This window comes from Peromyscus leucopus, chromosome 3, assembly GCF_004664715.2.
Source record: "Peromyscus leucopus breed LL Stock chromosome 3, UCI_PerLeu_2.1, whole genome shotgun sequence".
Classification (NCBI taxonomy): Eukaryota; Metazoa; Chordata; class Mammalia; order Rodentia; family Cricetidae; genus Peromyscus; species Peromyscus leucopus.
The window spans coordinates 69,773,899-69,844,127 of record NC_051065.1 but is presented as its reverse complement, the minus strand read 5'-3'; the positions used below and the strand labels follow the sequence as shown (position 1 = coordinate 69,844,127).

At 44.2% G+C, this 70,229-nt stretch overlaps 3 protein-coding genes across 11 annotated transcripts; 1 reads left to right on the top strand and 2 right to left on the bottom strand.

Moving 5' to 3' along the window:
- Window positions 1-16,042: 16,042 nt before the first annotated feature.
- Cbx3 (chromobox 3) lies at window positions 16,043-29,514 on the bottom strand. 4 transcript variants are annotated; one of them, XM_028864152.2, is made up of 6 exons: window positions 29,214-29,514; window positions 27,815-27,868; window positions 24,501-24,643; window positions 21,948-22,110; window positions 18,164-18,258; window positions 16,043-17,322 (listed from the first exon to the last, which is right to left on the bottom strand). In XM_028864152.2, the coding sequence occupies exons 2-6, from the start codon at window positions 27,836-27,838 to the stop codon at window positions 17,196-17,198; spliced, it is 552 nt and encodes a 183-aa protein (XP_028719985.1). In that variant the 5' UTR covers window positions 27,839-27,868; window positions 29,214-29,514; the 3' UTR covers window positions 16,043-17,195. The 4 variants fall into 4 exon arrangements, with proteins under 4 accessions (XP_028719985.1, XP_028719984.1, XP_028719987.1 ...); XM_028864151.2 differs by lacking the exon at window positions 29,214-29,514 and adding an exon at window positions 29,007-29,132; XM_028864154.2 differs by lacking the exon at window positions 27,815-27,868 and having other exon boundaries at window positions 29,214-29,513.
- A 395-nt stretch (window positions 29,515-29,909) lies between these two features.
- Hnrnpa2b1 (heterogeneous nuclear ribonucleoprotein A2/B1) lies at window positions 29,910-39,303 on the top strand. 6 transcript variants are annotated; one of them, XR_003733961.2, is made up of 13 exons: window positions 29,910-30,125; window positions 32,743-32,778; window positions 32,876-32,986; window positions 33,311-33,457; window positions 33,645-33,855; window positions 33,981-34,082; window positions 34,166-34,246; window positions 34,860-34,922; window positions 35,673-35,792; window positions 36,011-36,133; window positions 36,902-36,984; window positions 38,341-38,476; window positions 38,978-39,303. XR_003733961.2 is itself a non-coding variant. In XM_028864157.2 (12 exons), the coding sequence occupies exons 1-11, from the start codon at window positions 30,120-30,122 to the stop codon at window positions 36,961-36,963; spliced, it is 1,062 nt and encodes a 353-aa protein (XP_028719990.1). In that variant the 5' UTR covers window positions 29,910-30,119; the 3' UTR covers window positions 36,964-36,984; window positions 38,978-39,303. The 6 variants fall into 6 exon arrangements, 5 of the variants coding, with proteins under 5 accessions (XP_028719990.1, XP_028719989.1, XP_037059647.1 ...); XM_028864157.2 differs by lacking the exon at window positions 38,341-38,476; XM_028864156.2 differs by lacking the exon at window positions 38,978-39,303 and having other exon boundaries at window positions 38,341-38,524.
- Window positions 39,304-39,881: 578 nt separating this feature from the next.
- Nfe2l3 (nuclear factor, erythroid 2 like 3) lies at window positions 39,882-63,835 on the bottom strand. Its single transcript, XM_028864155.2, has 4 exons — window positions 63,152-63,835; window positions 46,747-46,923; window positions 43,811-43,891; window positions 39,882-43,167 (listed from the first exon to the last, which is right to left on the bottom strand). The coding sequence occupies exons 1-4, from the start codon at window positions 63,650-63,652 to the stop codon at window positions 41,956-41,958; spliced, it is 1,971 nt and encodes a 656-aa protein (XP_028719988.1). The 5' UTR covers window positions 63,653-63,835; the 3' UTR covers window positions 39,882-41,955.
- Between the last annotated feature and the right edge of the window lie 6,394 nt (window positions 63,836-70,229).

The window sequence follows — 70,229 nt, the reverse complement described above, 5'->3', positions numbered from 1 at the left end:
TGGCCCTGGACACAGTCCCCGGTAGAAGCTTCCCCTGCTGCCCATGTGGTAATTAGATCTTGTGCTAGGACCATTTCAATAGGACCGAGCTTCCACAGATGCTCAGACTTGTCCTAGGAGCTTCAGGATAGGAGCGTGCTGTTTAATGCAAATTAGGTGATTCCCCAGCTACCGGTCCCAATCTTATACATACTTTGGAATAAAGCTGAGCAGATTCACTGAGCACCCAGAGAGCTGTCTCCACTGTACTCACAGCCATACAAAGCTCTCTGTCGTCACTTCTTCATCCTTGCGGACAAGGAAAAAAGGGGACCCCCACATGAAATGGCCATTGTTGGACTATTCCTCAACAATATTGATCATATTTCATTGGAGGAAGAAATAAAGTAAAAATAAAATGAAGGGGAAAAAAAAAGAACTTCGGAGACCACCTAGAGGAAATGGCTACTTATAGCTGCCTGTAATTAGCATGTTTTACAAAAAGGAAAAATTCCCTATGCCCAGCATTCTGTCTGCTTCTGTAAATATGCCTGACCACAAGAAAGAGATTTCTCATTTTGGTCTTAATCATGTGGACCCCTACTACTGATAGAAAGTTAAGCTTTCCAATGATGAAGTAATTAAAAATAATCCTGAAAGGGCTATAAGTACTGTAAAAACCTCTGTGAAGTTGCTCATAGTTTTGTTAATGTGTTTGTTAAACTTTTCCTGATCCACTCCATTTCTGGTGCCTGTTTCAATGAGGAAGCTTTCTCCCAAACAGTGTAAGGCAGTCTCCAAGATGCCCCTTTAATATGCATTCATGTTGTTAGTTCTGTTTCTCTAGAGAACCCCAACCAATACAGTGATGTCCTCTGAGCCGTGTGTGTGTGTGTGTGTGTGTGTGTGTGTGTGTGTGTGTGTGTGTGTGATATAGATGTCTCAATTAGGACCCAACATTCATTAAATAGTCACTTATTTTCAGAACTTGGACTAGTTATGAGTCTGCAAAAATCCCTGCCACTGCCAAACCAGGTTTTCCTGACCAAAACTAATGTCAGCACTGAGAGGACCAAGCAGACGCCATAACAGGCTGTCAGTCTTCTCTCAGAGATCAGGCCTCAATTTCAGTTTCCTGAGACTTAAGCAAGCAGTTTCTGGGAGGGCCATGAACAAAAGACATAGTCCTTGCAGTAGCTCCCTTTCTGCACGTACTCTGACTGCTCAAGGTTCAGTCAGTTGTTTACTGTCTGGGACCCCTCACCAACTTAGAGCTACGTGCATAGGTCAATGTGAACTGTGAGGCCAGCCAGCCTCCATGGCAGCTCAAGGACAGAGCCTGGGACTTGTCAGGCCTACCCAAAAATGATAACTGTAACCCTCAACCACTAAATCCAAAGGTTACATACCTTTACCCAATCATGTGATGCAAAGGCTTGTACCACCCTGATCGTGGTTTTTCCCTTTAAAAAACCCTCTCACCCTGAGAGCTCAGGGCTGTCCTCCTCCACCCACTTTGTCAGAGTGTTGGATATGTATAGCTGGAGTTTTTCTGGTCCTGCCTGGCCCACAGTCAGGACAAATCTCTCTTACCCACCAGTCCCACAGCTGCTCAGACTCAACCAAGTAAACACATACAGACTTATATTGCTTACAAACTGTATGGCCATGGCAGGCTTCTTGTTATCTAGTTCTTATATCTTAAATCAACCCATTTCTATTAATCTATACTTTGCCGTGTGGCTCGTGGCTTACCGGTATCTTACATCTCCCTTGTCATGGCGGCAGCTGGCAGTGTCTCTCTGCCTCAGGCTTCCACTTCCCAGAATTCTCCTCTCTCCTTGTCCCGCCTATACTTCCTGCCTGGCATTTTATTTATTAACCAATCAGAGCAACACATTTAACATACAGAACATCCCACAGCAGCACACAGACCAAGCCCGGGCTTGCTTGTTATCAATAAACCTGTGTCTTTTGCATCTGATATCGGCTCTTTGGTGGTCTTGCTGGTGGTGGTGGGGGTGTGACTTGCTACTTGGGCACAACAGCACTAATCTGTGGGCAGGAACACAAATATTTAGAAGGAAATTTGATGGGCACAACATATGCACTTAGCAAAACAACAGCAGTACCTTCCCCTCTAGGGTCTATGACCTCCCCAACCATGGTGTCTGGCACTATCTTTTCACTCTTAATTTTTTTTTAATTTTTTTATTTTTTGGCCTGGTGGTGGTAGTGCCCGCCTTAATCCCAGCACTTAGGAAGTAGAGGCAGGCAGATCTCTGTGAGTTCAAGGCCAGCCTGGTCTACAGAATGAGTTCCAGGACAGCCAGAGCTGCTAGACAGAGAAACCTTGTCTCATAAAAACAAAAACTGTAGTCTGGAATCATCCATTGATGTTATGGTCATTGCCAATGGCCGATCTGATTTCACATGTATTTTCCAGCGTACTACTAAAAGATGGCATTTCATCTTCCCTCTTCCATTTATTTTCATTGCTCATGCTCTACTCCTGTATTTTCTTTTTGAGACTGGGTGTGGTGGTTTGAATAAGAATAGCCCCCATAGCCAGGCAGTGGTGGTGCACGCCTTTAATCCCAGCACTTGGAAGGCAGAGGCAGGTGGATCTCTGTGAGTTCGAGGCCAGCCTGGTCTACAGACTTGAGTTCCAGGACAGCCAGGGCTACAGAGAGAACCTTGTCTTGAAAAAACAAAATGAAAAAGAATAGGCACCATAGGCTTATAGATTTGAATGCTTGGTCATCAGGGAGTGGCACTACTTGACAAGGATTTGGAGGCGTGGCCTTGTTGGGGGAAATGTGTCACTGGGGGTGGGCTTTAGGGTTTCAAAGGCTCAAGCCAGGCCTTCCATCTTCTTGCTGCCTGTCAATCTTGATGTAGAACTCTCAGCTCCTTCTCCAGCACCATGTCTGCCTGTGTGCTGCCATGTTTCCTGCCATGACAGTAATAGGCTAAATCTCTGACCCTGTAAGCCAGTGCCAGTTAAATGCTTTCCTCTGTAAGAGTTGCTATGGCCATGGTGTCTCTTCTCTCTTCACAGTAAGAGAACACTGACACAGGGTTTTTGTTTTGTTTTGTTTTTCAAGACAGAGTTTCTCTGTGTAGCTTTGAAGCCTGTCCTGGAACTCACAGAGATCTGCCTGGAATCAGTGCTGGAATTAAAGATGTGTGCCGCCACCACCACCTGGCGACACAGGGTTTCATGGTGTCACCCTGGCTAGCCTGGAACTTGCTTTGTAGACTAGGATGTCCTTAAACTCACAGAGATTTACCTGCCTCTTTCCTGAGGACTGAGATTACAGGTGTGAGACCTTGGTGGGTTTTTTGTTTGTTTTTTCTTTTTTTTTTTTCTTTTTTTTGGTTTTTCAAGACAGGGTTTCTCTGTGTAGCTTTGTGCCTTTTCCTGGAACTCACTTGGTAGCCCAGGCTGGCCTCGAACTCACAGATCCGCCTGGCTCTGCCTCCCGAGTGTTGGGATTAAAGGTGTGCGCCACCACCGCCCGGCTGTTTTTTGTTTTTTAATTTTTTTTTTGAGAAACAGGGTTTCTCTGTGTAGCCCTGGCTGTACTGGAACTCTGTCTGTAGACCAGGCTGGCCTCAAGTTCAGAGATCCACCTGCCTCTGGGATTAAAGGCATGTGCTACCATTACTCTGCTATTTTTTTTTGGGGGGGGGGTTGAGATAGGGTTTCTCTGTGTCGTTTTGGTACCTATCCTGGATCTCGCTCTGTAGACCAGGCTTGCCTTGAACTCACAGAAATCCGCCTTGGTTCTGCCTCCCAAGTGCTGGGATCAAAGGTGTGTGCCACCACTGCCCGGCCAGCTATTTTTTTTTTTTTAAGTATATTATAATCTGAAAGCAGCCAACAGGTTGAAAGTAAAGTTAAGATAAATATCCACCATGCATATAGGGAGAAACCTGTGTATATAGTTTGAGGACATCTGTTTGCAGTTCTGAGTGCTGTTCTGAGTTAGTTAGATTCTGTAAGGCAACTTCTTCCCTCAAAACTTGTTAAAGATTTTTGTAGAAAGTATTCCTAATTCCTTTCCCACCTCTTGTTTTCTGTGATATTCAATAAATAGATAGCAAAAAAAAAAAAAAAAAACCAAAAAAAAAAAAAACCCCAAAAAACAAAAACAAAAAACCAAAACCCTTTGTTAGTGATAGCCACACACGAGACACACATTGACCATAAACCACAGACAGAAGACACGGGAGCAACGTGAAGAACTCAGATTTGGGCTCACTCTTGGTCTAAGGTACTCCAAGAGGAAGACTCTTTTCTTTCTTCCTTTTTTTCTTCCCTTCCTTCTTTCCTTCCTTCCTTCCTTCCTTCCTTCCTTCCTTCCTTCCTTCCTTCCTTCCTTCCTTCCTTCCTTCCTTCCTTCCTTCCTTTCTTTCTTTCAAGACAGGGTTTCTCTGTGTAGCCCTGGCTGCTGTAGACCAGGCTGGCCTTGAACTCAGAACTCCCCCTGCCTCTGCCTCCCTAGCATTGGGATTAAAGATGTGCACCACCACTGCCCAGTTTATCTTTCTTCATTTCTTAATGCAATCAATACACATGATTCTCTTTCTAGTCTGTGGATTGAAGAGAATAGAAAGCTCTTTCCTTTCTCCTGATGCTCTCTATGATGCTATCTATGATGGCTGTCTCTTCTAATGAATCTGCTCTTCCGAACCAAAGGATTTATCTGATCATGGCTGCAAATGGGCATGGTGCTATAACTCTCCTTATAAAGTTCCTATTTGAAGGAGAGTTCCTCTCCACTTCCTGTCTCCTGAATTACCTGTAACATCTTTTTTTTTTTTTTTTTTTTTTTTTGAGCTGAGGATCGAACCCAGGGCCTTGTGCTTGCTAGGCAAGCGCTCTACCATTGAGCTAAATCCCCAACCCAACATCTTTTATTTTTAACAAGAACCTGGAACACCAGCTTCTCTGTGTCCTCTTTGCCTTCACTGAGTTCTGTTTGATCGGGTCTCTTCCATGTGTGGTTGTATACCCCTGTAATCTCAGCATTTGGAAGGCAGGACCAGAAGGATCCAGAGTTGAAAGTCATTCTTGGCTACAGAGGGAGTTAAGGCCAGCCTGGGACATATATAAGACAAAACAAAACAGAAAACAAAACAAAACAAAAAAATGAAACAATTCTTTTTTTTTTTTTTTGAGACAAGGTCTCACTACATAGCCCTGGCTGACCTAGAACTCCTTAAGCAGACCAGAAATCTAAAGGCCTCTGCCTTCCATGTGTTGGGACTAAAGGCAAGTGCTACCATGTTCAGCTCCTATTTTTAGGAGCAAGGTGTTGTACAGCCCAAGATGGCTTCAAACTTATACAAATATTGGCCTGCATGGTTCACACCTGTAAGCACAGTATTTGGGAACCTGAGATGATTTTGAGACTAGCCTGATATACGTGATGAGTTTCAGGCCAACCTAGACTAGAGTGTGAGACCTTGCCTCAGAATAAACAAACCACCACCAACAACAACCGAACAGTAATAAAAAATTCTATATGGTAGCTGATGCCTGTAATCCCAATACTCAGATATTCAGGAGACTGAGGCAGGAGGATTGTTGTAAGTTCTGGGTCAGTGCCAGATAGTATGTAATTTTATCTTTAAAAAAAATGAGGGGGGCTGGGCAGTGGTGGCGGGGTATGCCTTTGATTCTAGCACTTGGGGGACAGAGGCAGGTGGATCTCTGTGAGTTGAAGGCCAGTCTGGTCTACAAAGTGAGTTCTAGGCTAGCTAGGACACTGTTACACAGTGAAACTTTGTCTTGAAAAAAAAAATGTGGGCAACAACTCTCTATGTTGACAAGACTGGCTTTGAAGTCACAAAGATCTACCTGCTTCTGCTTCCTGAGTGATGTGATTAAAGGCATGCATCACCACACCCTGCTAAATGAATAAATCTTAACAACAAACAAACAGAAGGCCAGGGAGAGATTTCACCAGGTAAAGGCCCTTATCATCAACCTTTGTCAAACGCCTGGAACCAACATGGTGGATGGAAAGCATGACTCTTTGACTTCTCCATTCATGCTGCGGCCCACGTGTCTCCCCCAACTCAATAAACAGACAAATAATAAATAAATGTAACAAAAAGGTAAAAATGTTTTAAAAATTGTTTTAGAAATTTTGTACATGCACACTCAAGTGTGTGTGTGTGTGTGTGTGTGTGTGTGTGTGTGTATGTATGTGTATGTAAGTTCAGGTGGCCGCAGAGTTCTCTAGAGGGTATCCAATCCTCTGGAGATGGAGTTAGAGGCAGTTGTGAGCTGCTGGAATATAACTCAGGTCCTCTATAAGATCAGTATGTGCTCCTAACCACTGGGCCATCTCTGCAGTGATAGAGAGCCTTGGTCGTAAGTCAGGATTCCCGTGAGGTTGCAGATGACCATGCTCAGTTCCTCAGTCATCCCAGAGGGGAATGTCTGATAGCCTGGCTCACCATGGAAAAATACTTTCAGGAAGAAGAGACCATAATCACAGTCCCCTGAAGCTGCAACAATTTCCACTCCCAAGCCCCTCACCCTCACTCTACAGAGGGTCCCCGCCAGCTTTCCTCACCCTCTCCTGGCTGACCCCGCCAATTTCCTGTGGGAGAGAGGCTGCCCTTTACTGTGTGCACTAATAAACACAGATCTGTTGAGGTCATACTCTGGCTTTTTTTCTGCCTTCTGTCTCTTTCTGCTGCTTCAGAAATCCAACAACTAGCTCTTAATTAAAAGAACAAGACAAGACAAAAACATATATTATAATTTTATGTGCACGAGTGTTTCACCTGCGTGTATGTATATATGCACTATGTATGTGCCTGGTGTCCCAAGAGGCCAGAAGAGCTTTCAGATCCTCTGGAACTGGAGCTTTGGACAGTTGTGAGGTGCTGATTGGGTGCTGGAAGCAAATCTGGATCCTCTGTAAGCACAGCAAGTTCTCTTAACCACTGAGCCATCTCTCCAGCTCCCTCTAAAAACAGAAGGTTTTATATTGTGACCGAAACCTCCTGGGAAGAAGCTGTGTCTGCAGAGACCGGTTAGAACTTCAGTGCTGTGGACAGACTGGAACGGTGCAGGTCCAGGGGCTAATAATGACCTTGTCCTGGGCTAAGTTCTGGCTCTCTGAAACAGCCATAACTTGCCCTCTTTTGTGTCGGAACTGACATCTTGTGACAAAAGATAAAGCCTTTTCGGGATCTGGTAATTTAGCAGACCACTAACCTCTGCCAAACCCCAAACTAAGAATGTCACCAGATAGCATCTTAGGCCTGTAGGAAAGTTTACCTCATGCCCCTGTACCCATCTCTCTGCTGTCCCCATCAATGTATTTTAAACTTGCTTTGATTTATTACTTTCTTTAAACTATAACAACTTCATGAAACTGCTTACACATTGTAACATGGAATTTGGGGTAACCTAAATCTGTATTCCTGGGCCATGATCACTGAATGTGACTCTAGAATAAACTATCTCTTATTCCTTTTAAGATGATAGCCGTGGTTTTTGTGTTGACAATATTCAAGATTACTTTTCAATTTGATGCTTGTGCTATATGGTTGTAGCTGTGATTGGGTATCTATCTGCTCCACATAGGAGACAGAGATAATACATGATCTAATAGGTAATAATTCCATCCATGGTCTGATAGGATTGGCAAGGAGCTAGGCTTGTAACAGTCAGATCACTTGGCTTTGGGGTCAATTTTTAGGTGTTATTAAATTGACTTTTTCTTTGATGATCCTTCTCCTGCATGCAAAACAGCTGAACATGAACATGATATTACCATCAATACTTCCAGTAGAAATCTGAGGACTGCAAGTATTACATGATTACCATCCGTGTGCAAAGGACACAGGCTCAATCGGTCTGAAGAAGGGCAAGCACCTCCCAGGCTCACATGCTGTCCTGATTCTTGCTGCTGCTGCTGCTGCTGCTGCTGTTGCTGGTGAATGTGAAGTTGGTATTTCCAACTATGGGCAGACCCCTGAATAAGCGTTCTGGTTTACACACCGGGTGTGAAAAAACTACCCATGGTCCTCACAGAGTGATTCTCCTCACTGGCACTACAGTTGAAAAAGAGGAAATTGTTAAGGAAGTCAACATCTACAGTAAGAAATGTGGCCACTGTTCCAACCCAGCAGTATTTGTGCCAGTTTCCAGTTGGATCAGTGATAACCGGTTGGAGCCAAGTGCTTTGCTTCAAGGGATGAAAAACTGCGTGGAGAGATTGCGTACTTGTGCATCCTAGGGCACCACCATGCCAACTGCATTGCATTGATTTGTTTTTTGATAAAGGGTATCACTATGTAGCCAAGCTGGCCTCCAACTTCACAGTAATCCTCTGGTTGTAGCTACCCAAATACTAGGATTGCAGGAATGCATCCACTGTGACCACGTAATTAGCAAAACTCCCAAAGGGTTCCCCTTTAGGAAGAGATGTTGGGAAACAAGAACTCTTGCTGGGCGGTGGTGGTGCACGCCTTTAATCCCAGCACTGGGAGGCAGAGGCAGGCGGATATCTGTGAGTTCGAGGCCAGCCTGGGCTACAGAGCAAGATCCAGGAAAAGGCGCAAAGCTACGAAGAGAAACCCTGTCTCGAAAAACAAACAAACAAACAAACAAAGAACCCTTTATACCCTGTAGGAGCTATACACCATCACTTCTGTGGATCATCTAGGCACATGCAACCAACTTTTATTGGGCTTGTCCTTAGTCCCAATATTTTCATTTCTGGGAATTGAAGAAAAATAATTCTGTATGCATATGGGTGCACAAATATTAAACACAGCTTCAAATGATAACAGATGATTGATTACTTATGTTAACTTATGCCATATATACTGTCTTAGGGTTTCTACGGCTGTGATAAAACACCATGACCAAAAAGCAAGTTGGGGAGGAAAGGGTTTATTGAATTTACACTCCCATATCACTGTTCATCACTGAAGGAAACCAGGACAGAAATTCAAACAGGGCAGGATTTGGAGGCAGGAGCTGATGCAGAGAACATGAAGGGGTGCTGCTTGCTGGCTTGCTCCCCATGGCTTGCTCAGTCTGTTTTCTTATAGAATCCAGGACCACCAGCCCAGGGATGGCACCACCCACATGGACTGACCCTCCCTCATCAATCACTAATTAAGAAAATGCCTTGGGGTTGGGGATTTAGCTCAGTGGTAGAGTTCTTAAGGCCCTGGGTTCAGTCCTCAGCTCTGGAAAAAAAAAAAAGAAGAGAAAAAGAAAAAAGAAAAAGAAAAAGAAAATGCCTTACAGCCCTGCCTACAACCTGATTTTATGGAGACATTTTAATTGAGGTTCCCTCCTCTCAGATGACTTTAGATTATGTCAAGTTGGCATAAAATTATCCAGCATATATAGCCACTGAAAATAATTTGAGCCTGCCCGTGGCAGCACATGCCTTTAATCCTAGTACTCAGGAGGCAGAGGCAGGCAGATCTCTGAGTTTGAGGCCAGCCTGGTCTACAGAGTGAGTACCAGGACAGCCAGGGTTGTTACACAGAGAATCCCTGTTTTGAAAAAACAAACAAACAAAAAATTGATTCACTTTTCTCCAAAGAGGGTTTCCATGTATAGCCCCTGCTGGCCTGGAACTCACCATGTAGACCAGGCTAGTCTCAAACTGTGGTGATCCTCCCACCCCTGCCTTTTGACTGGTAAGATCACAGGGCATGAGCCACTACACCCAGATGTCTGTTGCTTAGAGACTGGATTTTGCTATGGATGCCAAGGTGGCCTCAAACTCAAAATCCTCCTGCCTCGCCCTCCTGATTGCTGGGATTACAGCCATATACCAACATACCTGGTTTCGAAATTATATTTCTTACTGTATAAAGATAAATGTGTAGCAAATATGACAATTAGATGATAGAAACTTAGCAAGTATTTGTTAAATAAATCACTGAGGCAAGCAAATACAGGTCAGTTGAGCCTGGGAACCATTTTGTGTGGTTACGCACACCCTCTCTCCTGTAATAATAGACTTCTCTGCCTAGTTCCTTCATTTACTGATGCTATGCACAAACATCTCTTTCCAAACAATATGCCTCACAGCCTCAGAACCTTGCCCATCTTCCGCCTGGGCTCCAGGTACTCCCATATCTGAACAATCAAATACCTTATGGAAGAAGGAGTTGATTTTGGCTTATGATTTCAGTGGGAGAGTTCATTATGCCAGGAGAGACATGGCAGCAGACCACTGGAGCAGGAAGCTGACAGATCACATCTCCATACACAGGAAGCAGAGATCATTGACAGGAAATGGGGTAAAGCTATACACACTCAAAGCCCATCCACAGTGATGTGCTTATTTCTTCCATAGCCTTCCCAAACAATGCCACCAACTGTGGACCGAGTGTCCAAATATGTGAGCCTATAGGGGACATCTTCCATTTGAACCGCCATGCATGTGAGGTAAAACTGTGTCCTCAAATAAACTTTTAGGGAGAATCCCCTATTTGCCATCTTATGCCTGCACATAACTTGACATGTCTCTAATATGATTAAAATCGAATGCGTTACACAGTAGGAAAAACTAATATAAAGCCAGGCAGTGGTGGTGCACGCCTTTAATTCCAGCACTCAGGAGGCAGAGGCAGGCGGATCTTCGTGAGTTCGAGGCCAGCCTGGGCTAGAGTGAGTTCCAGAACAGGCTCCAAAGCTACACAGAGAAACCCTGCCTCGAAAAACAAAAACAAACAAAAAGACCCCTAATCTATCAATCAAAACAGAACCACCCTCACTACACACCTTAGTAACGGCTCCTGCCTCTCCTGAACCCCCTAAGAGGAAGCCTCAAACAACACTCGGGCCTCTCAGTGCCCTTGCTTATGCGGTTGATGTCAGTCTTGACCCTGTATCTCTCTATAATTTGCACTTTCCTTCAGCTTTCCATCAAGTTGTCTTGCTTCTTTTAAAAATCTGTGTGATAGCCAGCCATGCACGCCTTTAACCCCAGCACTTGGAGGAGGCAGAGGCAGGTAGATCTTTATGAGTTCGAGGCCAGCCTGGTCTACACAGTAAGTTCCAAGTCAGCCTGGATGAGATAGATTCTCTGCTCGCCGACAAAAAACTGATTGAGTCCTTATTTTCAGGTCTTTGGATTAAAAAGTACCTGGAAACACTTGGCCTGGACCTTGGCCACCAATAATAATTGCTCATAAAACGGGCAGTGGTGGTGCACACCTTTAATCCCAGCACTTGGGAGGCAGAGGCTGGTGGATCTCTGAGTTCAAGGCCAGCCTGGTCTACAGAGCGAGTTCAAGGAAAGGTTCCAAAGCTACACAGAGAAACCCTGTCTCAAAAAGAAAAAAAAAAAAAAAAAAAACCAACCAATTGTTCATAATATATCTTATATATAATAAATACAAATAGTAAAGTCATAAATATATATTATTTTGGCTTGAAACTTACTATGTAGACCAGGCTAACTCTGAACTCTACCTGCCTCTGACTTCTGAGTGATGGGACTAAAGGCGTGCATTACCACATATGGCTTTTGAAACTTACCCTAATTAGTCTTATCAATAAAAACCTGGAGTCAGATGTTGAAGGTGAAAGCTGAAAGATCAGAGGAAAGCAGGGCAGCAGCCACTAGAGACTTCTTATCTCTACGAAATCTCAGACTGAATGGGATTCTGTCTCTACAAATCCTCAGACTGAAAGGGGGGTAGGTGGGGGGAGAAGATCATGTCTCCACCTCCCTAGTGCTGGGATTATAGGCGTGAGCCACCACTTAGTCTGGTTCAAACTTGTGCAGCCCAGGGTGGCCTTAAACTGCTGATTTTCCTGCTTCCTCTTCCCAAGTGCTTAGGTTAAAGGTGTGTGCCACCACTGCCTGGCCTCTATGGCTAACTAGTGGCTAGCTCTGGTCTCTGATCTCCAGGCAAGCTTTATTTGTCAGAACACAAACAAAATATCACAAAAGGCTTTCTTTGTTTTGTTGATGGTAGCCAGTCTGACTGGGGTGAGATAGAATCTCATAGTATTTTTAATTTGCATTTTCCCGATCGATAGGGATGTTGAACATTTTAAAAACTATTTATTGTCTGGCCATGGTGACATATGCTTTTAATCCCAGCACTTCATAGGCAGAAGATCTCTGTGAGCTAAGTCAGCCTGGTCCACACAGTGAGTTCCAGAACAGCCCAGGCTACATAGTGGGACTGTCTCAAAAAACCAACCCCCCCAACCAAAAAAAGCCCCAACCAAACAACAACCCCAAAATATTTATTGGCTATTTGTATTTTTTCTTCCTCCCCCTTCCTGTTTTGTTTTGGTTTTTGAGACAGGGTTTCTCTGTGTAGCTCTTACTGTCCTGGATCTCGATCTGTAGACCAGGTTGGCCTTGAACTCACAGAGATCCACCTGGCTCTGCCTCCTGAGTGCTGGGATTAAAAGTGTCCACCCCTCCCCCGCCCCAGATGTATATCTTCTTTTATAAACTCTGTTTGTGGGGTTTTTTTGTTTTTTTTTTTTTTTTTTTTGTTTTTGTTTTTTTGAGACAGGGTTTCTCTGTGTAGCTTTGCGCCTTTCCTGGAACTCACTCTGTAGTCCAGGCTGGCCTCGAACTCAGAGATCCACCTGGCTCTGCCTCCCAAGTGCTGGGATTAAAGGCGTGTGCCACCACCGCCTGGCTAATTTTTTTTTTTTCTTAATTGAGTTACTTGCTTAGTTTAGTTTTCAAGTTCTTTGTATATTCTAGACATGGATCCTTAGTCAGCTATTACTGGCTTTCCACTCTGAAGTCTCTTTGCGAGGTTAATGGTCTCCTTTGCTAGGAGAGCATTTTAACTCTACGAGGTTCATCTCCTTTCCTCCTGCCCCTACATCTTGAAGTGTCTCCTCCACTTCTAGAAGTTTCAGAGGGTTCAGGGTTTACATCTCGGTTCTCTATTTCGTTTAGTTTTGTGTAGAACCAGATAAAGACCTCATGTCACTCTTCTGTTCTTAGTGTGCTGGTTAGCTTTTCTTGTCAACTTGGCATAAGCTAGAATGACCTGAGAAGGAATCACAATTGACTATTGCCTGGACCAGGTTGGCCCGTGGGCAAGTCTGCAGGACTCTGTCATGATCACTAACTGATGTAGGTAGGCCCAGGCCACTGTGAGTAGTCCCATCACTAGGCAGGTGGCTCAGGCTGTAGAGGAGCCTGACATAGCTAAGCATGAGCCAGTAAACAGCACTTCTCACTGGGCGGTGGTGGCGCACGCCTTTAATCCCAGCACTTGGGAGGCAGAGGCTGGAGGATCTTTATGGGTTTGAGGCCAACCTGGGCTACAGAGTGAGATCCAGGACGCAAGAGATACACAGAGAAACCTTGTCTCGAAAAACAAAACAAAACAGAACAAACAAATAGCAGTCCTCCATGGTTTGTGCATCAGCTCCTGCTTAAGTTCCTGTCCTGACTTCCCTCAGTGATGGGCTCTGACCTGTAAACTGAAAAAAAAACTTTTCCTCTCCTAAGCAGCTTTGGGTCATGGAGTTTGTCACAGCAACAGAAAGCAAATCAGAATGGCAGCTGGTATCCAGTGTTTTTTTTTTTTTTTTTTTTTTTTTTCTTGAGACAGGGTTTCTCTGTGTAGCTTTGGAGCCTGTCCTGGAACTCGTTCTGCAGACCAGGCTGGCCTCTGCCTCCCAAGTGCTGGGATTCAAGGCATGCACCACCACCTGGCTGGTATCCATTTTTTTTTTCTTCTCAGAACTGTCTGTTAAAAGAGGCTGTCTTTTCTGTTAAGTGTTTAGGAAGAAACATGGTCCCAGAGAAACATGAAGTTGGATTTTCTTCAGGGAAAAGTTCAGATATAGTTGTGCATTCAGAAGCAAAAAGCTTCAGCCTGCCTAGGATAACAGAACCTGTTTTTTTTTTAACCTGAGAGGGCAGGTGTTGTGCCTTAGAAAATGGGGCAAGGTTGGGTGACATCATCTAACTAGGCGAAGACATTTTGTCTTCTGTATTTCTGGCTGAGGCAAGTGTTTGAAGCTCTCAAGTACATTTCAGGAGAAAGAGCTTCAGGAAGAATAGGCCTAGTTAGTATGTGATATGACAGGTTGTTTGTCCTGTCTGTAGCTCTTCTGTTCATGGCTTTACTATCTGAAAGGGACCATTCCTAGGAACGGGGGTGGGGTAGATAAGTACTTGGATATTTGTGTGTGTGTGTAGGGGGGTAGACTGCAGCTGCGCATGGCCTTGTCCGCAGTCTGCAGCAGCTGGGACGGGAGAGACTGCACCTGGAGTGTCTCGATTCTAACCTTCTCCAGGATTCTGGTGTCCTTGTCAGACACCAGGGGGTTTCAGCTGCATAGATTTGTATCTGGAGCTTCTGTTGTTCCATTTTCCCACAGTTCTGTTTTCATACCATGCTGCTTTTGTTGCATTGACTCTGTAATATAACTTGAGATCAGGTACGGTCATACTTGGAACTAAATTATTTTCTTTTTAAAAATACGTTTAGCTAGACATGATGATGCACGTAATCAGGTCCAAAGAAAACTCTAATTCCTCAAACTCACAAAAGCAGACCAAATATCTAGAAATGGGCTCACGCTGGACTATGGTGGGTTTCTGGCCGTTAGGTAACAGCCAGCGTTCCTCAGGAACTTGAGAAGCCAGTTCCTCTCTGCCAAAGGTGTCCTTTTCTTTACCTCTGGCAGAAGGGACACATGGCTACCTGTAGTGTCTCTCAGCATATAAAGTGCAGGCTGCCCTCCAAGCTCCTCTGGTATCTCAAGTACCTGTCACACATCCTGGTCCTTCTCACTTCCTACCTTAAGCTCCCAGGCTTCCCTTCCCCAGCTGCTGGTTTTCCTTATAGCCCTGCTATTCCAGCTGTATTTTCTCTATTCTCTGCTCTTCTCCCCTCTTAAGACCAGGTTGTCTTCTGGCCAAGGTCAGTCTTCCCTGGACTCTTCCAGATGCCTTTGGCTGTTCTCTTTATCTACAATAAAAATCTTCCCCTTAACCATACCATGGAGGAGTCATGTTAGGAGGCTACTATTCTAAACCTAACACGCATACACAAATGGTACATATGCATACAACCACCCCAATAATGCCTATTGTTAGCCTTTTGGCTAAGGAACTGAGTGGTATGTTTGAGACAAAACAAAATTGAGGTGTGTCAGAAAAGGAAAAAAAAAATCATTAAAACCTACTTCCTGACAGTTTGAACAAGCACTGTCTAGTTACGACTGAAAAAAAAAGAGGTATAAAGGTTAAAGGTCAACTTAATGGAATGGAATCAATACATACAATCCTGTGTGTGTTTCTGTGGGTATTTGCTTAACTGAGGGTGAAGACTCTCCCTAAAGTGTGCAGCCTTTCCAACAGTGACCCAGATATAAAGCAGTCCAAGGCAGGCTGAAGATACAGATCAGCAGTGAGCAACTTTCTGTTCCTGCAGAGAACCTGAGTTCAGTTCCTAGCATCTACTCCAGGCAGCTCATAACTGCCTATAACTCCAGGGGATATAAGGCCTCAAAGGTACCGGCCCTTACTGTCCCCAGTTCCCGTAATTAAAAAGCAGTATTGCATGCCCACCTTTGCTTCCTGATTAGTCAGTCTATCCCCGAAGCTACCCTCCACACTCGAGCTTCTTGGGCCTTCCAACATGTATTTGACTCCCTTCAGCACCAGGCTGGGATGACAGAGCTCAGGCTTCCTGTTTCATGAAGTTAAAGGACTGTTAGCCTCTCCATTGTGCAGATGGTCAATGTTGTGACTACACAGCCCATATTGACTGCAAATAAATACACATGTGTATAATTAAGATTTGTGGTGAGATGTCTGTGATCCCAGCACTCATGAGGTAGAAGCAGGAACACTGGAAGTTTTAGCCTAACCTGGGATAGGTTAGGTTATTTCAAAATAAAAAACCAGAAGTACTTGGGAGCCTGAGAGAGGATGACTGTTTAAGGAGAGCCTGAACTACAAAGAGGCCCTGTCTCAAAAACAATACAGGGTGAACTCTGTGATTAGGTGTTTCCACCCTCGTTACAGAGCAAATCAATGACAAAGAAGTCATCACATAAAGGAATATAAAACTATTTATTGACCACTGTTCACCATTATTTACAATAAAGTAAATATACAGTTGGATGACATTCTGATACTACAAAGTTACTTTTCTGGCTCATTGAACCAGAACCCAAATACTGAAAAGATTGATCCTACCAGTAAGGAATGAGTCAGGGTACAGAAAAAGCATGCAAGTCATTAACTTATATTACCAAATTTTGTTCATTTATGTCAGCGGGTCTGAAATTGCCAACATCATCTCTAACCATGACCCCATTTCCACAGCAAACAGATATTCCACAAATCATAACCTTTTAGTAGATTTCAACTTTCTATAAAGGTATGGTTCACTAGAGGAACATTTACATGCCCATTTAAGTCTTTTTGTTTGGTTTTTAGAAACAGGGATTCTCTGTGTAGCCCTGGCTGATCTAGTCTAAATCAGAGGTCCGTCTGCCTTCATGCTGGGATTAAAGGCATGCACCACCACACCCAGCTTAAGTCTTGTTATTAAATCATACTACTACTTGTCTAATTCCGTTTTCTGAAGGGGAGTGTGTAAGGACAAACTTTTGTAAATAAACTACTGTATTTATGTGATAATACATAAATTCTGATGTGGTTGCTTTAAAACTATCCAATAAATTACAGAATCATCTACTTAATCTGAAAGGTTATGGTTTTAGGAAAATGTTCACAATGATGGAATCTCATCAACACGTTTTCATCTACAGTTTTTGAGCATTAAAAAACAAGACAAAATGAAGAACAGTTACGCAAGTGTTTTATGCATATACACGCATACAAACAAAAAACCCAGAATGGTCCTTCTGTGTCCCAGTTAAAAATAAGTTCTGATTGAGTAATGACTGTAAAATCTCCTCAGCATTTAAGAAAAGCTGTTCTTCAAAGCCGAGGAAATACAACGTGGTATCAAATATTCTATTGTTAAAGAAGCAACTACAGAAAGCTTTCATTTGCTCAAAGGAATCAGTGCCTTTTGATGCAGAACAAAAACCGAAAATATCCCAACTACTGTCAATACTTCAAAACCAGCATATCAAACTCGATTTTCATTAGAACGCTATTTTTTTCCACACTAGTAATTCAAAACCAAAGATCCAGATTTTATATATATATAAATATATATAAAAATGCAAACAATTATTGCGCCTCATCTTCTGGACAAGAATGCCAAGTCAGCCTCTCCTCATAAAAGGCGATGACAATCTGAGGACACTTCATATTTGCCTCCTTTGCCAGCACCAAGTCTGCCTCATCTGAGTCCTTCCTGTTGTGAGGAAAAAAACAGGTTAAACATATGAACTGTGCCTGTCATCGGAATATAAGTGCTAGCAGGGTTGCATGGCAGTGTGGTTACATCTCAGTGAACTTCATTTCTCCAGAGGCTATGCATTTGCTTGTTCTTAACCTTCACTTACTGTGGCAATCCCACCTCAGGCTCTTGAGTGCTGGGACTACAGGCACCATGCTCAGCTAGGTACTTCCCATCTTTATCTTAGGAACTACTTAAGAAACCTTGTGTGTATAGCTGGGCAGTGGTGCTGCATGCCTTCAATCCCAGCACTCGGGAGGCAGGGGGATCTCTGTGAGTTGAATGTCAGCCTGGACCACAGAGTTAAGTTCCAGGACAGTCAGGGCCGTTACACAGAGAAACCCCATCTTAAAAAGAAAGAAACAAGGAAGAAACCTTGTGTATAACAGAGAATCAACACCCTCTCCCCCTCAGGCCTAATTCTCTTGGAGTCAGGTGAAACTGTGAGTTAAGGGCAGCTTGGACTACATAGAGAATTCCATACCAGCCAGGGTACACAATGAAACCCTACTTAACCTCCTCCCTCCCCAAAACCCCCCCCCACGAAAACTAACCAATGTATCTTTCTAACCTTTTCTCTTTACTTTAAACTGTAAGATGATTCAGCAGGTGAAGATGCTTGGCACACAAGCCTGGCAATCTAAATTTGAACTCATGAATCCACATCCAGGTGGAGAATGGACTTCTTCAAGTTGTCTTCTAACATGTACCGTGACACATGTCCTGCCCTCGTCATTATGCATGCACACACACACAGAGTAAGGAAACACATGAAAACAACTGCTCGAGCACGTACCATTTCATGAGAAACATTAACTCGCCACTGCTGTCTGTGGCACCGATTATTCGTTCAGGATCCAGACCTCTGGCAAAACCCCTTGGTTTGTCAGCCTGTTTAGAGGGTTAAGTAACAGCCTACATAAATATTTTCATTCAACAAATAAAATTAAGAATTCTTTATGTAATACAACTTTCACCAACTCCCAACAGTGAGACAGGAACAACTAGAATAAGAACCCAAGTTACAGGCTACAAAGAAAAAGAAAAAGAAAAAGAATCCATCAAAAAGAACCCAAGTTAGATAGGATGTAGTTGTAGTTTAACTGGCAGTGTTTGCCTCATATGCAAGAAATCCTGGGCTTGGTCCTGCACTTGGTAGCTGGAGGCAGGAGGATCAGGAGTTAAGACAAGCCTGGGCTACACAAGACCTTTTCTTATTAAAAAAAAAAAAAAAAAAAAAGATAAAATTAAAAAGTCTTACTATGTAGCCTAAATTAGCTCTAAACTCTCAATCTTCCTGCTTCAATTTCTTGACTGCTAGAACTACAAGTATGCAACAACATACTGAGAAATTATATAGTCTTGAAATTAAATTTCCAATGTCTATAAACCTAGCACTTTATAGAGGGTAGAGGCATAGTAAGTTCAAGGCTGGCCTGGGCTATTTAGTCAAACTTGACCAAGAACCATCCCTCCAATGAAAAACAAAAACAAGTAAATAAATATGTAGCCACTTATAGTAGCAAAAGCCTATAATCTCAGTACTCAGGAAGATCAGAGGTTTTAAGTGCACCCTGGGCTACATAGCAAGACCGTGGCCTAATATATATACTTATGAAAAGACCCTAAGGGGCTGGAGAGATGGCTGAGTGGTTCAGAGCACTTGATTATGGAGAGAACCTGGGCTCAGTTCCCAGCACCCACTTGATGGCTCACAATTGCGTCTAACTTCAGTTCCAGGGACATGACTCTCTTCTAACTTCTGTGGTAGCTGCACACATATATACTTGGACCTCCTTCCAATATTAACATTTCTAATGTAATGTTAGTCACTATTGCTGGGTGTTATGATGTAAACCTTTAATCCCAGCACTTGGAAGGCAGAAGTAGTCAGATCAGGCCAGCCCTGGTCTACAGAGTAAGTTCTAGGACAGACAGGCAGGGATATGTATAGACCCTGCCTCAAAAAACAAAACAAATTAGTTACCAAGCCAATCCCAAACAATAAAACACAATGAATTTACTTCTATAGGAATTAAGTCAAAATTATTTGCTTATTTTAAAGACACACACACACACACACAAATCTGTAAGGTCTCCTATTTTGACTTAACTGATTTAGATTACCTTTACAAAGTTCTTTTAAATATATCACAGCAAGCCAAGAGTGGTGGCATAAAGCCCCAAGATTGATCTACCACCTAGATGGAAGCTGGATAATAAGGGATTAAAGGCCAGCCTGGGCCATATGAGACCATCTCCTTATTTTGGAGACAGGTCTCTAAAACCTGTCTTGAAGTAATTCTTCTATCTTAGTCTCTCAGGTGTTAGGATTGTAGGTATGAACCATCATGAGCAGCTCTGTCTTCCTTAGACACCGAAGACTCCTCTTTTTCACAACATGTTTAACACCCAATAGGTTTTATTTATATGCATACTTGTAATTTTTTTTAAGCTAAGGCCTTAATGTAGGCAAGGTTTGCTATGTATAGCCGATGACCTTGAATTTACCTCTAAAGTGTTGGGATTATAGGTGAATGTCACCTTGCCCAGTTTCCAATCAGTTCTGGCCTTAAACCATTACTTGTTTTTCTTTTGGTATTGTTATTTTTAAAAATTATGTGTATTTTTCTGTGTAAGTATGGGTGCTCTTGGAGGCCAGAAAGGGTTTTGGATCCTCTGGAGCTAGAGTTACAGGCAATTTTGAGTATCCACATAGGTGCTAGGAACTGAACTTGAGGGTTTCTACCAGAGTAGTTTGTGCTCTTTAATTACTAGTACTTTAAAACTGTTTTCTTTAGGAAAAGAAAAAGCTTTGTTTATGCACTTGAGTACATGGATGACTGTGTACTATGTGTGTGTCTGGTGCTGTGGAGGTCAAAGACCCACTGGAATTGGAGTTACAGACTGTTAGGAGTCACCAAATGGGTCCTCTGAAAGAACAGCCAATGCTCTTAAGTACTGAATAGTTCTCCAGCCTAAAACTGTGTCCCTGACCCCTCACAGGGTCTCACTATATAGACCAGGCTAGTCTGGGAACTTGAGAGATCCATCTGTCTTTGCTTCCCCTGCACTAGTAGACTAAAGCCAGGCCCCTACCCCAATTTCTAAAACAAAACAAAAATGTTGGCAGTTATAGCCTACATAATTTTGGAGTGTATTTGAGAACTAATGATATCAATAACTTAAAATTATTTTTTGGGAGTGCATCAATATGAATTAAACTGTTTAGAACACTGCTGGCTCAATATAGCTTAGGCATTACTACCAAAGTTCTGCTTCCCTTACATATATGCTTTATTTTCAGATCTTCATCTGTAATCATCTTGTTTTCTTATCTATAAATTGGGTCATTATCTAGACTTAACAGGGTTGGTATTAAGATTAATGACCTACATATGCAAAATTCTTAATACTTATTCAAATGACCACATTTGAAGCCCATTAGTTCTTTACTAATTTAATGTGTGCTGCATGCTTGGAGTTGGTGACTAATTCAGCACCAAGACTTTTCTTTCAATTATCACAGTAGGCCAATAAACAAGGTAAATTTAATGTTTTTAAAGGCAAAGGTACAGATTACCTTATTTATCCATCACGAATGGCTCTATAAAAAGTTTCTTTTTTTCTTTTTCAATTGGAGTTTAAAAAAAAGTATTCTAGGGCTGAACAGTTAGAGGCATTTCTGAGTTCAATTGCCAGCACCTACATGGTTGCTCATAACTGCTTGCATTTCAGTTCCAAGGGTTTAATACCTTTTTCTGGCTTCTGGAACACCAAGAATGCATGTGGTGGGTGCGCACAGGCATGCACACAGGCACACACACAGGCAGGCAAAATACCATACATGTGGAAGAAAAAAAAAAAAAGCATTCTAGTTTTAGCTGGGCATGGTGGTAATGCCTTTAATTACAGCACTCAGGAGGCAAAAGCAGGCAGATTTCTGTGACTTTGAAGCCAGAAAGGGTTACACGGTAAAGCCCTGTCTCCAAAACCCCTAACCTGTCTCGTTTTCTAAAGTAGGCACTGTGGTGAACACCTGTGAATCCAGTATCAGGATGCCAGAGGTAACATGATGAGTGAGTGGTTCAAGGCCATTCTCTGCTACATGAGACCTTGCCTCAACCCCAACCCTCAAAAGGAAACTAACCAAAAAGGGAAGGGATAGAGATGAATTAGAACAAAGTATAATGATAAATATGCATGAAAATACCAAAACAAGCTGGGCAGCAGTGGTGTATGCCTTTAATCACAGCACTCTGTGAGTTCAAGGCCGGCACAGTCTACAGAGCGAGATCCAAGACAGGCTCCAAAACTACACAGAGAAACCCTATCTTGAAAAAAACAAACAAACAAAAAAACCCAACCAACCAACCAACCCCAAACAAACAAAACAACAAAGAAAGCCCCAAACAAAAAAACACAACAAAACCCATCACTTTGGAAGCTAAAGAACAAAATATGGACTAATTAAAAAGTATCCTAGCTGGGGAGGCGGAGGAATGTTCAAAGTAATGGAAATTCAAGCTATTAATTTTTGTTATATAGACCCAGTCTAACAGGCAGGACTTTATACTTACAGCATCTCTTTTCTTCTTCGATTTGCTATCATCAGATTCACTGTCAGATAAAGATTTCCTTTTTGTACCATCTTTTTCTTTACCAGCTTTTTGAGAATTAAGAAATGCTTCAATTAATTCTGGACAATCTAAATTTTCTTCTGGTTCCCAAGTATTATCAGCACTGTGTTCAGTTAAAGAAAACAAAAGGTTGATTCAATTAAACATTGCCATTACCTGGACCGGTTTATAACTATCTGGGAAAAAAAGTTCCCATATGACAAACACTAATACTGGTAGAATAATAATAGAAATATTCTATTCCTTATATTATTTAAAAATGTCTAATTTCTTTCATGCCCCTCTTCACATGCCTAAGTGAGCAATCTGGTTTTTAACACCAAGGCAGTTGAACCTGACTCTACGGGCAGTCAATAGTGGTATCTTTCTGGTTCCTATGCAGCTCCCTTCATGTAACCCTAGCTGGCCTCCAACTTTTTCTGTAACCCAGTCCTCATTCTCCTGTCCCCTTCCCAGGTCCTGGAATAAAAGGCAGTCTCCATCACACCCAGTTTATCTGGTGCTGGGGATCAAACCCAAAGCTTTGTGCATGCCAGGCAAGCACTGTACCAATTAAGCTACACTACATTCCAATCCTTTGAGTTTTCAAAAAAAATTTTTTTTTAAAGTGGGGGTCATATGTACCACAAGCTGGCTGTGAAGAACTCTCAATGCTGGAACTATAGAAGGATTTTTAAAAATAGTGATTCCTAATTCCTTACATATTATGCCTAGGTTTGGGATCTCCAATGATGTCTGGAAATAAAATACTGATATATTCTCATATATGAAATGTTTTCAAGTTGGTTCTCAATTTGGGAAATGATATAAAGCAAGGGCTGGGGAGAAAAAAAAAGCCAAATCTAGCCTGTTGCATGGTCTGCAAAGCATTAACCCTGCCCCCTTGAAAAAGATATAGCATCACCATGTAGCCCAGGTTGGCCTCCAACTCCTAAGCTTTCACAGTGCTAGGATTATATATAGTACTGTACCACCAAGCCCAGCTCAAATTTTTTCCCTTAAAAAAACTTTTTAAGGTAAGGAGGAAATGAAAATAAATTAATTTTAGGCAGGGTTCATAAGCTGTTACTGGAATAGTCGTGCCCATTTAATACATTAGCTACTGCTGCTTTTATGCTGCTCATGTAGACAAATCAATGGCCCACAAAGCCTACAACAGCCACATATAGATGCTTTGGGGAAGAGACTGCCAACTCCTGCCTCAGCACAGGGCTGAAGCAATCATTCCCATGTGTTTTGCAGTAGAGTTGTGAAGAAAATGAGCATCACCTCACAAATATAGAAGTATGGTCACCTTATACCAATGCAGACTATTTTGTGCCCCAGCCACAGGTATCTTTATAGAACTAGATGGAATGAGTAATTTCAGAGATATTTGGTGCCAGTAACATTTGGTACTCAATAATTTGGTCTGCTGATATCTTCAGACTGTAACATTGGGAAAGCTTAATTTTGGGAGGAGGGCTAATACCTCAAATTTAGTGTTATTTTCAGTATTGTCTTCTACATTGTAAATATATTATACTGTAAAATTTAGGCTCTTGGTCATAGATATTCAAATTAGTACAATATTTAATAAAACATTAAAATGCTTTAGTGAAAGAACACACCGGGACATGAAAGATGCAGAGAGGTAGGAAGTGGGAGATAAGGGAACGAGAATCCATTATAACATGCTTTGCTTAAAAATGCCACGGCATTTAGTCCTTTGCACGCTAGCTTCAAAATTGCTTTAGTGAGCTTTAATTTTCTAAATTTGACTCTATAGCAATAAATTAAACTCTAATATGTTAGTTTCAACCACTGCTAAAGCTTTGAGTTTTTTAAATTTATTTTTTTGTGTGTATGAGTGTCTTTTCCCTGCACTTATGTATGCATGTGCACCATGTGTGTGCCTGGTGCTTGAAGACGTCAGAAGATGGCACTGGATACCCTGGAACTTGAGCTATGGATGATTATGAGCTACCATGTGGGTGCTAGGAATTGAACCCTGATCCTCTGTAAGAACCAGAGTCATCTCTTCAGACCCCTATAGCCTTAAATGAACCTCAAATAAGATAATTCTGGAACTAAAACTGACTTCTAACAAATCTTTGGGCAAACTGGTAAAATATTTAAGCTAAAAGTAACATTTAAGAATATTCTAAGTACAATTACAGATACTAAAGTTAAGGACCAGGGATATTGTTGATAAAGACTGCTGGCCGAGCATGCATGAAAGTCCTGGGTTCAATCTTTAGGTTCACATAAACCAGGTGTGGTGGTGCATGTCTGCACTGGGGAGGTAGAATCAGAAAGATCAGAGTTTAAGGTTATTCTTGGCCATATAGCAAGCTCAAGAGTAGTTTAGGATTCACAAGAACCTGTCTCAACAGAACAAAAAAATAAGTAAATACATAAATGAGGCATGTTGAACTCCTCTAATCCCAGCACTTGGAAGCTGTGCTATATAAGACACCCTGACTTAAAACAAAACCATAAGAAGTTTCTTACTCTGTGAACCCTTTCCACTTGAGGAAATACTCCACCTTCCCATTCACTACACGCCGGTCCAGTACTTTTTCTACCACAAATTCTTCAGGCTCTGCCTCTTCAACTTTTTTACTCTTTCCATTCTGTTTCTTTCCCATTTTTTGCTAAAACAAAAGAGAAATTAAGAAAATTTAAAAAAAACCTTGAGTACATTTTAAGGCCAAATTGTTTATTCATCTGACACAATTTTTTATTTTTAAATAAAACAAAAAACCCAACAACACCCCTTTTAAACTTCTGTGACCCAGGGTAGGCATCTTCTGGAAAGTCAATAGATAATAAAACAAAAGCTTTGCTCCACTGATTTACATTTGTAACCCAATACCCTTCACCAGTATGACAGAATTGAATAACAACAACAAAAACCACCTGAGAAATAACCTTATCCTTTTTCAGTTTTATTTCCAGGATCCTACAAGACCATGTTTACCAGAATTGCCACTCATTTTAATCACTACACAGTGACAAGTAACTAGAAAACTTTAGACAGCAACAGAGAACAGAGGAAGTATTAGTAGTGGTGGTTTCAATGAGAATGGCTCCATAGGATCACATATTTGAATGGAAGGTCCCAGGTGGTGAACTGTTTGATGATTAGAGGAGGTGGGGGGTTGGGGTTGGGGTTAGGGTGGGGGCGGGAGTGATGCTTGGAGGTTTCAAAAGCCAATGCCATTCCCATTTCGCACTCTGCCTTGTGCTTGTTGTAGATCTAACTGGGCCTCTTACTGCTACTTCGGTGCCATGTCTGCTGCAGTCTTCCTACCAGTATGGTTATGGACTCATCCTCTTAAACTGTAAATCTCAATAAACTCTTCTTTATGTAAGTGGCCTTGGTCACGATGACTTAACACAGCAATAAAGAGCAACTAAGAATGGAGTGTGATAACAAAAAAGAAAAACAAAACAAAAACAAAACACTTAAGACAGGGTCACATATAGCCCAGGGTAGCCTCCAATTCACTTTGTAGCCAATAAAGACCCTGAATACCCAATCCTTCAGCGTCCACATCCCAAGTACTGGGTTTATAGGTGTGCACCACCACACCCCACTAAATGATAGGTCTTACTAAGTGTAGCAGAGTAAATCTATTAAAACTGCAGCTCTAAGACATCCCTTTCTCAATGGCAATATCAATTTAAAGTTGTCCCAAGGATAAAGTTAGCTGCAAAATGAAAACAGTTTTAGTCATGGAGATCATGAATAAACTAAAAAGGACAAGATTTTCCCCATAATTATTACATGTAATTTTTCCTGACCACTCAAAACAAATCTAATAATATCACTTTAAGAGTCCAAAATGGTGGTTTTATTCTATAAATGGGAGAAAAAAATTTCTTCCTTCCCGGGTTTCAATCTAGAATCTTCACTGGTAGCTGGTTAAATTTACTTTGGAGAGGCATGAGGTGTCTATGATGAGCTGACTAGCAGCACCCAGGAAGTTGAAATAGGCGGATTATCATGCGTTCAGTGTCAACCTGGGAAAACCATCTCAAAAGACCAAAAAAAAAAAAAAAAAAAAAAAAAAAAAAAAAAATCAAAGTTTTTCCTTTCTGGGTGGGTGGGTACAGCATCACTCCTGAGTGTCTTCTCAGCACATAAGCAGGCTTGTTAATGGAGTGAAACTAGGTGTTTAAAACATCAAAATAGTTAATTACAAGCCCCTATGGGACACCACAATAACCTAACACAGTATGATCAATCATTTCATTTCTACAACAGTGCTATTTAGTCTTTACAAATTTTTTTTTTTTTTAACTCTTTTTTTTTTTTTTTTGGTTTTTTCGAGACAGGGTTTCTCTGTGTAGCTTTGCGCCTTTTTCCTGGAGCTCACTTGGTAGCCCAGGCTGGCCTCGAACTCACAAAGATCCGCCTGCCTCTGCCTCCCAAGTGCTGGGATTAAAGGCGTGCGCCACCACGCCCGGCTCAGTCTTTACAAATTTTGAGATAGTAGCCCAGTCTAGCCTTTAACTTGCTGTGATCCTCCGGACTCTGCCTCCCCCAGTGCTAGCATGGTAAGTGTGCACAGGTGCTTCTTAAATAGTTAAAATGAACCAAATCAAACCAAACCAAAACCAACCAAACAAAAAACCCCTCAAACGCCTAGTCACTACTAAAACCATCCCCCAAATGAAGGATCCAAGCAGGAAAAAAAAACATCAGCACCCAAGACCACCAAGATACTTAAAATCTATTAGCATTTAGGGGCATACCTACACAAACATCCTGTGGAATTTTACCAGAGGATGTCATGCTTTTTTTTTTTAATTTGAGACAGGGCTTCTCTGTGAAACAACCCTGGCTGTCCTGAACTCCCTCTGTAGCCCAGGCTGGCCTCGAATTTAGAGATCCACCAGCCTCTACCTCTGGAGTGCTGGGATTAAAGGCATCCGCCACCACTGTCCAGATGACCTAGTTTTATCTTATGTGTGTGGGTTTTTTTTTTTTTACACTATAAGGTGACAAAAATAAACAAGTATGTCTTTATAAATTTGTCTAACTTGCTAGAAAACCCAAGAATACAAACACTGGGTTTAGCAATAGTCAGGAAATTGCTCAAAAGATAAAGAATTGATCTCCTGTTCTTTCATTCCTAGACATAGTTTGTAATTCTTGCTAATGGCAACACAATGCAGTTGTTATATTTGATTCCCCGTGCACGAAGTACCTTTCCTAAAATTCTGCATGAATACTTGGTGTCTCTAGAATTCTGCACAGATTTAACGATAATCATACCAATAAACTAAGACTTTATAGATTTCCCCTTGAAACATTTTTTTCACAATTAAGCTCATTTAAAATGTTCTCATGGGGTAGTTGGGAAGCACTGGTGTGGAGATCAGGGAACGATTTTGTGAATCTTGTTCTCTCCCCGTCCACTTTTCCTTGGGTAGAAGATTGAGCCATCTTGCCAGCCCCAAATATGCATTTTTATCTCAAAATAAAAACACTCAGTTAAAGTTTTACTATGTAATCCTCTTAAGATCAGGTTTTAAAAGCTGCACTGTGACCCTCCCTATGGAAAGCCAGTAAGAATATTTCAAAATCAACAATTTAGGTTTTCTTCAGAGTACTGGGAAGTACCCTGGCTGTCCTAGAACTCATTCTGTAGACCAGATTGGCCTCCAACTCAGAGATCTGCCTGCCTCTGCCTTCAGTTTGCTCAGATTAAAGGCGTGTGCCACACTACCTTAAAGGCTTCTTAGTTGTAATTTTTTAAGAACAAAAAAATTCTTCAGTTAAGATTCTTACATGTTTTAGGGTTTTACGAACTTACCAATGTAGTTTTATTGGAGGCCATTTTTTTTTTTTAAATCGAAGACTTGAAGAACTATTGCAAGAAAAAAATGCATGAGTTAAATTTTCATGACACACAAATGGCAGCTACAAGTTTTGTGTGGGATTTAACCTGCACATTTCAGATAAAAATGCAGCGAAAACGCTTCTGAGTTTGTTGTTAGTGTTTCCTACTTGAGTATATCAGTGCTTCAACCAAATGCTAAAGGTAACCTTACCAAGGACTGGTACCTCAGACCACTTTACTTGGTGATAACAGAATTACCTTTCCAATTTAAATCTCATTTGTAACATTCTTTTTATTTTGTATGAAAGGCAAGCTTCTGTTTCAAAATCAGGCATCATTACTTAATTTTTATCGGTAAATTACCCTAATTTTTTTCCTCTGGACTTCTGAATAGTCCAAGGAGCTCCTAGATAAATGCAACCTGATGTTTTTCAGAAGCCCTCCCTCTTCAATCACGAAGTAAAAGGAAAACACTAAGATGCTTCAGTCCTATTTCCTGGCCCTAAAAAATTTTTTAAGGGGGGTGGGTATCATTCTATAGCCCAGTCGGGGCTTCCACTCCAGGAATTCTCCTGCCTCCGGCCTCTGAAGCACGGTCCTGACAAAGCCAGAAGGAACTGAATCCTCCATGCCTGCTCCCCTTCGAAGAGGGCCCCTTCCCTGCTCCATTCCCGCGTCGACAGACGAAGGCGGGGAGCCCGCCCCCCACTCGGGAGCGCGGGCCTCGTGGTCAGCGCCTCCGCGGGGAGAAACAAAGGCGGCGGCGGTGGCGGGGGCTCAAGGGCACTGCGCCACCAGCCCGCGCCTCCCCCTCCGGCGGCGGCCACGTAGCGGGGAGCGCGCCGCAGCGGCTCCAGGCCTCGGGCCCCGCGGCGGCCGAGCCCACGGCGCGGCTGGGGGAGGGGAGCCCCGCGCTTTGTCTGGAGTCGCGGCAGCTGTCACCGCGCTCCCAGCCTCTGCACGGCCGTACCGCCATCTCCCGCGCAGTGGCGCGGCGCGGCCCGGCCCGGCGGCCCGGCCCCGCCAACCCCCCCCTCCTTCCCCCCCCCCCAGCCGCCCCGGGGCCCACGGCGGAGCGCAAGGCCCGCAGCTGTCCCGCAAAGCCCGGGCGCACCGAGCCTCCTAAACCCCCGCCACGCGCCAGATAGAAAAGCAAGGCACCGACTTCACCGCTCCGCTGCTCCGGGCCGCGCGGGTCCTTGCAGAGTCTCCGGCTGCGCGCCTCAGCTCAGCCACATCCGAGGGGAGGGGGCGCGCGGGCAGCTCGGCCGGGGAGGGAGGGATGGGGGGGAGGGGAGGCACCGCCCACGCTCGGGCCGCGCGGGGCCCGCCGGGAACGCGTCCTGCGGGGGGCGGCGAGCGCGCCACTCACCGTCCGCGGCGTGGCGCCTCGGGGGTCTCCTGGGGGGTGGGGGAGGCAGGCCGCACCGCCGGGGCCTCTCCGCGTCGGGCCGCGCCGCGCGCCAAAGCCGGGCTCCGCCCACCTCCTCGCCCTGGGCCCGCGGGCTGGGGGGCGGGGGGAGCTAAGCAGCGGGGGGGTTCCCGCAAGCACCACCTCTGCCCAGGGCCTCGGGCGGTGGGGCGCACAGGTCCTCCTGGGAGGGAACCCTTGCGGCGGCAGGTACAAAGATTAGCGTGGCCCGGGAGAACCCGGATGAGGATTGGCGGAGGGGGGGGGGAGCCGCAGGGTGGAGAAGGCCGCCCGCCCGACCCGCGCCTTAGGCCCCGCCCGCCGGCGTTCATTTCAAACTGCGCGACCGTTTCTCGGCTCCCTGCGCCGAGGCGGGGCGGGGTGGGGCGGGGTCGGGGGGGGCGGGAGGGCCGGACCTAACTCCGGGCGTAGTAACACCGCCGCGCGCGCGCGCGCGAGCCTTCCGCCATTCACGGAGCCCGCTTACGCAAGCGACGTAAGGCGGTCTCGCTCGTCCCAGGCGGGGGAGGTGCACGCAGTTGGCGGGAGGGGCGTGGAGGCTCTTCCCGCCATTGGCGGCGGTTAGGACGTTTACGTAACGGCCTGACGTCAGCGGGGACGCGTTGGTTGGGGGGAAGGTTCTAGAAAAGCGGCGGTCCGGGCTCCAGCCAGCGGCAGTAGCAGCGGCGCCGGGTCCTGTGTGCAGGTGTCTCCCCCAACCCCCCCCTGCGGCGCGGCGTCCCGGAGCAGCGGCGGCGGCGGCTCTCCCCCTCCAGCGTCAGGACGAGTCCCGTGCGCGTTCGTCCGCGGAGATCTTTCTCATCTCGCTCGGCTGCGGGAGCTCGGGCTGAAGCGACTGAGTCCGCGATGGAGGTAACGGGTTTGAAATCAATGAGTTCTGGGAGAAGAGGGCACTGGCGAGGCCGGAGGGCGCCGCCGTGGGAGCCGGCCGCCCGCCTCCGCGGGGCCGGCGGCGGGGAGGGGGGAGGGCGAGCGGCCGCTCGAGTGGCGGTTGGCCCGGGGGGAGTCGGTGCGGGGTCGTTGGCGGAGGCCCGATTGTCCGAACGCCTTCCCCGCCCTCCGCCGCCCGGCGCCATTTCCCTTAGCCGGGGTGGGGGATGGGCCCCGGCCGCGGCGGGCCGCTTGGCCCGCTCCGGGAGCGCGGGAGCGGGCCGGGGTCGCCCCGGGCCCAAGGGCGCGGGGCCCAGGGGCCGGGGTACGTCGCCGGCGGCGCGTTGGGGCGGCCCCCCCACCCGGGGGGGGGCTCCGGGGCCGAGTCTGCGGAGCTTCCCCTCCCCCTCTCCCGGGAACCGGATTTGGCGGCCGCCATTTTCCCGTCTCCTCGCTCGCAGCGGTTTTTGCGTTCAGCACTTTTCGGGGCTGCGGGCTTGGGTCCCTTTCACCGCCGCGTAGAAGCGGCGAGTTGCTGCCCTCGGCACCCGGCCCGTTTTCATGCCGTTTCGAGGTGGGTGCGGAGGCCCTGGAGCTCGGGCTTTAGAGTCCTGCGCACCTCGTTGGAGGCGCTCTGCCCTCGCCTCGACGAAATGGCGCCATTGCGTTGCGAAGCCACCACACAGAGAAGAGCGGGGTGGGGGTGGCGGCGCTCCTCCACCAGGCTTCCCGGCGCAGGCCGAGAGAATGGAGTGCGATCAGGGCCCGAGCCGCTGGCCGAAGGGAGCCTGGCTGGGAAAATATTTTTAAAAAATTTTTTTCTAGCCTCCAACTACTTTGCTTGAGGGTTTTATGAGTCTGCAGCGGTCAAGTACTTAACTGTAGCAAGTTCAGAGCGCTCCGTTGTAGTGAGAAGGTTATGTTATCTTGGGCGGAGAGATTTTTTTATTATTGCAGCGTACCCTTATTATCCTAAAGGATCCTTCTGTTTGAAATAGCTCGGATTAGGATCCATTTTAAGGGAAGCGTAGGGATTATTGCTAAAACAGCATATGGACGGATCCTCACACGTGATGGCCACATTAGGGAAGTGAAATAACTAGTATTTTTTTATAGTTACCCGTTGCTTAAAGCATGGCTCAGTCAACATTAATCTATAAACTAGCTATATCAAAACTTCCAGTTCTGGCCCCAAATGTATTTGAACTTTGTCATTTGCTTTTCTGATTGTGTTTGCAATTATGGTTGATCCTTTGATAAGCATAAGGTTTCAACTTGAAGGGGGTCTGCTTGGTTATTTTCTTTGACCCTAAGCACGTTTATAAAATAACCTTGTTTATAATCGATAGTGGACGTCGGGTAAGTTTGGAAAAATCTACGAGGTAAGTAATGAGCTTTTGCTTTTTGTTAGTGATATGAAAATAATGGTAGGTGTATTTATATTTACATTTTGAATTTAAAGAGGCATAGTGGCATTTAAGTAGAACTACCTAGAATAGAAACTCCATTTGCAGTTATGTTAAGTAATTAAAAGTATATGAATCTTTAACTTGTCATTTCCATTTTTCAAATTTCAGAACCTGAGAAGGGCAGTAAACTTAGAATTTTTTTTAGAAATTTTGACAACCTTGTAGATTTCGGTTGAGTAATAAGAGTTGTGTTAAAATTTTTGTAATTTCAATTTTGTCTTTTCAGCTTGTTATACAATCAAGATAGGTCCTGACTAGTATGACCTAGTTTATGAGTATCTTTTTTTTTAAGCTTAGTTATTTATAAACCAGTAATAAACAGCACAATTTCAGTTAATATTTATTTCAGGCCTTTTTCTATTGGAAATCGTTGGGAGAACGACTTTGTTACATGATTTGTCAGAAGGCCACTAAAGTGGACAAGTACAAGCTGCTTTAATTATTAAAAACAAACAGTAACGGTTTTTTAAATGAACTTGCCGTGGTAACTGTACATAAACGTGTGCTTGTTTGTACTGTAGCTTAAATACCAGAGGAGTGCCTACCATTTTGCACTTAAGATAATGATTGCTATAGGAATAAACTTTTCTAAGTTAAAAGAATACTCTTAGGGTGTTAGGAGTATCTGGAGTTTTCAACTTCATGGAGCTTGTTTTAGAGTTACAGGATTTTTTTTTTTTTGTTTTTTTGTTTTTTGCTTTTTTAAGCTCCTTGGGATACTTACTCTAACACCAAAGGGGGGCAGTTTAAGGAAATTCAAATCTGCCACTATTTAGAAACTGAATCCTGAAGTGGTGGATATGGAAACAGGGTGTTTTTTTTTGTTATTGTTTTGTTTTTTTCAGTTAGATAACTTTAGAATTCTGTGCTTGAGTTATAGGATTTAATGAAGACTTTCATAAGTTCTTTAATACCCCTTAGATGACCAGAGTTGGGTATGGTTTTTCTCAAAGATTTTGAAGAAAATCTATGATCAGTTTTAAAATATTTTATGTGAATTAAAGTTAGATCAAATATTAGTGATTTTAAAACTTGTATAGTTCAGCTGAGGCAATTTTTGGTGTAACACAACTAATATGCAGTTTAACATATGGTTTAAATTTGATGTAAGTTTTTTTTTTCCCCCCCAGAAAACTTTAGAAACTGTTCCTTTGGAGAGGAAAAAGGTACTCTGCCAGCAGGTCACCTCATATTTAAGAATTTAATTTCCTGCATACAAAGAGAAAATGTAAATAAAAATTGAAATGGTATTTCCCTTTGCAGAGAGAAAAGGAACAGTTCCGTAAACTCTTTATTGGTGGCTTAAGCTTTGAAACCACAGAAGAAAGTTTGAGAAACTACTACGAGCAATGGGGAAAGCTCACAGACTGTGTGGTACGTCAACTGAAAGTTGGGCTGCAGGTTCAAGTTCTTCTGTTGAGTATGCGTGAATTTTCGGTTGAGTCATAGAAAATCAGTATTAAATAGACTTTTATTATCATGGTATTTGAGACCGGGTTTCTCTGTGTAGTTTGGAGCCTGTCCTGGATCTCACTCTGTAGACCAGGCTGGCCTGGAACTCACAGATCTGCCTGGCTCTGCCTCCCTAGTGCTGGGATTAAAGGCGTGTGCCACCACCTCCCGGCAAAAAATAGGCTAATTGGTATTGCTAGTCCATAACAACATGAAATTAAATCCTAACATCTTTTGGTTTTAAAGGTTATGAGAGATCCTGCAAGCAAGAGATCAAGAGGATTTGGTTTTGTAACTTTCTCCTCCATGGCCGAGGTTGATGCTGCCATGGCTGCAAGGCCTCATTCCATTGATGGCAGGGTAGTTGAGCCAAAACGTGCTGTAGCAAGAGAGGTAAGCAAAATATGTTGTGAGCGGTGGGTTAGGTTGTGCTAGCTTTTGTACATGTCTTTCCAACACTAACCTTTAAATCTATTTCTATATCTGAAGGAATGTGACATTAAAATAGAAGTATGAGTTTAGATGTGTCAAGGTGGAAGTTTCCTGTCAGCATAACTTTCCCATCACTTATCTGTTGTAGGAGTCTGGAAAACCAGGTGCCCATGTGACTGTGAAGAAGCTGTTTGTTGGTGGAATTAAAGAAGATACTGAGGAACACCACCTTAGAGATTATTTCGAAGAATATGGAAAAATTGATACTATTGAAATAATTACTGATAGGCAGTCTGGAAAGAAAAGAGGCTTTGGCTTTGTTACTTTTGATGACCATGATCCTGTGGATAAAATTGTATGTAAGTGTCCAGACACACAGGAGGTGTGGTGTGCATATAAAATATTGGGTATATCAACAACAGCCTGTTAAAACATTCAGATTGCTTAGGGTTAGAATGTATTGATAATTTTTTTCTTGTTTCAGTGCAAAAATATCACACCATCAATGGTCACAATGCAGAAGTTAGAAAGGCATTGTCTAGACAAGAAATGCAGGAAGTCCAAAGTTCAAGGAGTGGAAGAGGAGGTAACTTTTTAATATAATATCTACATATAGTCAGTGGGTGGTTTATTTGTCTGAATGCTTGCTAATCAGAACATGTGTCCTAGGAAACTTTGGTTTCGGGGATTCTCGTGGTGGCGGTGGCAATTTTGGACCAGGACCAGGAAGCAACTTTAGGGGGGGATCTGGTAAGTTAGTGTTTTTAAAGGGTGTGATAGGTTTTTTGGGGGGTTATTGAAGGAATAGAATGGTCTTAAGGGGATTTAAGGAATCCTGAGCTGGAGCTGGGAGCACATGTTGAGTATGTATGGTGCCTAGCATGCTATTAGCCTAAGGTTGCCTCCTTAGCACCTTAAAAAATGAGACATGATACCTGTAATTTCAGTACTTGTGAACATAAGGTGTTTCTTAGCCATGCACGCACGTGTATTGATTCAAGACAAGCCTAGGCTGTATGTAAGTCCCTGTCTCAAGAAAATTTGCCAGAAGTGATGTTCATTTGGCTTTCAGCTTGTATAAATGAATGTAGTGACTTTGAAAGTTTTGATACTATATACTTAATCTTTTATATTAAGAAAAAAAAACATTTCCCACTTACTAATAGTTTGGGGCTCTCTGGATCTAAACCCAGTGCTTAAAAAAGTAGCTGCTTGTTAGTAAAATGGAATTAACATACAGTGGTGTCTCCCCCCCCCCATGAATGAACAGGTAAGATTTCCAGCCATCCTCATTCTGAGATACTGATAGAGAATGGTAGAGAAAATAAAATAAGTGTAATCTTACTACTTTTTTTCTAAACAGATGGATATGGAAGTGGACGTGGATTTGGGGATGGCTATAATGGGTATGGAGGAGGACCTGGAGGTTAGTTTTATTTTGATTTTTGTATCTTAATATACGTAACATCATATTTGGGCATGGTCAAATGTGTGTATCATTTGTTGCCTGTCAGAATACTTGGTGGTAATGGTTTGGCTTTTTAAAATAGACTTTCTGAGTTTTGTAAATAAGCAAAGTATATCTGTAGCTATTGCTATACAGTAAAAATCAATTGAGGATCCAGTTGGAAAAATCATTGGATCTAGATGGGGACTTGAACTTTGTAGAAAAGCTAGAATGTTGGGATTTGAGGTCTCTGTGTAAAGGGGGACTATATTAAGAGTAGTTAGTGCTGGTGGGTCCCTTAGGATAACATTTTACCTAGTGGACTTACCTGGATATTACAAGTTTTTGAGATGGTGTTTATATAGACCTGGCTGGCCTCAAACTGGAGATCAGCCTGTCAGATTTTATAAATCTTGCCAGTATGTTGCCCTTTGCAATTCTTCAAACTACAGAGCATAAGAATTTGAAATGTTATCGGGTTCAAAGTAGAGTTCCTGGTATTAAAGGTTGTTTTCAAGTTGCTTTGTATGGTGGTTTGTGACCCTGAAATGTTTGTCCAAAAGAATAGGTATTTATTTTACCTTTGAGTCTATTCTAGAATAGACCATGAAACAAATAATTCACCTTATAAAAAAGTTGTGTTTTGAAAAAACAGAATTGAGTATAATAAAGACAATTCAATGGAATTGAAAAATTTAAGCAATTACTTAAAGGCTTATTTTATAATAGGTGGCAATTTTGGAGGTAGCCCTGGTTATGGAGGAGGAAGAGGAGGATATGGTGGTGGAGGACCTGGATATGGCAACCAGGGTGGGGGCTACGGAGGTGGTTATGACAACTATGGAGGAGGTAATAAATTCATCTACAACCTTTATGTTGGAATTTGGATTAGAATTAATGACATTTATTTTCATTGTCACTTAGATACTTTAATTGTAGGATTATATAGATAGGTATTATACTTTGATTTTTGTAGAAAATTTGTCCTAAAAATTAAACCTTAGTTTTGGTTTAATGCTGCTATAATAATAGTTCAGAGGTTTGTTAATATTCTAATTCTTTCATAGGAAATTATGGAAGTGGAAATTACAATGATTTTGGAAATTATAACCAGCAACCTTCTAACTATGGCCCAATGAAGAGTGGAAACTTTGGTGGTAGCAGGAACATGGGAGGACCATATGGTGGAGGTAATTTACTTGCAATTCAGCTAGATTAAGAGATGCAGAAGTCCAACAGCTTTGCATTTCAGAAAGGGAAGAATCTATTAGAGGTGGGAAGGAAATTTTCTGAGCTACTGAGTGTACCTCTCAAGTATAAAGTTAGGTGATTGGGGATGGCAGGGATGCTATTGTTTGAGACAGGGTCTATGTAGTCCAGGCTGTCCTGGAGCTACAAAGATCCACTCTTCCTTGTCTGATTAAAGGCTGGTGGTTTCACCATTCCCAGCTAAAGCTGGGTGAGTTAGTTAAGTTACCCTTGGATTTAAGTAACAGCTATTTAAGGTACTGTCAGTAATCCTGGCAAGGGGCCTCTCAAACATGAAACCATGTCTCAAATACAATACCTTGACATTTAGCTTGTTGAAGAAGCTTTTTTGGTTTTTCAAGACAGGGTTTCTCTGTGTAGCTTTGCGCCTTTTCTGGAGCTCACTTGGTAGCCCAGGCTGGCCTCAAACTCACAGAGATCCGCCTGGCTCTGCCTCCCAAGTGTTGGGATTAAAGGTGTGCCCCACCACCACCCAGCCCATAATCTCAACACTTAGAAGGAGTTAGGGTTCAAGGCCAGCCTGCCTGAGCTTCATAGTGAGTTCAGGACAGCCAGCCCAATATAGAGACTATTATCCCTGATAAAACCAGAAGAAAACTTGAAATTTCCAAAATTTAAAGATGATGCCCAGAAGCTTACAGACTTACAGATGTGCTAAGCTTGCTCTTTTTTTACTTCAATCATTGCAGGAAACTATGGTCCTGGAGGAAGTGGTGGAAGTGGGGGCTATGGTGGGAGGAGCCGATACTGAGCTTCTTCCTACTTACCATGGGTAAGTAGTTTTTGAGTTTTACAATTATTGTTATCTTGGGAGTACTAGCTGCAGGAATTAAAGCATTTTAGGATCATGTTATCTTTCCTTAAAATCTGGTTAGATGGATAATTTCATAACCTATTTTTTTTTTACTCTTTACTTCTGTTGAAACAGGCTTCACTGTATAAATAGGAGAGGATGAGAGCCCAGAGGTAACAGAACAGCTTCAGGTTATCGAAATAACAATGTTAAGGAAACTCTTATCTCAGTCATGCATAATATGCAGTGATATGGCAGAAGACACCAGAGCAGATGCAGAGAGCCATTTTGTGAATGGATTGGATTATTTAATAACATTACCTTACTGTGGAGGAAGGATTGTAAAAAAAATGCCTTTGAGACAGTTTCTTAGCTTTTTAATTGTTGTTTCTTTCTAGTGGTCTTTGTAAGAGTGTAGAAGCATTCCTTCTTTGATAATGTTAAATTTGTAAGTTTCAGGTGACATGTGAAACCTTTTTTAAGATTTTTCTCAAAAGTTTTGAAAAGCTATTAGCCAGGATCATGGTGTAATAAGACATAACGTTTTTCCTTTAAAAATTTAAGTGCGTGTGTAGAGTTAAGAAGCTGTTGTACATTTATGATTTAATAAAATAATTCTAAAGGAAATTGTGTAATTATAGACTTTTTATTTTAAATAAGTTAAGGAGTGGGTAGTATAATTAAGGTCCATTGCAAAGTTGTTGTTGTATTTGTGTAAGATAAATGCTGGTCAGATTTAAGTGTGTTGTCTGCAATTCATCAGGATTAAATTATCTAGTTAACTTAAGGGATATCTCTGCAAGGAGAAACACCTTTTTAGATCTTTTAGATGCTGCTTCTTCAATGCAAGGAAAGGAAATAACCCCAGCGAGGTACTCTTCAGGGACACAGGTCTAGTACAAGAGAACTCTTGACGACTAAGCTCAGCCAGTCTTAAAAAACTGTGCTGTATCTACAAAGCTTAAACTACAGTAGTTGATAAGGATGCCAACGAAAGCTGAGGGTGTAGAGCAAAGTAGTTCTAAGCTTCAGTTAAACTTCTTTAGGTAAGATCTTATTTACTTTTTCTTTCTTAATTTTCCTCCCTAAAAGATAAACTAATAAACTCTTCAATGGTCTTTTCAGTATAGTGGTTCTTATGTAGTTTAACATAGCTATAAATTTGAGTTTAACAATAATAAACTCAAGATAATTTTATAAACCCTGTTTTCCAATCTGTCATTTACTTAAATTATTTTGGTTGTTTTCCCTTTTTTTTCCTCCTTTCTCACCCCCTCCCTTTCCATGAAGATTCAGGTGCTTAACATATCATTTTTTTCCCTGCTGGAATTTTAGCATTGATATGAACCATGGACAAGTATATTCTGCTGCCACAAAGACTGTAAAGTGCTTCATTTCAACAGCTGAGGCAAGCCAAGTGATCATTAATAAAGCTTTTCTTGCTTCCTTCAGTGGTGTTGGTAGTAAAATGGTAGGTAAAAGTTAGGCTGCAAGTTCAATAAATGAGATTTACCTATCATTCCACCCTTGTGCATTTATTCACCTGTCCTGGATCAAGCAGTTTTGAGTCAACTAGGGAATGAAAGGCATTGTGTTTATTACTTTATGGTTCTAATTTTACATGCTTGTCAGGATGAGGCTGATCACAGAGGTTTAGGATAGTGTCTTTACCACATAGAAATTTTTGTGCAACAACAGAACCCTTTTGTGTACCCTGTACCAAATAATTGGGGTTAAAATTTGGTAATTTTTGCCCGTTGTCCTATCTTAAACTGCTGCAGGTTGGCTACTGAAATTCATTTTTAAAACTACCCTCTAATTTCTAGGCTTTATTGCCTTTCCAGAAATGAGATATTCAGGGCTTATACACATCAGTGAGTCTGCTTTAATCCTAAAACCACCACTGAAGTTATTTAGGTTCTTTGGACAAACATGATAAACTTCTTCAGATACTTTTTTTTTCCTTTGGCAGGAAGGTGTCTTGCTGCAGGTAACTAATGAAGAAGTGGTCAACCACAGAGTCTTCAAGAAATAAGAAATTCTGTACCATCTGAAAGTAGTTCTTGTTGGTGCCTTCATTTAAGAAGCACTTTTAAGATAAAAGGGAATGTTTTCTGATTAAAAACTTCACTAGTACAGGTTCTTGATAAAATTACAAAATGAAATGAGTGCTGTTTGTAAAGGGTAACATCAAATTAGCTAAGGATAATGTATTGTTTTAAAATAGGATTTGTGAGTAGACAGAAAAGCTCTATTTTGAGTACAAGTTTTATAAAATAAACTTTTGTATCCAAATAACGTGGTGTAATGCTTACACACAAGTGTGAATCTTGTTCAGTCGACACCAGTTGTCTACAAGATCGCCACCCCCTTAAATTTTAAATTAGTTTTGCACAAAGCTACACATTCATAATTTTAATATTAATAGACAAATGAGAAAAGCACTAATTGGGCATATTGCTGTCCCTAATACTCATAATGGATTATACATTGCTATGATAAACTTCATTGCTACAGCTATCTGTATTGAACGTTAATGGTTGCATTTTGAAGCCATGGGTTTTAACCAGATTAAGTGTTTGATGTTAATATATATAAAGCACCAAAAGAGTCCTGCCAAATATGAGTTCTAGTTTACACTTGGTTGGTTAAATTCAAGTCTTGTGGTTTAAACTTAATGACTTGCTGAGTTCTAATAACCAGAGTAAACAGTTAATTTAACACTATTTGATAATGATGCAATATAGGTAAGTCAAAGGTTAGTAAGTGAGCTCTTGGACCTTGTGAACTAGCACATTTATGAACAATCTGCCCTTGAGCTCACCACGCAGCTCCCCCTACCTCATACCCTCAAAAAATCCAGGGTTTGAGAAATCTTTTTTTTTTAACTTGGACTTCAAAGTAAAATTTGTATTACACAGCTGTAAGAAAAACAAGTTATAAAAACAGTAAAGGCAATGCCCCAAAAGGGAAAATCAATGGTAGTGGCGGGTCCTGGAAGATATGGGACTAAGCCTAGTATATACGTGTTTACTATGTGTGTGGCCCTTAAAAAATGGCTGGTCATACTGGAGGGATCACTGGAAGTGTTCTGCGTGTTGTACACATAGCTTTTGGATACCTTGGATCTGGGAATCGGTCATATTTGTGCCACTGGGAACTCAATTTGGGTCCTGTGGAACAGCTCTTACTATAGAACTTTATTAATAGTTAAAATTTAAAAAATTTGTAGGCAGTATAAGGGCAACTTGAACCAGTCGGTTCATTTAGCATTCTGGCCACCAAAGGTCCCTGGGCTCTGGGAAAGGGCCTTCACATGCTGAGCCCTTTCATTGGGAACAGGACTTTAATCATGAAAACTTAACAAATTCAGAAGGAATCTTGGGTATGTTTGGTCTCTCCACATGTGGCAGGTAGGATTGGTCCAGTGTGTGTTACAAAGGGACAAACTTGGAAAACATCTAAGTTCACAAAACATGGCTTCTAAGTCTGGTCAAGATTTAGCACACTTAGGCAGGAGCTATAGTTTGGATCCATAGTGTGGAATTTGGTGGGCAATGAAAGTACCATGTTATCCTCACTTTTCCTTAATACTGGGCACGATCAATTAAATTTGGAGGTCAAGGCTGAACCTATCCTGTAAAGAGGGCAGATTTCCAAATGGTCTCATAAATGTGTAGACAATTTTATCTCTGGTCATAGTAGTAGCTGGTTGCCTGGTCACCCCCAGGAGCTACTGGAAAATTTAACAAGGTGTGTTGGAAGTTTTACTTTAAATACAAAATCATTGGTTTATGCATGTTTGTCTATATTATGTCTACTATATGTGTAGAGCAATGGGTCACCTAGAACTATAGTTAACTGCATGTTAGGGATCCAGCTGGGTCCTTCAGAAGAACAGCCGGTAAACACACTTACCCATTCCATCCCTACTTTTGACTGGTGCTATTGATTTTTACTTTGCTGTCATGCTAGGAGGATCCTTATTCTAACACTTTCAGGTCCTTTGTAAGTGGTTTATATGCCTGATGTGAATATATGAAGCATTGGTTCACACGTCTCACATTCAGCGTGATTTACTACCACATGTTATGGATTGCATTTTTTGACATTAAGAAAGGAGAAATGGTTGACTCACTGCAATGGCTCACTGCTGGGCAATGTATTGTTTCCTTGGAACTGGGGTATGTCAGTACAGCATTAAAAATGTATCAGAATTTGACAGGTTGCACTTTGTTATAATCTGAACTGTTATGACTCATTTTAATTTCAAAGATAATTGGTTACTGTTTCATTTTTTAAACATCTGATTAAGATGGTTGTTTAAGCTCAATACCTGAAAGTTCAGAATATTTTAGGTTGCGAGGTCATCATAGACAAGTGCCTGCTGCCATATTTCTCGATACAGGTATTTGCATTGCTTCTGGATATAGGGCTGTGACTGCTTTCTGAAAGTTGGGATACTTTGCTCTGAATCTTAATGTTAACAATATGGTTAACAAACTATAAGGGTTAGAGTGGATTTTTTTTGGGGGGGGAAGATGTACAGATAAGGCAAATTTAATTTGACTTGTTGAAATAAAATTTTTATAAATTCAAATATAAAATTTATTTTCACACTTTTACAAGTTAAATATTGAAAAACACCTTCAGAAGACACTAAAGGCTAACTTCCATTTTTGTAAGCATCTTAAAACTTTTTCCAAGTGACCAAGTTACTAAAAGGTGGTTTTAAAAGTTCTTGGAGATTACATGAACGTGTATTTATGAAATTTAGTGCAGAAGTGGTTCATGAAAATGTGTGGATTCTCCCAACTTCACAGAAGCATAACTTTGAGTCTTAAACATTTATCAGTACAAACTTTTAACATGTATCCTTAACTGAATGATTCAAGTAGCAGTAGTTTCAAAAATCTTAAAATAGTTTGATGTGTGTCACTGGAGTCTTGTTCAGTTTTTCCTTCCTCTCTTTCCCTTTGGGATTTCCTTTTTGTGGCCTGATGTGACCAGTTCTTTGGGTACAATCAAAACAGTTCCATCATGGCTGTACTGAAGTGCATAGTGGTTTGGATTCACTGGCCTACCTTGGTCATCTCTTAGGATACTGAAAACATCATGGTAGAGGTTGTGCAGCTTCTGTTTCATTATGTCAATAGCTTTGTTACATTGAGCCAACTCACTCTTGAGGGCTTCCTTCTTTGTTTGCAAGTTACAAATATCATCTTCTAGATTTAAAATGATGTCTAGTTTACGTTTACGACAGTTCTGAGCAGCAACTTTATTTTTTCCTCTTCGTCTGATGTCACGGATGAGAGAAACTTGTAAGTCTGTCAGGTAGTGCCTGCTTAACATGCTGTTGAAAGAGTCAACAGGCATGCGGACAATTTCTTCTACTGAAAAGGGAATATGCAGAGCTTTAGCACGCTGTTCATCACGACTCAAGTTTCTATCTGGGTCGTTGAGGCAACCAGTGATTTCCTGTGACTTCCCAGATTCAAATGTGGGCTCTGGTACCCCTGGCTGTAAGTGGTAAGTGTGGTCATGAAATACTTGCTGACATTCAAGATCCTGATGAAGGCCAGACACAGTCCTATGATCCATGTGGTAATGTTTATGGGGTTCTGGGTAGCAGCCTCCTACAGCACCTAAATCATGACAGAGACACTGAAGGTCACTACTATAACCTATAGCGCCATCGTACATACAGTGAGAAGAACTAGACTTAGTGATAGAGGTGCTGTTGTGACTTGAATTTATTGGGAGCCCAGAATCAGAGTCTTCAAAAAGATGAGAAACTTCCAGTGGACTGAAACCTGTGGCCAATGACATTAGGTTTATTCCATCAAATATGTTTGAATCGAGGTCATACAGGAGATCTTGGCTTGTTAGATTCCTCACTTGATTGTCAACAGGTGGAAGAGACATTGCGGGGATGGCTTGCTCAGAATTGGTATGAGAATTTAACTGTAGAAATGGTTCTTGTGCCTGTGAAGTCTTTGCTGCTGGATCTCTTCTAAATGTGTTGTTGGGATGCAACAGCATGGCTTCATGAAGATTGACGTCATGGCTTATTGCATGGCTCAAATTTATGTTATGTGCTGAGGAATTCAGGCTTCCATTGACATTGCTTAGAAAAGGTGGAATGTCTTCCAGCAAGATGCCCTGAAGAACAACACTTATTTCAAAAGGAGTTCAACCATTATTATCACATTGCTTTAATTTCTATGTACTACTATGGATATACTATTGACTATGAATAACTTACTTGGGATACAATATGTGATCTCAAATCAGAATATGCTGTTGTACCTGGGGAAAAGGGGTCTATTGAATAATCAGAGAATTAAGCTGATTATCATTAAGCCTTGTAACTTGCAGCTATTAATGCTTTTGGAGCCAAAATCTACATTGTGAGGGTTCAAGGAGAAGCTCATGAGCAATCTGGCAAGGAAAGATTCGTAAATGCTGTGAGGAAAACAAAGTTAACTAGTATGAGTGGTCTAAATCTCACAAAATGGTGTGTGATTACATTCTCCAAAGTGATTGTTTCTTTGAAAAGCCTTTATATTTAATGTACTTGGCAAATTGCTATGTCATCCAAGTAGAAGCATTGCTAATTCACACAGGTCTGAGACAGGGTTTCCCTGGATCTTGCTCTGTAGACCAGGCTGGCCTCAAACTCAGAGATCTACCTGGCTCTGCCTCCCCAGTGCTGGGATTAAAGGCGTGTGCCACCGTTGCCCAGCTTAAGTTCGTTTTTTTTTTTTTTTTTTTTTTTTTTTAATTCAAGTAAGATTCCTTTTACCTCCAGGGAGTGTTCAGGCTGTGATGAAAGCAGTTGAAATAAATCCAGAGAGAAAGATGGATTGGACCAATGTACGTGGCTCTATATATCAACAGAAAATGTACACCGTTAGAAAATGACAATTCCCAGCCCCCCCCCCCTTTTTTTTTTAAAGAGGAGCTTATGGGCTGGTTTGGAACTCATGCCTCGACCTCCTGAGTGCTGGGATTAAAGGCATGCACCATCACCATGCCCCAGCTGGGAAGCTCGATTTTTAACATAACTTTTCCTAATCTTGTAATCTCATTTTAGATTGAGAATTTAAAAAATGCGGAGAGGAGACACTTAATAGAGCTATCTTTTAAAACGAAGTATTTCAAGCTTTATTTTTCTTAAGTGAGAATTGATGGTCTTCATATCAATTACACACATCTGCCCTGCTTTGGGTGTTTAGTATGTTTCAGCAAAATTTGGTCCGAACTGCCGTTTGTTTTACATTATAGCTCCCTACTTTATCTCAGTATGTAATGAGTCTACCATGTCTGTGATTTAGTTACTACAAGTAATTCAAAAAGTTTCTTTCCTGGGAAAACCAATGAAGGAATAAGAACTGGTGCCATCATGCAAGGGGAACTAGTAACCAATAGTATGAGGCAATAGAGCATTGTATGGTAAGTGAAAGAGCACTGGGAACAGCCTTTTCTTTGGGTAACTGGGACACTAGGGATAGTGGACTGAAGTCTCTTTGTATTTTGAGATGGGGTCTTGCCAAGTTACCCAGGCTGGCCTTGTCACTGGAGTTATAGGCCTGTACCATGGCTTCTCAAGCTTTAGAGTGAAGCTCTAAGCTGATGGTTGCAGCTGGAGAGGTTAGGGAGCAAAGGTAGAGTGTTCATTAAAATACAGGCAAAAGAGGCTCTAGGGAGGCCATTTCCAAATGGTTAAATGTTCCCTGCAATTAGCAGGTGTCCGAGCCATATGGTTGGACAGCCATTTAGTGGTTTAGAAGACCATCTGGAAAGGGAAGGACATTCTACTGAATATTCCGAAATCTTAAAAGGACCATCTGGGGGCAAAAGCCAAGTGCCCTAGCTTTGGAGGTATGTGTTCTCAAAGAACCAAACATGAAAATGCCTATAAATACGAAACAGTTGCTCATAAACATCTAACAGTTTTATGCCACCAGTAAGAGAAAACACTGCCCCTAACACCTCAACAACTGCTACACTACCATGACCTGAGAGTGTTTAGTTTCTACTCCTGACAGTGCTGAGGATTGAACTAGGGCCTTGTGCTAGGCAATCATTCTACCACTGGCCTGTATTCCCAGCCAACCAGAGGGATTTCTTAATCTGAATCTCTAGAAGCCATGACCCTGGCCTAGGTCTCACCCATGGTATAAGAATGAGTTCCTATCACTGGAGCAGCCTGGAAGAGAGGCAAGAGTAGAAGTAGGGGAAGAGAACAATCCTGATTTCACTGAACAAAAACTCCTGCAAGAAGCTGTGTCTGCAGAGACTGGTTGGCTGGTTAGAACTGTAGCACTGGAGAGACTGCAATGATGCGGGTCCATGAACTAGTTACCTTATCTTGGGCTAGTTCTAGTCCAACAGAAGAGCCATTCTTGCCCACCTGTGTCAGAACTAACACTCTGTGACTAATGGATAAAAAGCTTTTGAGATCTATTAAATTAGCAGACCACTTGCTTCCACCAACCCAAAAAAACTCACATCGCATCTTGGTGGGCCTATAGGAAAGCTGCCCTTATCTCACTGCACCTGCTTCCTGATGGACCCACCAATGTATTTCAGACCTGTCTCTATATACACTTCATGAAACTGCTTCCATGTTTGAACATGGAATTTGGGGTAACCTAAATCTCCTGGGCCATGGTCACTCAAAATGACTCCAGAATAAACTCTCTTATTCTCTTTAAGAAGAGGACTGTGGTTTTTATATCAAGTACTCCACAAAGTCAGGTTCTTGATGTAATGTTACATGGTGATGAGGGCTGGCTATGGGCCAGGACATGTACTCTCCATCCTCTAAGGATTTTCAAGACTTGAGCCCCAGGTTCCACCTCCCTGAGAGATAGGTACTAGACCTGGTCATGGTGAAGTCAACCATCAGAGCATTGGTGCTTTGCAGATAAAAGTGTCATGTGTGTCTGTGAACCTCCAGGTCATCTCTGGAGCACCTATGTGCCAAACTTGTGGCTAGAACCATCTGGATCTAAGTCAAAACCAGAGTATGGCCCACATGAAACCAGAGGAAGCACTGACTACAGAAAGAACCCATTTCTTCAACCTGGTTCCTAGAGTTCACCCTGTTCAGCCAAGAGAAGTACAGAGAGATGTCCTCCAGGAGCCTGGACCTAGCCCTAAGTGAGGCCAGGGTATGAAATGGGCTATTGGGTACCAGTGGTTTGGCCCAACCCACTGGCAGACTGAAGACTTGGGTTTGAGCTTTAGTGGAAATTGAGGGAAATGTTTGTAAGGTTGGTCCTTTGTTTGGTATCCCAGACCTTCACAGTCTAACCTGGATGTTAGCTCTTTTGTTTTTCAAGACAGGATCTCTCTGTGTAGCCTTGGTTGTCCTGGAATGGTCTGTAGACCAGACTGGCCTTGAACTCAAAGATTTTTGCCTGTCTCTGTCTTCAGAGTGCTGGATTAAAGGTATAAGCCTCCACTGCCTGGCTATCAGCTGTCTTTTATCCCTTGTCTTGGCAAAAACAAATAAAAGAACTACTAGTAAGTTTTGTTTTTAACCAGAGGAAATCAAAATTAGTCTATGGGCTAATTGTAAGTACAATGTGCGCGCCCGCGCACACACTCAGACACACTTTTAAATGTTATTTTCTTACACCAGATTTGCTGAAGACATACACACAGAATTCATTAACAACACAGTCTTCACGAAAGGCAAATAGCAAGCCTGGAATCTTCTGCCACACTCACCTCATTCCTGGACTCTGGGATGGTCTCTGGTTCCCAGTCAGGTGCATCTGACATTGTGTTTTCATCTTTCCTACCCGGCTGTAGCAATTTCACGTGGGCGGACGCCTCTTCCTCACCTTCCTCATGCTGGGAACTGTGGCCCACAGCTTCGCACTTTTCTTTTAGTATATCATTCTCCTGTAAAAAACACCCAAAGTTCTGCTAAGCAGAAAACCATCATTCACAAATAGGAAAACTCTTTAAAAGCCACACTTGTCATCGGCTGAGGCTGGCACTTCATCATTTCACTATCAGAGGAACATTTGATCCTAAAACAAAGGTCAGCCTCACACCCTGCCCTTCTTCTGGACCCAGGACAGTCTAATCTGTAGTTTTTATTTAGTTCTCAGTTGAAAACAGATCAAAGACATAAGTTGGAAGTGAATACTTATCAAATGTAGTAATGTATGTAGAAAAATCCGGGAAGCAGTATTTTTAAAATTATATGCCGTGTTCTGTCTGAAAGGCACATGCAGTGAGGACAGGTTGGGAAAGGGTTCGATTTACTTTGTAGACCAAACGTGTATTCCTTTTTACAATCAGAAAAACTCTGTTTTTATTTTTGGCTTAGATATTTCAATTTCACTTATTTACCCAGAAGACTCCTTCCTGCTGTGAATTTACTTCATCTAGGAAAGTTTTTAACTAGTGAGAGGATTCTTCAAAAGCAGTCAACTGTTACCGTGGAGCAGGCACTATCTACGGACACTTTCAATCACAACACTGAAAGGCTGGGTATATTTCGCTGAACTGTAACATCACCCAAACATGTTTTCTGTTTCTTTTTCTTTGTGAAACCAAGGTCTCACTCTGAGACTTAGGCTGGCCTTCCTCCTCCTCCTCCTCCTCCTCCTCCTCTTCTTCTTCTTCTTCTTTTGGTTTTGTTTGTTGTTTCTGAGACAGGGTTTCTCTGTGTAGTTTTGGTGCCTGTCCTGGATCTCACTCTGTAGACCAGGCTAGCCTTGAACTCACAGAGATCCACCTGGCTCTGCCTCCCCAGTGCTGGGATTAAAGGCGTGCACCACCACCGCCGGCTGGCCTTACTCTTGCTGCAATCTTCTGTCTTCAGCCTTGACCCTCAGCACTGGGATTACAGACATGAGCCTGTCCCATCCCCCCATCCCCCCTTTCCTTTTGAAAGACAAGATCTCTTTGTGTAGCCTAATCCAGTTTTGACCTCGTGACTCATGTTTTAACCTGCAGAGTACTGGGATTACAGGTACCTGCCACCACTCCAGGATGGTTTTCTGGTTTATAGGAGCATGATGTTAACAGGTTTAACTCAAGGGTCCAGCTCCCCTCCAACACACAGAAATCTTTGAAAAATGTAAATGTCAACCAAACAAACATCTACAAATGCTAGGAACGGGGTGTGGGGATGTGGGGCAGGACAGAAAACCAGAGTCCCAGAGGCCCACATGGTTTTCTTGACTGAACCATGTGATATTCCGCTTTCCCTCCAGACACGGAGGTGTCTTGTTCTCCCAGGGCGGTCATGGGCATGCTTCTCAGGATGCTGATGTTCAGGCGTGTTTCCCACTGCTTTCTTCCCTTCTGTGGCCTGGTGCCTCCTAGCTACAGAATCATTCCCTTGGGCCCATATCCCTCCATAGATTCCATCCCATTATTCTGCCCACCTTTATGGGAAAATTCTCCAAGAGCGATCTGCACTCAGTGTGTTCTCTCTCCAATCCATTCCAACGAGGATTTCTGTTCCCAGCACTACAGAAACAGTTTGCCAAGGTCTCCCACATCTAAAGGCTTAAATCCTTATATCTGACCCCATCAGAAAATTCTGACTTAGTTACCACTGCTTCCTTCTGGCACCCCAGCACCCCGCCTTTCTTCTAAGTCACCAGAGACTTCTAGGGGTTTTTTTTTGGTGGCGGGGGGGGGGGGTGTTAGAGACAGGGGTTTCTCTGTGTAGTTTTGGTGCCTGTCCTGGATCTCACTCTTGTAGCCCAGGCTGGCCTCGAACTCACAGAGATCCGCCTGGCTCTGCCTTCTGAGTGCTGGGATTAAAGGTGTGTGCCACCACTGCCCGGCCTCCTAAGTTGCTCATTCTTGATCCTCAGATCTCTAAAACGGAGCACCATCCTAAGGCTGTGTCCTCAAATTCACTCTCTCCAAGTATTATCATCCCATTTCTTTTCTTAGCTCTCTCTCTCTCTAATATAGTAAAGATTTGTTTTCTATTTTTTAAGTGTACGGGTGTTTTGCCTGCATGTATGTCTGCGCACCTCATGTGTGCCTGGTGTTCATGGAAGTCTGTAGAGGGTGTTGGATGCCCTGGGGCTGGAAGTTACAGACAGTGGTAAGCCTGCATGTGGGAGGTGGGAATCCCCTGGGTTGTCTGGAAGCTCAGGCAGTGCTCTTAGCCACTGAGTTAGCTCTCCAGCCCCTCTGTATATTTTTAAAAGCACCTCTAACGCCAATACTTAATTTTTTTTCTGTATCATTTAGCACCAGCTATATTTATTTGTTTGTTGTCTGTCCGCTAAAATGGTAGTTTTTCTCTCTCTGCGTACACATGTGCACCCATGCAAATGTACGCAGAAGCCAGAGGAAGGCGTTGGGTGTCTTGCTCCATATCCCTCTCTGCTTTATTCCCTCACTGGACCTGGAACCAGGCTAGCAGCCATTCATCCCCAGAATTCCGCTCTCTCTGTCTCTGCTCCCCACAGCACTGGGGTGCTAGGTGCCCAGTGGCTGTGCCCAAATTTTTACATGGGAATTTAAATTGAGGTGTTCATGTTTGCAGGACAAGCACTCTTACTCTCTGAGTTGTCTCCCCAGATCCCCAAATGGTAGTTTCTTTTTCTTCTTTTTTTACTTATGTTATTTTCATTCATTCATTCATTCATTCATTGGAGACAAGGGTGTCTTCTCTACATAGCCCTGGCTATCCTGGAACTCACTATGTAGAACAGACTGGCCTTGAACTCAACAGAGATCCACCTGCCTCTACCTCCCCAGTGCTGGGATTAAAGGTGTGCATCACCAAGCCCAGCACAAAACAGTAGTTTCTTGAAGGCAGGGACTCTGTATCTTCTACCTGCTCCAAAGCCTGTCATTTATTGCCCCTCAGCAAATATCTATTGAAGTCAAATCTTAGGCACAACAATTCTTAGACTTCAGCAGGAATCCTTCTAGATTGTTCCTTCCTGCAATTACAGAATCATAGTGCAACCAGGTGGTGGTGGCGAGGCCTTTAATCCGAGCACTGGGGAGGCAGAGCCAGGCAGATCTCTGTGATTTTAAGGCCAGCCTGGTCTACAGAGCAAGATTCAGGACAGGCACCAAAACTACACAGAGAAACCCTGTCTCAAAAAAACAAAACAAAACAAACAAACAAACAAACAAACAAAAAACCAAAAAACAAACAATCATAGTGCTGATTTCTCCAAATTGGGAAGTACGGGTGTGAGGGGGTGAGGGGGTGGGGGGTGAGGGGTGGGGGGGTGGGGGGGTAGGTGTTGAGGGGTGTGGGGAGTGTGTGTGGGGTGCTACTGATCCTCATTTATTTTATTGCAAGGCTTCTTTTGTTAACCCTTAATACTGGAGTCTCAACAAAGCTGATTTTGTTTGTAAACCCGCTGTGGTTGGACAGAGCCTATAAAATCTGTAATGTATGAGGTAATTCAATATACAAGAACACTCACACAAATATGCAAACAGAAGGCCATGCTTATGACATCATGCACAGCACATACAGGCTAGGTCAAGCCCGTAAGGAAACTTATTAGATGAACAGGAGTCTGGGAAGGCTGTGTGTGTTGGGGGGTGGGGGTGGCTAGAGAGTGACGGGCTGGTGACAAATGTATGACTCTCTGGAAAGCTCAGGGAAGAACTTAAGTTACAAAAATTCTGTATGACCAGAAGAGCACTGCAAGAGGCCACAGTTGGCTAAAACTGGGGCTAGAGAGTGGGTGCCACGGTGAAGAGCACTGACTGTACACTTCCAGGGGACCTGGGTTCCATTCTTAACATCCACATGGGGACTCACAACCATCTGTAACCCTCAGGGGATCCAACACCCTCTTCTGGCCTCGGAGGGCTCTACACGAACACAGTATAGACTCACATGCAGTCAATGCACTCACACATGGAGGGGACAACACACCTTTAACCCCGGCACTTGGGAGACTGAGGCCAGCCTCCCGTGAGTTCAAGGCCAAACGTGGTCTACATACCAAGCTCTAAGCTAGCCAAGGCTACATAGCGACATCCTGTCTTAACCTCCATCTCCACCCCATAAAAGTGCATGTGGGGGACCCTATCGTGATGGTGGATCCCAACTCACTGAATAAGGAGCAAACAAAAGGGCAAATCCACTCAAGTATAAAACGACCAAATGAGTGTGTGTGTGTGTGTGTGTGTGTGTGTGTGTGTGTGTGGAATCTCACGGTAGATTACAACTGAAAACATGGTGATGCTAAATATAATGAAAAGACATTTAAAGCGTCTCAGACTGTCATTCTGTAGATTGCTTGTTAATTACAAAAAATAACACTCCAGAAGAAGCCTGGCAGACACCATCTTAAGAAATGGCCAAGTCTATCATTATAATCTCGAGAGGGTCGCCATGTACCCTGTTATGAAGGAAACAATACTTACTATGGTTTTTCTGTCAAAAATTATTCCAGAATAGAGGTGACAGACAGTGTGTGGCTGGTTAGATGCTAATGGGGACAGAGTCCGAATACAGACAGATAAGACAATGATCTAGGTTCATAATACATTTCCTTACTCTGGAAATTGAGTACAGACAAGCAAACAAAAATAAACCATCACTCCTAGGAAACACACAAATGTATCCAATATTAAGTGAAGCAATGGCTTTGATTCACTCTTTACATATGTCATAACAAAAAAAGAGTTATGTATTTATACATACAGATAGTTATTTATATAAAGTCAAATGGGAAAATTAAAATCTGGGTAAAGGACATTATTTAATATTCTTGCTTAAAATTTTGAGATTTTTATTTCATGTGTAGTTGTGTTTTACGTGCATGTATGTCTGTGCACCATGTGTGTTCAGTGCCCACAGAGGCCAGAAGAGGGCATTGGATACCTTGGGACTAGTTGTGAGCTGCCATGTGGGAGCTGGAAATTGAACCCAGGTCCTCTGGAAGAGCAGCCTGTGCTCTAACCACTGAGGCATCTCTCTACCACCATCTTATTACCACCCCTTTTTTTGATACAGGGTCTCACTATGTATATGTCTGACAGGCCCAGAACTCGCTCTGTAGACCAAGTTGGCCTGGAACTCACAGAGATCCACCTGATTCTGCCTTCTGAGTGCTGGGATTAAAGGAATGTACCATCACACCCAGCTCTTGCATTTTTTTTAAAGTTTGAAATTATACTTATTTTTATTATTTACATTTGTATTAAAATTTGGGGTAAAGAAATACCCTAAGTTTAGCTGGGTGGTAGTAGTGCATGCCTTTAATCCCAGCATTCAGAAGGCAAATTTATAGACCTAGCCAGCATGGTCTATAAAACAAGTTCCAGGACAGCCAGGGCTACACAGAGAAACCCTGTCTGGAAAACAAACAAACAAAATAAACAAAACAAAAACAAAGACAAGGAAAAGAAACAAAGACTCACCCTAAAAATCTCTATATGGCAAAATGACTTTGGCAAAGGGTTGGCCCAGGAGCGTGTCTTCTACAATGATGCTTCACGGTGGTTTGAGCCGAAAGTACCCATGGGAACTGCTAATAGGTCGGTGGCCTTCAATATTCTTTTAGGGTAGAAGCCAAATGGCCTTTGTGAAGAGTAAATGAGAAGTGTCAGCTAATAACTACACCAGTGGACAGGCCGTCCTTTCAAGATTCGGTGACGGGAAGGAATAGAGACATGGATCAAGACAATACTTTGTGTTCTGAAGATGAGATAAGCGAGGGCAGAGGCAGGAGGATTGCCACAAATTCCTGGCCAGCCTGCAGCACATTCTGAGAACTACTGTCAAAACCACCAGTAGCAAAAAGGAGAAACAAAACCCTACAACAAAACCAAGGGGCTGGGGAGATTCCTCAGCAGCTAAGAGCATCTGCTGCTCTTACAGACGGCCAAGGCTGGATTTCCAGCCCCCACATGGTGGCTCACAACCATCTGTAACTCCAGTTCTAGGGGACCCAATACTCTTTTCTAGCCTCTGAGGGCATCAGGCACACACATGTTGCACATACATACATACATACATACATACATACATACATACATACAGGCAAAACACTCTTTTGTACACGTGAAGTAAAAAAAAATAGAGCAAATCTTTAAAAAAGAGATAAAAAAAAAAACAGAAAAACACCTGTATAAATAAAACTCACTGATCTCACTATGTAGCCTAAGCAAGACTTGAGATCAAGATCCTTTTGCCTTTAGCTCCCAAGTGCATGCCAGAACACCCAACAGCTACGTAAGATCTGGAAGGCAGGCAGAAACACCTTTACTGATGCTGTCCACCGGACTAGGAGTGAATGCTTCCTCTCACACTGGGGAGGTGTTTAACAGGCATCCTCTCCGAAGATCCTTGTGTATTCCCTCAGCTCCTCCCTGACAGACAGCCTGTTAGGGAGCTAAGAGGAAAAGGGATCCCAAGCCGTGATGAAGAGAGGAGGGAGCACCCTAGGTTTGTGGGACACACATGAAGATGTCGTCATCCCCCACAAGGAAAGACTAGTGACAGCTGCTAGAGACCCGAGGCACCCTGCCGAGAGATCTCTCTCCCTCCCTTGTGGTCAGGTCATGCCTTCCCAGGCACCCACATCCTATGGCTGAAAAGGTTGAGGAGGGAAGAGGCCAGGCCACAGTGGGGCAGTGAGGACTGGTTCTGATGTATACGGCTTCTGTGTGCCCTTTCTGTCCTGCACGTTCAACTTGGTCTCAGGGTCTGCTTCCCAGACAACCCAACTTGGGCTCGCTAGTTCTGCCTCTGGGCCTGCGGGAGGAGGCAGAGATGGCGAGAGGCTTCACCGTTACAGCGTTTGTATTTACAGTCAAAAGAGCCCGCTGCCTCCATAATATAATCTGTACAGCTTGCAAAGCCCAAAGTGGCCTGGTACTGGGAAGTTCAGCTCCAAGCTAACTGAAAGGATCTACCCGGGGCCAGCAGCTCTGGAACCTTGGACCACTTGCTAACCTCTCTGACCCTCAGTTTTCCTAACTCTAAAATGAGGGGATATTATGGAATTCGAATTTTAAATAGTTGGGGAAATGTCCTTTCATATATTTCAAGACACACGAATCACTCCTTTCTTCAGCTTCTGACCTGGGAGCCTTGTGTATCTTGCGAACAGCGGCCAACACCTCAGCTGGCATTCCAAGAGAAAGCGATACCCTCCCTCATGGGCAGCGTTATGACCTGTTCCCTCCTTCCCAGCTTCTCTCAACTTGCTGGCTTGCAGCTGAGGCACAGGGATGTCTTCTCCATGCCTGAGGTCTGTGGCCCATGCTCTTAAGGCACAGGCAAGTTAAATCTGCCACTAAGTTACTTTTATTTGTGTGTAGATGAGATTTACCCTAGTGGGCTGGAACTCCACTAAAAAAAATAAATAAATAAAAAAAGAAAGGTCCCATGTGTGTGGGGAGAGCACTTTATGTGATTCTCAGAGCGCTGGTGTTTGCAGAACTGCCCACGCCATATCTCACTCTCATTCTGTAAGGAACCACCAGAACCTCGGCTCGGACCTTCGGACCAGACTGTCCCCAAAACGTCATGATTTTCTCTTATGGCATTTGGCCCATCTTATTTGGGCCTTTTCTTCCCTAATAACATCATGTGGCCTGTTTACCTCTGTCACCCAGGAAAGGAGCAGCCTGGGAGGGAAGGTTTTCTTTATCAGTGAAGAGAAGTGTGAGGGGAAGCTGGGCTTGTCTTTGGGAGTTCTCTCTCCCTTCTTTGCTTCCTTCCCTCCCTCCTTTCCTTCCTTTCCTCTTGTAAACTCTCTGAAGACCCGTCTGCTGGCAGCTTGGACCAGTACCACTGTACTGGATTCGGAGGGAGGGGTGGAGCGCTTACCCCCCCTCCCCCATTCCCTTTGTGAGCAGTTGCAGCTGGCCTAACCGGCCCTTCCTTTTTCTCACCTGGGGGAGGAGTGAAGAGACCTGCTTTGACTTTTAGGGTTGGGTGAACCTTCAAAGACAAAGAACAGAGCACTATGAGTGGGATGACATCAGAGGGAGCTGAGAATCCTGAGGCCTGTCTCTAGGCTGCAGGCAACCCGGAGTCACCCAGCCTAGAGAGAACCAAGGAGCCAGATAAAGACAGCCTGTGTCCTGCTTGGCCTGGGTGGATTTTAATAGCAGTTTACAATAATTACAGCTCATGTCCACCGAGCTCTCACTGTAGGCTGTGCGGCCATTACCTCATTCAAGCTGCTCTGCATTCTGGCAAGGTATGTACTGTCAACATTCCTTTCACAGGGAAGGAAACTGAGGCACGGAAGCTAGACAACCAACCTTCTGTCACACTGTAGTGAGTGACAGGATTTACATTTGGTGGTGGGCATTTTCATTCCATAGCCAGCTAGAAGCCCAGGGCTGATTCCTTCCTTCTTTCTTTTCTTCTTTTCTTTTTCTCTCCCCGCCCTCCTCCAGACAGGATTTCTCTATGAAGCTCTGGCTGTCTTGGAACTCTCTCTATAGACCAGGCTGGTCTCAAACTCAGAGATCTGCCTGCCTCTGCCTCCTGAGTGCTGGGATTAAAGGCGTTCATCATCATCATCATCATCATCATCATCATCATCATCATCATCGCCTGGCAGTACTGATTCTTAATGACCATCTAGATCATGTATGTGTCCCTGAAGCTCACCCTTGCTGAGCTGGTATAGGCAGGAGCTACAGACAGTCAGGACCCTCTGAACAGACAAGGTGAAGGTGGATGGTGGGAAAGAGGTTTGTTTCCCCAGGCTCCATTTTCTCCGCTTGTAACATATGTTAGAAAGTTTTAGTAGTAAAATTCGAGGCATGCAAATCCACTTCTGAAGGCCCTTGGAGGAGGCAGTGTGCCAGCGAGACAACAGCAAACACAGCTAAGACACAGGCGACTCATATTCAGTGTGGCCAACTACCAGGAGAAGCACAAAAACAAACAAACAAACAAACAAACAAAAACAACATCAAAACAACAAAACCAAACAAACAGGCCAACTTTCAAATAGAAGCCTTAACAATTCAAAACACAAGGATGCAAGCCCCAATCCCCAGGATCCTTTTCAATGGAGCAGTTGCTCCTCGGGCAGCCTTTCTGCAGGCTGAAGTGTATTGGGAGTGTTTAGGGAGGTGAGAGGTGTGTATGTGTGTGTGTGTGGGTGTGGGGGGGTGTTTCTTTTTCTTTTTTTTTGGTTTTTCAAGACAGAGTTTCTCTATGTAGCTTTGTGTCTTTCCTGGAACTCACTTGGTAGCCCAGGCAGGCTGGCCTCGAACTCACAGAGATCCGCCTGCCTCTGCCTCCCAAGTGCTGGGATTAAAGGCTTGCGCCACCAATGCCCGGCCAGGGGTATTTCTTTATTGTCTGTTTATTTAGGTAGCCCAACTGCTCCTCCAAATGCCAGCTCTCATGTAGCCCATGCTGGCCTTAAACTCCCGATCCTCCTAGCTGAGATCACTTCCTGGGTGCAGGGGTGATAGGCGGGCGGCACCTTTGGTGCTGGTGCTGAACGAAGGGCTTCCTGCATCCTAGGCGTGCCCTCTACCAACTGGAGCTACACCCCCAACCATTGATTACTCTTTCTTCACAGTTTTGGGGCTAGAACTGACATCGGTGTAGATGCAAACACCCAGCTATTCACTGTGTCAAATGGAAGCACATGTGTAACTTGTATCCCAACCATGACATGAGATACTTAAGAAAGTTCTCTCCTGCTCCACATACACTTATGAGTTATTTGTGTGTGTGTGTGTGTGTGTGTGAGTACGTGCGGAGATCACGGGACAACTTGTAGGGATCAGTGCTCTCCTTTCAACATGTGGATCCCAGCAATTGAACTCAGGCAGGAGCCTTTCCTCTGAAAAGCCATCTTACTGGCCCCTCATCGTTGCTATTTATTTATTTGCAAGTTAGCTCCTCATCCCCCAGTCCATTCCACTCTCATCCAGAGAAAATGTTACCTGGAATCACCAAAGGAGTTTGGGAAATTGGGTTTCAATTTGAAAACACCTCTCTCCTGTCTGCCCCTGGGGGTTGGCCTCTTGTGTAACAACAGCTCCTTGGCTATCTAAAGTTGGCAGTCACATTCCACCAGTCTGATCTCAGCATTGACAGCCCAATTCACACAGTAGGAGTCCCCAGTAGGGACGGAAGAAGTCCTTCCATGCTGAAGTAGATTCTGTATGGTCAGACCATCTTCAGCAATCTCCTGGAGAGACAGGTTTCCTGGGGCTTTGACATGGAGCTCATGGCATCTGTCAACATACAGGAGCCAAGCAGAGCCTTTAACAGGCCACTTACTCCTCACAAGACTGCTCCGAAAAAAGGACATTAATATTCTCTTCTCATCAATTTGGAAAGCCAGGTCTGCAGAGCTCCCAGGAGGAGGTGGAGCCAGAGTGTCTGTCAAGGCATCCAGTGTCCGTGGACTCAACTGAACAGGCTATTTGTTCTGGAGGAATCTATGGACCTGGTTATACCAGCTGATGTTAAGTATCTTCAGTAATGGAGCAGCTACATCCAGTCAGTTGAAGGACTTCAGGAGCAACCCTGAGGCTCCTGGGAGGAGAAATCCAGCACGAGCCTGCAGCGTCCCAGCCTCTGGTGAGCTGCCAGGGCATCCCGCTGTCCTACTGTCCGGATTTGCCAGTTCCTACAGCTGTGTTGGCCAAATCCTTGATTTGTCCGAGTGTGTGTTTATTCATTCAGACCCTGTTCATTCCATTTTCCCAGCAAAGCCCGGCTGGTAAGACGGGAACCCAGTTCCAGTCCCTGGAGGCCTCCCAAGGCATGGCCACATTCTGCCAGCCACCACCTGCTACTCAACCAAATCAACCGGGGCGCATGCCTCCGCCACCTCCAGCTGCTCGGAGATGTATGAGTTTTCACAAATCCCTCACAGCTGTGTCTGAGGCGCCATTCCCTCACAAGGCTGCCCTGAATGGGAGAAGATTGTTTTTCCCTTTGAAGTTTCCAAGTGGGTGGGAGGTGTGGTTTACTCGGTGCTTAGGAACAGCTCTGTTCCAGACAAGGTCACCACTAACTTGCTCTATCAGTCTAGGCAGTCCCTAGTGACTCTGCAGATGCGACAAGCTGCACCAACCTCTGCTCCAGGCCTTGGGCAAACTGAAGGTGAACCTCAGCAGCCACACTCCAGATCAGGAGGGTGCTAGAACGGCTCCAGGGCGCAGGGCCGGCTCAAGGGGGGAGGAGATGCCTTGTGGATGGGTGACAGCTGAGCCAGGTGGAGAAAGGCTGGTATTCCGGGCAAAGATAAGCGAGGCAAAAGTGATCCTGAGTTGTCTGGGGAAAGGAAAGGAAAGGAAGCAGGTCTGGACTGGGAAGTAGGTCACAGGCAATTTATCAGCAGGCTAATAGTTCAGCAAGGTCGGTGTCACCGTGGCCACACGTGGGGAGCCTGGAATGGCAAAATATGGAACTGGAAGGTAATGAGGGGCGGGTGGAGGTGCTAGAACGGAAGCATCATCTGCAGCAGAATAAAGCAGAGGGCAGGGGACTCTGGAGCCCTGCCAGGACAATTAACAGTGGCTGATCCTGCTAAGAAGAAGGACCACAGCACACAAACGCCCCTTCTCATTTACCCTCCCCAACAGCCCTGTTAGCACCCCCTTCTCTGTAGAGAAGAGAGCCCAAGGTTCAGAGAGGGTGAAGTGTGCGCAGTAGATGTCATCATCACACAGGCGCTGGTGACAACCTAGTTGGCCTGGCACAGTGCTAGCTAGCACCTTGACCCCTGGACTGGCCCGCCCCAAACCCTGGGCCCTGTATACGGGAATCCTACCATGTGAGCTAAGAGGCAGGGGGATGGAAAGGAGGGAATACCTGAACAGATACGTTTTTCTTCTGTAGCCCACCAAAAACAAACAAACAAACAAACCGTAATCATGACAATGGTTTGAATTAAGGGTCTCAGGACTGCACATCAAGCCAGCAAACCCCATCCTCAGCAGGACATACCAAGTCCTGCCACAAACCGACTCAGTTTCTTCTTCTCTTCTTCTTCTCCTCCTCCTCCTCCTCCTCCTCCTTTTTTTCTTTTGTTTTTTGAGACAGGGTTTCTCTGTGTACCCCTGGCTTTTCTGGAACTCGCTCTGTAGACCAGGCTGGCTTTGAACTCACAGAGATCCGCCTGCCTCTAACTCCCTTGACTCCCCTCATGCTGGAATTGTGCACCTTTCCCATTTAAGGAGCCAAAGTAGACCTCTACAACACCCACTAATAGCAAAATGAAAACTCTACTGTGAGGTCACACTGCCACGAAAGAAGACTATGCCTGTACCGCGGCTTAGTGAAGTGTGACCTCTGACCTTCCCATCTCGGACCAATTGTGGAGGCATAGGAGTTACTATTGATTTTGAAATAGAAATCAAATTTACTTCAATAATCAGGCATGGTCTTTCTCTCCCCTTCATTCTGCGGATTAAATATGGTCTCTATGTGATTCCATGACTGAAGGGACCTCTCCTGTGTAAGCCAGGGTGCTTGGTAGGGTTGCTCACACAGCAGAGGGGTTCTGGGACATGACAGGTGACACAGATGACCACAGCCAACTCAAGTTTCCGACAGTTCTTTGAAACGCTGACATATATTCAACTCCACAAAACTGTTATCTTAGATTTTTTTTTAAAATTATTCTCTTTTATGTGTATGGGTGTTTTGCCTGCACATATGTCTACACACCCTGTACATGCAGAGGCCAGAAGAGGATGTCAGAGCCTCTGGAACTGGAGCTATAAATGGTTGATAGCCACGATGTGAGTGCTAGGACCCAAACCTGGGTCCTCTGTAAGGGAAGCAAATGCATGCAGTGTCAGAGGCAAGATGAGGGCGTCACTTGGAACTGGAGTAGCAGAGAATAGAACCCGGGTCCTTGGAAGGGCAGTCAGTGCTCTTAACCCCTGAGCCATCTCTCCAGCCCCCACAACTTTACTTCTTGAGAAGCCCACACTTCCCTGAGCCAAGCATGGGACGGGCTTCATCAGTTGTAAGTGAATGGCCATGGTTATAAAAGGGAGCTATCAGCTCGGGGGAATTCCAGAGTCTGTTTTCAGAATTATTAGCCCCTCTAAGAAGGGAAATCAAAGCAAGACTTTGTTTTTGATACTCTGAAAATCTCCAATTCTAAAATGATTCTGCATATGCATAGAAGTTGTGAGAAATGATACTCTAAAACCAGAATCTTCTACAACTCATATGTAAGTCACTGGAATTATCTATCATCTAGTTCTCCACCTACATTCCTACCAATCCTACACATTCAGTCCCTAATAGGCAAGCTGGACACAGAGACAGACAAGTCCAAGGGAGAACAATAAGTGGGGACAGGTACAGATTTCAAACGAAGGGGAAAGGAACAAATGTAGTCCAGGCACAGTGCTGGCTAGCTGTCATCGGTTGGGTGACACTTCATCCTAGCTGTCCCTGTTAGTTGGCCCAATGCTCCAGGGAAACTTCACTCTTCACTTTTATTGAGACATGGGGGCTTGGAGTGATTCAGATAACCCTTGAGAGGAACTGCTAAGGTCTAAGTAATTGCACAGACTGACATTATTTCTCTAGCCTATATTACCCAGAGTCATAGTCTTCATTATGAAGGCACAACCTGCTTTTTATTTTACTATGTTTTTTTTAAAAATAATTATTTATTTTTACCGGATGTGTTTGGATGTTTTGCTTGAATGCAGCTGTGAGCACTGTGTACATGCAGTGCCTGCAGAGGTCGGAAGAGGGCATCAGATCCTCTGAAACCGGAGTCATAGATGGTTGATAGCCACCATGTCAGTGCTAGGACCCAAACCTGGGTCTTCTTGGCAAGCACAAACAAGAACCTACTTTTCAAAAAACAATCCAAGCCAGGCATGGTGAACACACACACACATGTAATCCCAGCACTTGAGAGGCTAGGACAAGAGGACTAAGTGTTCAAGGGCAGCCTGGTCAACAATACTCAATAAAGCTAGTTGTGGTGGCTCAGGCCTGGAATCTCATCACTAGAGGCGGGAGGGAAAACCTCAAGAGTTCAAGTCACCCTTGGCTACAGAGCAAGTTCAAGACCAACCTGGGATACGTGACACTCTATCACAAAACCGCCGCCGCCGCCACCGCCACCGCCACCGCCACCGCCACCGCCACCATCACAAAAAAAACAATCAAACAGATAACAAATAAACAAATCCAGCACCAGAAAGCAGCTGTCTTGCGGCCCAGAGACAGGCTGAGTCAGGGCCTGATTCATCTCATCCCAGATGTATTCTTATGGAGAGGACCTGAGTACAGCCCACAGAACTTAATTTACATACCGGCCTGGGAGACAGAAGACTCGGGCTCTCAGCCCACTTCTGGCATTAACTAATGTATAGATTTAGCCAAGTGCCCTGACCTGGGTTTCTTTTCTTTAAGTACAAATTGGACATGTAAATGGCATCACCACATCAGCGCGCTGGCTCCTACATCTCGAGTCCTCAACAGCTGGTCACTGCCTGATTGAACAGAACCAAATCCCCTCGGCTACCATTGTCCGGCAGGTGCACATGCCAGCGCAGCCAGAGAAGGCCCTGCCCAGAGAAGTGTTGGGGGGGGGGTTGGTGGGAGAGCGGAGGAGATGGACCACAATGGCTTTATTGTCTCTTCTAAGGAACAGGGACTCCAGGTCCTCCATGTGAGGACCAGCGGCTGACACAGAGGGGTGAGGGAAAGATGAGAAGAGCCTGACACCTTGATTCAGAGGTCACCTCCCCCATCGCTTGCCAGTTTTCTTACCTTGCATGAGTTTCTAGATAACCTGTGTTTCAGTTCCCAGGCCATCAGGTCTGCCTCGAAAACCAGCCCACCAGTCTATATAGTTTATCAGCCAGGTAATGGTAGGAAGAAGTTCTCGGAGAGAAACACCTCCCTTCTCTTCAAAGGCTTGTACACTTAGCAAGCCACAGGACATTCGGCCGAGAGAGGTGTGGTACCACTGTGTACAGAATCTGCCTAGGATTTCAAACCCACACTTGGCAGGACCAGAAAAGGTATAGGGGCAGCAGGTGGCCCTCCTCAGGTGACATCCTTCCCCCCCACCCTGCTTGGAGTTCAGATCTGTGGAGTGGAATAGGGAGTGGCTTCCTGTTCGTTCTAAACCAACAGCAGCACCAACCCCCACCCCATTTGTTCCCATCTCCGGGAGGAGGAAGGGATCAGATCAGCAGAACAGTGAATCACCAGCACCTCACGCAATGACCCCTCCAAGAAAGGGCGGAGGAGCCCGTCAGGCAACTGCCTACACAAACAGGGTGATTCTGAAGAGCCGCAAACAAACCAGTTTAGTCCCAATTCCCATTTTGCATAAGACGGCGCTTCACAGAAACATCCTATGAACACTTGTGGATTCAGATCAGTGACGTCGAGCTCTGGGCCTGAAAGGAAGCTCGGGGAGGCAGCTCTCTAGATGCAGAAGTCTTTCCAGTTTTGGTCCATAGATCTTGGGAGAATTGTTTTGCTTTTTCTTTTTTCTTTTTTTCTTTTTAAGTTCAGCTAAAGGGGAGCACCGGCAACCAAAGGGAACTTGCGTGTCCCAGGAAAGAAGACGTGTTTTGTGTATGTTAATAAGGGATTTCACACGTTCCATTAGGGAGGATTCTTAAGTGAGGGGGTGGATGATTAGATCAGAGGGACCAACTGCATTAAACACTGTGGCTCCTTATCCCACAAGCACAACCACAAACGGGCTACAGTCAGGTTAAATTCAGGGCGAGGGCGCTGCCTTGGCTTGGTGCGTGGTTCTTCAGAGAGATGCGCATCTCCTCAGAGGCGGAGGCCTCCTCCAGACCCTCTAGTCCCGCACAGGTTCCCCATCAAGGCGTCTTAATGCACTCGGGGTACTGGTTAAAGACTGTGCACCAAACAGCACCATCCCCTCTCGCTTCCCCATTACCAAACTACCTTCCACGGCCATCAAACACAAGAAAGGCGTTCTCCGCACGCAAATCGATTTCATCCACTTTCCTCAAAATCAAATCCCAGCACTCACCTTCTTCATTCAAAAAGAGGCGGGGCAGACTTGTCCCGCAACCTACAACTACCTAGGATACGAAGGAGAGCGCGGGTGTGGCCTTGCCTAGCTGTGGCGACCCTAGAGCTCGGGGCCAGTCCTTCCAGCCCTGGGTAGACGTGCCACTTGCTCGCGTCCCTTTAGGTTACCTGGCTCCCGCGTCCGCCTGTGTCCCGCACCTGCGCCGTCGGTTCCGCCGCCTTCTCCTCCTCCGCAGCCAGAGGGCTGCTGTGAGCCTCTCGGGAGTCCCCGGCGCCCGTGGGTGCCGCCTGGCCGCCGTCTCCCACGGCGGACGAGGCGGCGGTGCCGAGCAGCCCGTGGGCCCCGTCTGCGTCCCCGGTCGCCACGCTGTGCACTAGCCACGCGTCCACGCGGGTGCGGGGGATGAAGGGGACGCCGAGCGCGCGCACTTCGCGCAGTAGCCGGCCCTTGGCAAGCAGCTGAGGGGAGTGTCCCCAGCCTCCCGGGGCCGAGAAGGGGCTAGAAGACGAGGCGGGGCGGGTGGGACAGAGTGGGAGCAGCTCTTCCCAAAGTGCGGCGGCCGGTGGCGGCAGGCCGAGGTCCAGGTCCACGGGGAGCCTAGCTAAGCTCAGCAGCAGCGTGAGGTTCAGGAGGCCGCCGCCCGCCCACCACGGCTTCGGGAGCTTCATCTCCCACGGCGCGCCTGGGATGCGGGCGCCCACCCGGCCCGGCACTGCAGCCGCCGCGGTGGCACGTGCGGGACCCTGTCGCCAGCCCCAGCCGGGAAGACAATGGACCAGGGCGTACAAGGGGCCGTCGCAGCCTCACCCCAGGCAGGCACAAAGGCGCTCCCACGGCTACCCGCACAGTGCCTGGCGCGGCCGGGGATCCGGAGAGGCGGAGGAGGAGGCACCTGCAACACCCAACCCTCTGGGCCCGTCCCATTGCCTCGCCACGCCCCGAAATTAAATCCCGCCCCCAGTCAAACTTCGCCCCGCCCCGGACCGCAGGCATCGCCCCTGGGACACGCCCACGTCTGTCCTGGCCTCCAAGCCTCTTTATAGGAGGGGCCTCAAGGCATTTTGGAATAGACGCGATTTAGGGATCCCAGACGTCCCTGGCAGCCCCGTGGTAGTGAGCTGGACCAATCTAGCTGAAAAACTAGCGGTAGAAGTGGAGGAAAGTTCGGGGAGTTGAGTGGGAGGAGACAGGATGTGCAAATTAGGGGGAGAGTAGCTGGACAGCATCGAGGCATGAAAGCCCATGTCGGGACCAGCCGGAGGGTTAGAGAAGTAGACCTAGCCCGGCGTGGTGGCACACGCTTTTAATCCTAGTATTCAGGAGGCAGAGGCAGGTGAAATATACAAAGTCAGGAATTGATACACATTCCAAGCCTTTTCGATGAAAGAATATTATGCAAACACACGCACATAGGAATCTACACCTTCAGAGTCTTCACTATTCCCTAGACGTACTCCACAAATGGCTAGTTTTCCCCGATGACATCCTTTGCTCCTTACCTGAGAGCTGAGAACAACACCAGCTCTACAGTGTCTGTGTACGTTCAAATCCACCCGCCCCAACACTGCTTCCTAGGCTGATCTTGGGCAAACGCTCACTATGTGTCTCCCACGAGATTCAGGCAAACCATCAAGTACCACTGTACTGGCAAGGAGTACTCTGTGCTATCTTTTTTTTCCTGTCTTCGAAGGGGTGGCCCCCAAAGCTATATCCTCTGAATATTCAGCATATGGGGTTAATCTCTCCCCCGTCTGTTCTCCCACAGGGCTTCTCCAGCTGCCAACATTGCAACACTTGGCCCATTCTACTTGGTGTTTTGCCGAGGCGGAGGGTTAGGCTGATGTGACTACTGTAAATTCTTGAGGGCCAGGAACCTGTTTGGTTCACCTTTGTACCTGCACAGTACCCAATATGGGCTCTGCAAATGGAGGTTTTATCAACCCTTGCTCCTTCCCTTCAGGGACTCTGGTAGAGAGAGGCCACATTGAAGGTTTGTCAATTGCTTAAGAAATTTTACAAGGCTCTTCTCTCTCTCTCTCTCTCTCTCTCTCTCTCTCTCTCTCTCTCTCTCTCTCTCTCTCTCTCCCCTCCTCCTTCCTTGGGGGCTATCTAGTGTGACAGAGCTTGTCCAGTGAAAGTCAGAGGGGCAGAAGCCAGAGTTGTCTTAGGGGTTGCTAGGGACAAGAATGCTTTGAGCTACATCTCCAGTCCTTGGTTTTCTGAGACAGGGTCTCAATATGAATTCCTGGCTGGCCTCAAATGCTCCAACCCGACTGCCTCTGCCTCCCAGCACTGGGATTACATGGTGTGTACTGCCATGCCTGGCAGAGGTGTTTCTGCTTCAAACCTTGAGAGATTGGGGGTGAGGAAGCATGGTAAAGATGAAGAGAATGTTTATCACTTAGCAAGACTTGGGACAGAGCCCTGATCATAGCATTTAGTCACTGAACAGAGGATTCGGGATGGTCTTGGCTCAGTAAATGTCTGCCACATTCAGCTTTTTATAGACTGACTGACTTTCTGGTGTGCTGTTGGAGATTGGAAAGGCTATGAAATGGGATACTTCAGCTCAATAGCCTGTAGGCTGTTAGGGAGAGTGTATATAAATTTGTGAAATTCTTAGAAACAAAGATGACACTTGAGTCCTAAAATATTTTGATGTAAGTGACTTAAGGGCTTCTCTAGGACATTCTGTGAACCAAATGGGAGCACAGATGATCCCTTAGTCATGGTAGCACCTTCCAGAATCTTGCACGCAATTGGTACTCCAAAAAATGTTTCTTTCCCCTCCTTGGGTTCACATGTAGCTCAGAAGGTAGAGTGCCTGCCTAGCATGAACCCTTGTTGCATTCTGTTTTTATTTATTTATTTATTTATTTATTTATTTATTTATTTATTTATTATAGGTATGAGTGTGTGTGTGTGTGTGTGTGTGTGTGTGTGGTTTTGGTGGGGGGTCTCCCCTGGTTGAAGACATGGTACTACATACACATGGAGTTCAAAAGACAGCTTGCAAGGGTTGGTTTTCTCCTTCCACCATGTAGGTCTCAGAGATTGAACTCAGGTCATTGGATTAGGTGGCTAGTGTCTTTACATTATGAGCCATGTCCACAGCCCAAGCCCTGGTTTTTGTTCCCAGCAGCACATAAACCAGGTATGTGTGGTGATGCCCACCTACAACCCCAGCACCTAGGGTGAAAAAGCAGGAGGATCAGACATTCAAAATCGTTCTCAGATCTCTAGGGAGTTCAAAACCAAACTGGGCTACACGATACCTTGTCTAAGAAAGGGGGGAAAAAGACTAAAAAAGTAAATGCCTTTCCTTCATTTGAACTGAAGAGGTCCCACTTAAGATGTATGTTGAGGCGATCTGAAGAGAGTAGGGACAGGATATGTTTTTTCTTTTGCAGGGTGTGGGGTGGGTGGGTGGGAAGCAGGGTAGTTGGCTTTAAACTTACTATGTAGACCAGGCTAGCCTTGAACTCAGAGAGATCCAGATCCACCTGCCTCTGCCTCCTGAGAGTTGGTATTAAGGTGTGGGCCACTACACCTGGCAGGAAAGGCATTTAAAAAAGTCACCTGTATTTGTAAAATCCTTCAGTCAGTGCTACTCAAAGAGTCTGAAACTTGTACCAGTCTGAAAACGTTCTGATCCAGAGGAATTAAAGCGTCTCCCTTGGTTTCTGTAAGAGATCAGTTCCAAGACCCTCTTTGGGGGTACCAAAGACATCTGTGCTTTATAATTCCTAATGCAATGCAAATTCATGTAAACAGCTGTCCAGCCTTATTGTTCATAGACTAAGGACAAAAAAAAAAAGTCTGAACAAGTTCAGGGCTGACAATTTTTTTTCAAATATTTCTGCTCCTTGGATGGTTGAGCCTACCTCAGTACGGAAGGAGGCCTGGTGACGGTGGAATCGAGAGTGCTTCCTCTCGCGAGAGCTCTGTGCAGCTCCTCAGCCCGCTTTTTAACTTCGTTCATTTATTAAGTTTGCGTGTGTGCACACACGTGCGGTGTGTGTGCACTCTCTCTCGTTTCACGGTGCTTGTGAGGAGGTTGGAGGACAACTTGTGGGAGTTGGGTCTTTCCTTCTTCCATGTGGGGCCGGGGATTGGACTCGGGTCATTAGACTTGGTAACGAGTGCCTTTACCTGCTGGGCCATCTCACCGTCACTGTGTTTTCTAATTGTTTTAAGTTCTTTATATATTCTAGATATTAATTTTGTCAAGTATACAGCTGGCAAAGATTTTCCTCCTATCCTAGATGCTTCCTCTTCACTCAGTTAACTGTACAAACGCCTTTTAAGGTCCCATGTGTCCATATTGGCCTTATTCCCTGAGTAACCGGAGTCCCATTTCAAAACTCCCCACTCGTGCCTGTATTATGAAGTGTTTTTTCCTCTAGCATTTTCTTTCTTATATATTATTTTACAATACCATTCAGTTTCCTCTAGCATTTTCTAAGTTTCAGGTATTTCATGTAAGGTCTCTGCTCCATTTGGAGTTGATTTTTTTTTGTGTAAAGTGAGAGATAAGGATAGAATTTTAGTCTTCTACATGTGCTGTTTTTATTTTCTCCAATGAGTATTTTTGGCATCTTTGTAAAAACAAAGCAAAAACAACAAGCAGCGTGGGTTGTGTATGAGTTTTCTCCTCTGTTCCATTGGTCTGCATGCCCACGTGTGTGCCAGGGTTTGTAATTTCTGTGACGCCATGGTGTAACCTGAAACCCAATTTGGGATCCCGCCAGCATCTGCTCTTTTTGTTCAGGGTTGCTTCGGCTCTTAAAGAGGTTTTGGTGGCTTTCCGTATGTCTGTGGACAATGACATTGGCATATTGATGGAGACTGCGTTGAATCTGCAGATGGATTGTGGTAGGATGCCCGTTTTCACAATATTGATTCTCCAACCCAGAGCATGGCAGGCATCTCTGTACTCTAGTGTCCTCTTCAATTTCTCTCTTGAGTGTTTTAAAGTTTCCATTATAGAGGTCATTCACTACCTTGATTAGGTTTGTTCTGAGATGTTTCATTCTTTTATAGAATTTTGAATGGGGTTGTTCCCCTGATTTCTCCTCAGTATCTTTGTCATTAGCATATAGGACAGCTTCTCATTTTTGTGTGATAATTTTACATCCTTCCACTTAGCTGAAAGAATAAGACTTTTCTGGTTAAGTCTTTAGGGTCTCTTTTTTACTATATTGATTTTTTTTATACAATATGTTTTAATCATATTTTCCCCTCTCCAAAATCCTCTCAGATTTTCCCCGCTTCCTTATCCTCCCAAATTCATGCTCTTTCTCTTGCACCAAAACAAAACAAAACCCAAGAAACAAAACCCAAATACATCAAACCATAATACACTACACACACACACACACACACACACACACACACACACACACACACACACGGAGACAGACAGACACGCACAGTCTGTTCCTGAGCATGAGACCTGTCCTGGAGTATAGCTGATATATCTTGTGTTACTTCATTGGTAAAAAACTGATTTTCCCCCTTCTAGAAGGTGTCACTTGCAAATGGCTTCTTGGTTAGGGATAGGGATTTGCACCCGCTTCTCCTTCTCTCTGCTGGAGCTGTCACAACCTCTGTGAGTTCTTCTGTGCATCTGCACCGTTGTGTCTAGAAAACACTGTTTTCCTGGAGTCATCCGTCATCACCTTTGGCTCTTACGGTCTCCTCTTCTGCAGAGATCCCGAAGCCTTGAGAGGTGGGGCTTGATAAATGCATCCTGTTTAAGCCTGAGTGCTCCAAGGTCTCTCACTGCGTGCACACTGTCCAGTTGTGGGTCTCTGGGTTAATTACCATCTACTGCAAGAAGAAAGAAGGTTCTCTGATGAGGACTGAGCTATATACTGAACTATGGGCACAGCAATGTGTCATTAGGAGTCATTTACTGCTAGTTCATTTAGCAGAATAATAGTAGTAGGTTTTTCCTAGGGCTCATGACCTATCTAGTCTCAGGTTCTTGGCCTCATTAACAATATCAGATATATGTTCCATCTCATCTTAAGTTCAATCAAAAAGGGATTGAATTCCCATATTTGTACCACTATTACACCAGTGTATCTTACAGGCAGGTCTCTGTTGCCGGTCTTAGAGTTTAATGATTACTTTTCTCCTCTGCTGGGGTGGTTTGGACAAGAATGCCCCCCATAGTCTCTTATGTATTTGAATGCTTAGTCACCAGGGAGTGGCGGTATTTGAAAGGATTAGAAGGATTAGGAGGTGTGGACTTGTTGGAGGAAATGCGTCACTGAGAGCTTTGTGGTTTCAAAAGCTCATGCCAGGCCTAGGCTCGCGCTCTCTCTCTCTCTCTCTCTCTCTCTCTCTCTCTCTCTTTCTCTCTGCCATTTATCATCAATTCATCAGTTGATGGAAATCTAGGCCATTTCCAATTTCTGGCTATTATGAATAAAGTTGCAATTATGAATATGGGTGAGCAAATATTTCTGTAGTAGGATGTGGAGTTCTTTGGGTATATGTTTGTCTTAGTTACTTTTCTATTGTTATGCAGAGACACTATGATCAAGGTAAGTTATAAAAGAAAGCATTAAATTGGGACTTGTTTACAGTCTCAGAGGGTGAGTCCATGACCACCATGGTGGGGAACAGGGCAGCAGGGAGGCAGGCATCGCAGTGGAGCAGCAGCTAAGGGCTACATCCTGATCTGCAAGTTGAAGGCAGAGAACAAGACTGGGCCAGGTATGGGCTTCTGTAACCTCAGAGCCCACCCCCAATGACACAACTTCTCCAATCAGGTCACCCCTCCTAATCCTTCCTGAAACAGTTCCACCAACCATTCAAATATATGAACCTATGGGGAGTATTCTTGTTCAAAATAGCATAGTTCCCCAAAGTGGTATTTCTAGATTTTGTGGTAGATACATTTTTAGCTTTTTGAGAAAATGCCACACTGATTTCCATAGTGGCTGTACCGGTTTGCACTCTCACCAACAATGAATTAGTGTCCCACCCCTCCTTACCAGCAGCTGCTGTTATTTGTTTTATTAATCTTGTCCATTCCGGATGAGGGGTAAAATGGAATCTCAAATAGTATTAATTTGCATTTCCTTGATGACTAAAGATGTTGAACATTTAAAGGTGTTTCTCAGCCATCTGTGTTTCATCTTTGGAGAATTCTCTGTTTAGTTCTTGTCTTAGTTAGTGTTACCATTGCTGTGATAAAACACCATGACCAAAGAAACTTTGGGAGGAAAGGCT

Excerpts from the sequence above, each read along its gene's own strand:
- Cbx3 (XM_028864152.2), bottom strand. The coding sequence starts at position 27,838 with ATGGCCTCCAATAAAACTACATTG. Across the intron at positions 24,644-27,814 it reads CCTCCAATAAAACTACATTG|CAAAAAATGGGAAAGAAACA; the intron begins GTAAGTTCGTAA and ends CTTTTGTTTTAG. Across the intron at positions 17,323-18,163 it reads TTAATGTTTCTCATGAAATG|GAAGGACTCAGATGAGGCAG; the intron begins GTACGTGCTCGA and ends TCCTCACAACAG.
- Hnrnpa2b1 (XM_028864157.2), top strand. Across the intron at positions 32,779-32,875 it reads TTCCTTTGGAGAGGAAAAAG|AGAGAAAAGGAACAGTTCCG; the intron begins GTACTCTGCCAG and ends TTCCCTTTGCAG. Across the intron at positions 33,458-33,644 it reads AACGTGCTGTAGCAAGAGAG|GAGTCTGGAAAACCAGGTGC; the intron begins GTAAGCAAAATA and ends TATCTGTTGTAG.
- Nfe2l3 (XM_028864155.2), bottom strand. The coding sequence starts at position 63,652 with ATGAAGCTCCCGAAGCCGTGGTGGGCGGGCGGCGGCCTCCTGAACCTC. Across the intron at positions 46,924-63,151 it reads CAGGCGGACGCGGGAGCCAG|GAGAATGATATACTAAAAGA; the intron begins GTAACCTAAAGG and ends TGTTTTTTACAG. Across the intron at positions 43,168-43,810 it reads AGCCTGAACACTCCCTGGAG|GGCATCTTGCTGGAAGACAT; the intron begins GTAAAAGGAATC and ends GTTGTTCTTCAG.